The following is a 54,230-nucleotide window of genomic DNA, read 5'->3' on the forward strand; positions in this document are numbered from 1 at the left end:
CTTTTTAACTGTTCCCATGTACTCCTCCATCCCTTTTCTCCAAATCTTTATTCCATGTAAGCCACATACCCATATCCCATATTCTTCATATCCTTCTCAAAAGCACATGTGAAAAATACAATACAGGGTTTTGCTCCCTTACAAGTAGTTTGAAGGAAAGTAGACGGGGTTTTTATATATATATATATATATATTTCTGAACCAACCAGACATATGCTACATAACACTAATCAGCACCCATTCTCCCTTTATTCTCAGTTCTCTCCCCTTCACTTTGGCAATCTGCTGAGCTCCTTGGGCTAGGATCTGCTCTTCTGGCAAGAATGCTCAGCAAACCCAAGGTTGCCATAGCAATTAATAATCATTTACGTTTTAGTTTACAGAAACAGAAACCAGAGGAGTGAAGGTGCCATGAGGAGGAGGTGGCAGCGAAGAAGTCACAATTAGAGAAAACAGCACAAGAATATATTTGGCAGCAGCAGCAGGATTACCGCAGGAAGCTTCTGCACTTCCAGAAGAAGCAACAGTTAGAGGAACATGGAGCAGCAGATGGTCTGTAGAGAGACTAATGCTTACTTTAGCATCAAATAGCATCAGAATGGATGATTTCTGATAAAGACATAGCCTCTGTGTCTGCCTTGAAATTGCTGTGACACTACATCCCAAACTTACAGCACCTAAGCTGCTTCTCTGTTAAACATAAGGTAAGAATAGTCCTCTCTGTCACAGTCCCCGCAGCCTGAAAAGAGAAATTCCACAGCCTAGCTACGATGCAACCTGCAAGATTCCTGGCAATAACAACATTCATGCTACATCTGATCATTTGTTTTCATTACATATCTTCTCTGAAAGCCCAACTCCCAGCATCTACAGTTAAAAAAAGAGATTCTAACAAATAGTTGCAGAGAAAGGCTTGAACAAAAATCCAATTACAATTTAAGAAAAACTCGTGTGAGACAGTATTAAATACTTGTAATGTCAATATTATAACAATATTTCTTTTTATCTGTAGGTGATAAAGTTATTTCCTAAATAGAAAGTATGTAAACAACCAATAGTTGTTGGCAATGTTTCTAAGAGGCACAAAAAAGCAGGCAAAAACAAGGGGCAACTTGGTTAGAGGAAAAGAGCCAGCAGCTGGTTGACGTGGCAGTATAACACCTGGAATTCGAAGGAAAAAAGTGAGAAAAGGCAACCTACATTGCTGAAGAGAAAATTAAGGAAGAGGAAGATGCTAGACTATGTCTAAAGGAAGCCAAAACACAAGCACAGCTTTTAAATTTAATCTGGTATGTAGCTATTAATCAAAGAGTGAAGTTTTTTCCTCAGTTATATCAACACATCTTAATACCTAGTGCCAGCCTATACAAAAATACCTCTGTAGGAGGAATTACCAGTGAAGTTAACACTGGAGAGCACCACTGGTACCTCAGGAGTTAAACTGCCATCAGTTCCAGCCCCAAGACACAATGCTCTTCTTTTACTATTTAACCAGTTCAGTATTTCCCCAAATTGCACCAGCAATTGACCGGCACCTGTAATCTCTAATTATTTTAATGTTTATAACATATTACAGAAAGAAACCCAGCTGGATTTCCCTGAATACCTGAAGTTATGATTACCTTTACACAATCCATCAGAGCAGTCCCCAGAGCTTCCACAACTTCCTGCAGCACCTCAAAACACAGGAACTGGGAGGCTGTATAGTACACATTAAAACATTGCAAAGTGCTTAACAGGCCTTCTAGGTCAAATTATGAGCCACAAAGCACTGCCAGGGGTGAGAGCCCAAGCAGTAACTACAGCAATTAGCACCTACCACTTGCTCTACTCTTACTGTTGTGACAGGACAAGTTGGCCCACAAGAAGGTATCAGCAAGCCAACAGGTTCTTCTACAGAAGAACCTATTCCAATCCTTGCTCAAAGACAGCTCCTAGGGGAAGCCCAGGCTCCTGCCCAGCCTCAGTGCTACAGAAGGCAAAATCAAAAATCTGCACTGTGGCAAAATCAAAGAAGGTGCCAATGCACCAGCAATGAGCTCCCCATGTGTATACGTGTCACGTCAATACATTGGCTTTCCAACCCCAGCAGGAATTCTGTCCTGCATCCCCTTTATTAACACTGGAGGCAAAGAACAAATTTGGAACCACCTCAGCAGTCCAAGGAGCATTACTAATGGAAGCTACCAGACTGGAACACACTCAACATGTCCTTCATCCACGAGTGTTTCCTCACATCCACCTGTTTGAAAAGCTAGGCCTGAAATAAGCATAAAAAAGTAAATGCGTGGTGCTTGTAATGGCTCATTGCAGTAGCTCTTTCAGCTGCACTCAAATTCAAGGATCCAATCTGGCTCAAGAGAAACCTTTTACTCATTCATATATTTATTTTCCTAGGCTGCAGCACTAGTCTGTGTTGACATCCCAACAACAGGAAGTAAAAGCATTCATGTTTGATCAGCCAGTAGAAATAAATCCAGACAGACCTCCCCAGGTGCCAGAATAGATTCTTTGGTCCATTTTGCGTTAAGAGATAAAACAATTAAATCATCAGGTTACCAAATGGTATGAAGACTTCAGTGCTGACTTCTGGAGGAATCAGCCAAAACAATAAATTGCAATAAACATGCTACTGTAAGAAGCTATTTCATGCTATTTCAGAATCAGCAATAAAAAGACTACAAAGAAACCGTAGCAAGGTAAGTTCTTATCTTCCTTATTAATTGGATTATTCTCTTTGCTTCTCTGATATTCTCTAGCAAAATGTAACACTTGTAGATTCAATTCATATTGCAGTTCCTGTAGAGTTTCCTGCAGAGAAATCAATCTTTGCAGTCTCTAAATTGGAGCTGAACTTCATTGGATATGCATTAAGTGCTGGTTCTAAAAGCAAACCAAAACGAGTTTAAATATCCAGCACAATTCCTACTGGTCTCTGTAGAGTGCTTCAGAGGTTGATTTTCTCATTTAAGAAAATTTACCTGAACAGTAATAATTCAAGTGTCCACGTAGAAGATGCACAGCACAGGTCAACACAAATATTTTAAGGCTGTATTCTTAAGTAAATTCCATTTAAATTAGGAAAAGCTAAAAACTCGTAAACAACTGTAGCATTTCTAAAGCAATACATGGCTAGCGAAAATTCATGACAGAATTCACATTTTAGCATAATCTAACATACTAACTGAAGTCCAAATACTGCCAACATTTCTGCATTTCACTTCAAAAAATCCTAATTTTATCAAACTGGTGACCATGCAGGCGTTTTTATACTTAAGAGAATACGCAAATCCTTTAGGCAGAGCAGCTTTGAGAAAAGCTGTTAAGACTGATAGTTTTGTAAAGTGCCTTTCAAGAAAGCCTTTATACATCACCACAGTGAATATTAAATATATTGTCACGATTCAAAATAAAGTATTAGCTTCCACCTTCTATTCCATAACTGACTCAGTGAAGATGGTTTTATTCTCCCAACACTTTTTTAAGCATTTTAAACTAACCTTTTCCTAATATATAAGTAAGCAAAGACAAAAATTGCAAGAGGAAAGATTTTGTTTTTCTCCAACATATGAAATCCAACCTTATTTCCAGTTATAGCCTTCAAAACTGTAAGTGCTTTAAAACTTCCACTCTAGACCACCGTTTCAGAAAGAAATTCTTTGAAAAGGACTAGCTCTTCCCAAGGAAAAAAAAAAATCAAGTCTAGCTCCTTGACTTAAAAACTGAGGTTTTACTTTAAAACTCAGGTTTTATTTCAACCTGTAATTCCCAAGAATTAACTTCTTTAGTAAGGGTACTGGTGCATCTGTAGCACATGTGTCTTCTCATTTTGCACAGAGCTCTCAACACTAATCTTCGAGGCAGAGGACCGTTTTCCCATCATTACTGTTCTATCAGCAAAGGCAGGACTTTGGACCAGCAGGTCTGTTGAGGCTCTTTGAGGCTTCACAAGTCTGAGAAAGAGGTCAAATCAGTCTGTCACTGGTTCCACAGCCACTCTATAGAGATGTATTTTAGGACAAGGTTACAGAACAGACAGCAATCTTTGCCTTGAGCTTCATCCTACTACAGCTGCATTTTGCAGAAAACCCTCCTCCACAGTCTCAAGAGAACCAAATGCAGTGCTTCAGCTAGAAAGCTGATGTAAATGAGCATATAAAAACAGATTTGGAAGAGGAAAGTGAACAGTTAGAAGCAAAGATAGTCAGGGCAGCCACTAGAGTCCTAGCATCAAACCCCAGGGATGTGGATTCAGTTCTCAGCTCCGCTTTCAGCTTCCACAGTGACCCCAGTAAGCTGCACCTCAGTTACTAGTTTGCAGAATACGGATAATAGGAACTTGCCTACAAAAAAGAGCATTATACAAATTTTAATTTAAAAGATGACCTGGTAATAGTCACAAGGCTGTTTTACTCCTGGTATTCTGGAGCAAATGTATTTAATATTTTCAAAAAGTAATTGGAGGTAAGTGCAGAGAAGGGGTGTTGTTCTACATCATCGTGGCAATCCCTCTTTCCTTAAGAACTGAATTACATAAGATATTTTAAGAAAACCCCATATTCTGAAATTTTGTAAACAAAAATTTTAATCTTTAAAAAATTGCTTTGTGCAACTATGCATACAAAAGTATTACTAAATCAGGAACAGGACAACCACAAGCATAAAGAAAATGTACGTCTACCTTTACAGCAAATGCCATTAAAAAAGAGTACTTAAAACCTGCTATTTTTTCCAAGTATGGCAGCATGCGTCTTTAACTGAAGCTGGCATTTATATGGAACTTGATTTCCCAAACAAGTCCTATTCATCTGCAAGAGAGGTGAAGCAGGGAGAGTACTGAAATCTTCTCTTCACACTACTCTGCCCATAATCTCCCACCTCAGCTTTCAGACCCAGTAACAAGTTCTCAAACGGACCATTTATAATCTGCAGGTAGCTGGAACATGTAGACCCTGATAATGATGCCCAATGAACTGTCATGACACTTCCATGTCATCCATCATAGATTATTTAATGGTACCATATCATATGAAATGTAGACATTAAAAGCCATCTTTATTTCCAAACTGCATTTTCAGTTTAAATTCTGTGCATGAAGTGAACATTTATGTAACTGTATGTGAATATTCTCTTCCAAGAAAAGAAACAGCTAGTAGTCTCTAAGAGTCACCTGCAAAACAAGCAGATCAAGTATTTTACTAGGGCAAGTAGAAAAAAAAAATTATGAGGTATATTTACAGAGCACAAGTTTTTTTCTGGCTTCAGCTTATAGTCACTGGAAAAGCATACCCTAATTATAACTTCTAATGGTTTTGCTCATTTCCAAACATTTGAAAAGAAAATGCAAGTTGTTTATAAAATTGGTTTTCTTGTTTATTTTAAATGAAGCTGGTACAGACAATGTCCATTCAAAACCCACGTCCCAGGCCAAAAGGTACAAACAAGAGTGTCAAAGTAACACCAGTTGGCTGCTGTGAACATTCTTGCATGGATACCTGCAGGTACTAATTGCTATATGAGGTTAAAATGCTTCTGGGCTCTTCTGGTAATATTTAAAAATCATTAGGGTTTTCAATTTCACATCTTCAGCAAAGCCATCTCTGGAGCAAGGAACAGATGACAACAGTTCTACCTTTTCCATTTCCAACTCGGCAATCTTCTTCATTGGGCCATCAGCACAATTTAAGTAAAATAGCTCTGAGTTATGGATACACAACTTCTCCACAGTTTAGTTCTCTGAAAAACTTCATCTCGCACTGAAAGTTATAGTCCAGGAGTGAGACAGTCACACATCAAAACTTCAGGGCAGATATGGAAGTCATTAAGAACACTCGCCCACCTGGCAGATCTTACAGCCTTCGTGCCTGAAATGCACAAACCCAGCGAACATACAAATGCATGTGAGTACATGTATTCCTAAAGGGGAGGGCAGAAGGGAAGAGGGGAGCAAGGTTGCAGCTGGATCACAGAAGTTCAGCACAATGAGAACAGAAACAATAGTGTATAATGAGCACGAGAATTCAAAATACCAGACGCTTGAAAGTAAACTCCCAGAGATGGGGTGCCAGTTTCAGTGTTGAACACCACATTACAAAAGAACTATTATTTAAAAATAAAAAAGGATTAAGGGGGAAGAAAATCAGAAGGATCTAAACTGTTGAGTGACCCCCCGTCTGTTCCTGATAAACTTCAATCACGTCTTCCTCCTCCATCCCCAGCTGTGAGAACAGAGAAAAAAAACAGCAATTAATTGTTACAAATCTGGTGTGATGAAATCAGAGCAGGTTCTAGACAAATTATACAATACTTTGTTCCTCTGTCCCATCATAATTCATCAAAGGGGTGAAGAAAGCCTCAGTTGCCATCTTACTAGACAACATTCACAATTTTTAGCCCTTTTTCTTCAGACATAGGTATTTGAGTCAAAGCAAAAGTCTTAGAGCAAAGACCCACTTGTGGAGCAGTACACATCAGCCTGGAAGTTGCTGGGTTTACCTTTCCCTAAAGCCCTTGTTTAGGGGGAACAAGGATATATCACTAACATGACAGCCGAATGCACCAGCTCTAGAGCCACATGAATTATATATACTATAGTGCACTGCTGGCTCACAATACAGTTTAACACCTACACCTTGCAACTCAAAGCCTGTTTACAACTATTCTCTCACAGAGAGCAACTTGTTCAATTTCACAGTCAACAAGTTTGTTTGGTATTTCCAGAAGGTCATCATTATGAGTTTCTTCCTGCTTTTTTGTAACAATTAGTGGAAGTCACTGGACAGAAGTAACTGTTTTCTGTTTATTTACACTTTGATCTACTAAATGTGAACTAAATACATGTTTACTCCAAAGTCATACTGAAGTTCAAGCTCAACAATGGGAAGATTCCCTTTGTGTTTTTCTCTCTAATAAGCAATGACTACATCCTCCTTTCTGAGGCATTACCCATGGAGGTCCAACCAGGCTCTTTCCAAACTACCCATCTGCCTTTCTAAAAGATCCCAGTTAAAGAAATATAGCCAAACTGTATTTCTAGAAAGAAACTCACCTCCTTGGGGGTATGATTATCAGTAATTCGCTGACCCTCGAAGAGAAACCTGAGTGAATTCATTGGAACACCCTAAAAAAAGAAACAGATGTATAAGAAAAAAAACCCCAGCTTACTGAATCTTGTATGGGTTTACAAGAAAAAACATTTAAAATAAAAAAAAAAACCCCACATGAAAGTCACAGAAGAGTGATAGTTCCTGTTACACAGGGAGCTCAGATATTCCGCTGCACTCATGTAGACTACAAAGAAGTGACTCAAAAAGCACGATAGTGCCAAAAGGCATGTTTATTCCAGAATCTCACTGGAGTTCCAGCTCAACAACTTGGAAGTTTCCTTAGCTTTTTAAACTTGTTTTTATTTATGAATTAAGTACTGACTATACCCTCTCTCCCAAGTTATCATTACACATGTATTTTTCTGAACTGCATATATCAGCCTTATTTGAGGATCCTAAGGCAACAGGAGGAACATGGTGTTTACTTCATGAACTCCTACCCTTGCTTCCCCAATCTTCTATGGCTACAGGAAGGAATTGCAACCTTTACCATTATCAATTCTGCAAATGCTCAGCACTGGGAACAAGAAAGAGCAGAGCGGAGGGGGAGAAAAACGAACAGCATTCAAACAAGGAGAAACAAACATCCCAAAGGTAAACAGAGTTAAGTTAAAGTATGTCTGTTGCACAACCTGCCCATGTTCTGGCAGAATGTCATACTTCACATCAACAGATAAGGCAAACACCTCATCTCTTTCTTCTCTTTCAAGTTATGAGCAAAACAAACTCATGTGAAATATGACACAATTTTATCACTTAGCTCTCAAATACTGCTTGCAAATAACTAGGCAGAAAACTTTCTCAGGTAAGGGCAGATCTTCACAGGGTTTCAACAATCCCTCTGGCCAATGTGGCAGAAATGTTCATAGTCCCTTTACCAGAGAAAAGCTACTTAACACCAAAAACTGCACTGATTGCTGTGAAGGAAATCACAGACCCTCTAGAATTCAGCTCAGGAGATACAGGTGTGCTCATTCAAATAATTCTTTCTTTCTTTAAGAAAGAATTCCACACATGCATGTTCATTAGTCAGTAATACTGCTGCACAAATTATTTCCAAGATTTTTTTTTTTTTAAATTTCAGATCTTTAAAATTAATCATAAATGTAACTATTTGGATTTGGCTACAAATGTATCTGGTGTTGATCTTTTCTTTCTTCCTACTTCAGAAAGACAGCCAAAAAGAACACATTTTGTGAAAGAACACTTCAATGACAAGTTCAACTTGTCTCAAAGAATTAGGAAAAAGCCCCCAAAGTATTATTACTTATGATTATATCTCCTGAAGTGAACTCCAACACACTTATCCAAGAGAAGGCCACACAAGGCATCTATCCCCAAAGCTGAGGGCAAACTAGGCCAGGGCTTCTGGAAATAGCAGCTGTGAATCCACAATATCTCCCACAGAATCTAGAAGTGAAGATACATTTTTTTCTGTAACAATTGTTACTATTTACCTACATCCAGAATTAATACTGCAGATTTCTTGAACTTAGGAGTATAACTTCACAATTGTCTTACATAGGAATACTTTTACTTGTCAAAAGAAACAAGGAAATCCATTATATTTGTACCATCAGATACCTCAAAAGTGTTTATTTGAAAGCACAGTGAGAAAAGTGGTTTGGATTTTTATTTTCTTTTTAAAGAATGTCATTGTTCCACAAACCTGTCTTTGACAGTATGATTCTTTGAGCTTCTTGAGGTGTGTTGTCATTTTCACCTTGAAGTGAATTTCACTGCTGTCCTAAGGACAGAAAAGAAAAAAATTTACTCTCCTTGTAGTAACTGCTAACTTTAACTATTTTATTTTTAAACATTTCATTAAGGAAAAAACTTACCTGAAACATGGAATGTGATTTAACTATCACCATGCATACCTTGGTGCATCATAATATGAACCTCCAGGATGATTTATCAGTCACTAAATTCACTATGTACTTCCACAGGAAGTGCTTTTTAAAAAAACAGATGGCATAGTATAGCCTTAGGCTCAACATGGGGAGTTTTGGATTTAAAATTACTAAAACCTATACATGGTTCAGTCTGTGCTGCCATCTTTACCCAGATGATATACTTATGAAATACAAACATACATATGCAGGGGATTTCTGCTCTGTGATTCCTAAAGAGACAAGTTAAAGCTTGCACTTCAAAATATATACGAAACCTTGTTCAATTAGAGTAATTATCTAGAAGTTAGGATACAGGCAGACTTGGCAACACAAGACTAACCTAAGGAGTAATCTCAGGTCTTATTATTCTGTAGTCCTTCCCACCAGCCATAAGATGCAAGCAGCTGCAACTGTCAAAATGGCTACAGATGAAACAGATTGCAAGAGGTTCTGTGCAAAAGGCGTGTGGGCCACTTTCAGCTTTACAACGTGTTCTTGTTATTTCTCATTAGGCCAGCAAGAGGTAAGGTAGTTTCTGTTAGTCCTGCTTGAAAGTCACCTGTCTCCACCCAACTGCAGCAAACAATACAACTCCAACAATCCTAGCTAAATCATATGAACTAGGGGTTCTTTGCACAGAAGAGTCCAACATTCTCATTCCTGCACAGCCTGAATACAGACTTCTAATCCACCATGCATCTGGTTGCTACATTTACCAACAGGGTAAATTGTACAACAATCCTTCTCCTATCCCTGAAAAAGAAAGCTGACCTCAGGCCCAGGGTACTACACAAACTTTGAGGACCTGAGTTTATCAGGTTTGCCACTTACTTCATTCAAAACCTTGGATAAATTAATCCCTCAATACATCACAAAAGCACACCAGAGTATACTAATACACATTTCTGGCAACTGGAAGTAGTTTATGGCAGGGGAGGATCCACACTAAAGAACTGAAAGTATCAACTTGCATTTGGTCATTTCTACCATACAAGAAGGCACAACTCCACCAAATGTCAGCAAGCAATTATGCAAAAAACTCACCTGTCCAATGACTTTGAGTTTAATGTACTCTCCTTCTTTCTTATCTCCTAAATCCTCAGCTGAAGGTTTTGCTTCCTGAAAGAAAAAAAAAAAGAATTAAAAAATCTCATCAGTCCAACACTTCATTATTTTTACTAGACAGTATGGCAGCTATCATCCTCTTTATTGGGTGAAATCAGACCACTCAAGGTGTCTTCTTTCTTTCTTGCTGTGAATATGCACAAAAATAACAGCAACATAGTACTATGAAAGGTTGTCTGTCTACCTGTGAGAAGTTCATTTAATGAGAGAAAAGAAACACCATAAAGAACATAAGGGATGAGAGAAGAATCATTTGGAAATAGATGACATACAAAAATAAGAAGTATGATTTTATACCTCTACTCCTAGACAACAAACAAACTGTACAAAACCCACAAGAAGTGTACTAAGAGGCTCAGATACTTGACAGAAAAAAGGAACACTGAGGAGAGTAAACAGAAAGCACTTGTGACACCCTATCAACTTAAAGAGAGTGAACCATGCAAACATTTTTCAACTCATTGCATCAAAGGTAGTTCTGATTTTCAAAAGGCTGGTCAGCTACCTTCTTTCCTATGACAACAAGAGAGCTTCCTTCTAACACATTTGTTTTAGGACCACAATACTTCAAAGTTTTAAAAGGTGCAGTTCCAAGCACTATAGTGTTTTGATATCTTTCCAGGATAAGAATTAACTGTACAGACAAGTTTGATCCAACAACTTGAGCACTAAAGCTCATCAAAAGGGTTTAAGTGTTATACACTCTAAGACATTAATTAAGGACATCAGAGTTTTCATGTTACCGGTTCACAGATGAAACAAGTGAGAAATCAGGTACTATTAACCCCATTCCTTGCCTGTCACTACATATCCTGCATCAGGCCTTTAGCGATGTTCCACTGCAGGACAAAAGGATTTTACACAGACATCAGGTCTAGATGGTGCTCAGCGAAGAAGTGTTCCCAAGTAGTCATGACCACAGGTACCCTGCTGATCATGTTTGAAATCTTTCTTTTATATTTTACTGCTTAACATTGTAGACAAAATAAACAAAACATATACAGGTGCCTAACACAGGCTCCCATCCCAAAAGGGACTTTTTGCTAAATGTACAGAAATATCCTTTGTATAGTTGAAATTTAGGATCAAGTTCCAAAAACACACAAAATACTAACCTTCTCTATTAAGTCCATCCAGATAGGTCTCTATCTCCAGATAAAAACCTTTTTAAGATTTTTCCTCCCTCCTCCTTAAAGAAGTTAAATACACACAACTTCTTTGAACAGTAAAAGATCAGGGAAGGGCATAGGGCAAGTCAGCAAACACCCTTCCCATCTGTACCAGTCTCAATCTGGAGTAAAGAAAGAGAGGAAGTGTTCTTTCTATCTGTTTGACTCACTGCCTCAACCCAGATCAATTCAGTTTCTACAATGGAAAGAAGTATGAGCCAGAGACTCCACCTGGTTTGAATACCTTTTATTTTTTTAATACCCATCCAGGCACAACCTAAACTGCAGGGACTGATTCATCACCCTTCAAGCTCAAGTCCAAAAACTCAGCCCAGGCTTTCAAGAAGCCTGACACACACAGGCCTTCAAGTCATTTTATAAGCATGAAAGGAGTTCTTCACAGGTAACACAGTCAGATCACCTGTGCTCCCTACCAAACTCTCCCCTAACACATTTGGACTCTAAGCTTCTGGGACTACTTGCAGGAATAGAAACACACTGGTATTCACTCCTGACCAGAAAGAAACAAAAACAAGAACCTGCAACTTCTTCCGATAACTTGCACAAACAGCAGTTTTAATATCTTTATTAAAATCTATCTAGGATTACTAAGCTCTAGGATTCACAGCAAGATTCAGATCTCTACTGATCTGAAGTCTGTACTTCAAAACTAGCTTCTGTTTCACTATTACTGAAAGAATTTCTAAGAACACTCTGTCCCTTTACATGGCATTTTAGGTCAGTCACTGTCTAAATTTACTTCCCAAATTGCATGACAGCATATTATCCCAGCAGCAGAGGTATCTGTAGTAGTTATATAGTTCTGTACATTGTAACAGATCTACCTACTCAGGCTTCCAAACCAAATCACCTTGTACAAGATATTACTAATGATCATTGCTACTGTGACAGTGCCTCTGGCCAATATGAGTGATAAAACTATGATTCACACTTGATTCCTACCCTCAAGGAAAGAGGGCTCTAGTATTAAAAACGAACAGGGAAAGCAGCAAACAGTGGAATAAGCAGAGGGAATTGGAGTCTTCAAACCATAAAGATGCTCGTTTAAAGCCCCACAACCTCTCACCCAAAAAATGAAAGAAAGCTGTAGCTTCAGGAAGAGAGAAATAATATCAAATAACAGAAGTACCAATAATCAAAGCTTAAAATACGAGTAAAATATTTTACATCAGGATACAAGACCCAGCAAGTCTGAAAAAGCTCTCCGCAGTTTGTCAGTGAACTATACTGCCATTCAATGCCAAATGGTGAAGGCAACACAAAAACACTTAAGAATAAAGAAAGGAAGGTGACTGTAAAGTTGTTAAAACTACTAGCATTCATTAACAAAATCCTGGAACAGCAATTAGCAAGCAAGCCTCCAGACTTCTTGCCCTGTGAAAAGAACAGGTGCTTTAGGGTACCTCATGAAACAGGACATGAAAAAGAGCACCATACAAAGAGAACAGAAACACCACAACACTCCAACTTCTAATTTTTCATTAGATGCCTAAGGTTTTAAAGGCTTCACTGCAGTTTTCCTAAAGAGCATAAAATAAGGCTCTTAGCACTGTCTCACACTTAGATAACGACCCTAAAAAGCATACAAAGTTTCTTGGATGAAACACACTGGTGCAACTAACAAAAACAAAACACACAAACATGGTGAGGCAACATATTGCAAGTTTCCTCCTCCAGTTTTCAGAAGGGCTCAAACTTCAAAGTCTAACCTTAAAAAAACCAAACCCTATACTCAGCATTTTAAAGAAAAATCGACAAAACCAAAATTACTAGAGGAACAGAAGTACAACATACTTGCTAACAAGGCAAATAAACTCTTACATTTTTTATAGGAGTGGAAAACATACATACAAACGATAGCATTCTTTATTGGCAGTACATGAACAGATAACATTTAGAGTCAAATAAAGCAAAAAAAAAAAAAAAATAGCCTAAGACACTTGCAGGGAGGGGAAAACAATTTGTGTTTTGTTTCGTTTTTGCTTAGATCCCACTAAGCAACCATGTGTTTTTTTGAAGTCTGCCCTTCTTTCAGGCATTCTTACTTATCATAAAAGTCAATTTCCCAGTGAAAATAAAGTAACCCCTTCCTTTACTGGTGATAAATGATCCCCCTCAACTTAATTCCAGGGCCAAAAAGAACGATACTTTAAGCAATTCACAATTTTAGGTAATCCAGTTATTCTTCTAGGATTGATAAGCAGAGGAATGAGATTTACAGTGCTGCACAACCTTAAATTATCCTCTACTTAAACATCTGTTTAGCTCTTGTTGCACATTCCCCAGAAATGAATGACACAACGTCTAACAGTGTTTTGCTTATCTATTAAAAATAAACAGCAGGCTCCTTACTCACAGATTTTTAAGATATATAGCCACAACAGGTTATGACATACGTGGAATTTTACATACTTCAAGCAGTCCCAAAGACAAAACACGCATGTGTTTGAGCAGAACTTGCCTGAAGAAGGATTTCCCTAACTAATGAAAGCTGCTATTTGTTAAAACACGCCGCGGTTCACGTACGCGGACAACTACAGAGCAGGTCACGTGAACATCTGTCTATAAAATCTAGTTCAGAAATTGTTGGTGGGTTTGTATTTTTTTTTTTAATGCAGTCACTTCGACGTATTTCACTACGGGGGCAATGTGTCCTCCTAGGCGGCAGCAATCGCTGTGCTCCCAGCTGCCCCTCTCGCCGGCACAGAGCGGCAGCAGCGCCGTCGTCAGCTGCATTGTGCTGGAAAGTCGGGGGCGGGGAGCAAGACCACCAGCGCACACAGCACTGGCTTCTTTTCGCCACTCATACTGCGCCAAGGCTACTCCCCAAAGCAGACACGGCATGCACTAAGCTGAGCCTTATCCCTGGGGACTTGTAATTTCCTGGCTGGCACCAGCACTATTCTTGACTTCACAGCACTACAAGAAACATTTGCGGGTACTGACATTATCGTGATGCTTACGCTTGGGGGAAAATCAAAGTTAGAAAACAGTGCCCTACGACGAAAATGTAAAAAATAAAGCAAAAAAGAATACAAATTAAAACGGGAACGCTGTTTTAACTTTCCACCAGCACGTCACATAGCCTAAAGCAATAGTTGTAAGCAAAGCACCGTATACATGCCAGGCCGAGCAACACAGGAACTTGCGGTACAAGCAACTATTTAAGTTCCCGGCTCAGAAGACAGAAATGATGGGGGCATGACGAGAATATTACTCGGAGCGAAGGCAGGACGGAGCCTTGACAAAGGACGAGGTGTTTAATACAGGCAAGCCAGGCTCGCCTGAGAAAGGAGGGGGAGAAACCCAGGCTTTCGCATTCCTAGGGCGAATCGAGGACCCGGCAAGCCTAGCCTAACCTACACAAAGCCCGCTCCGGGGAAAAAGCATCCTGCTACACACCGGGGAAATGGAAAAAGAAAGGAAACAACTGTAGTGCAACACAGCTCACCCCTCGCTGCACCCCCGGGTTTCCAGGGCCGGGGCTGCCCCGGCGGCGATCCCGCTCCGTCCGGACGCCGCCCCGGCCCCCGAGTATCCCTGCCCGGAGCCCGCCCGCGCTCCTCGCGAAACACGGCGGGGGAAGGGGAAAAAAATGATTAAAATGCAAGGGGAGCGGGGCCCGAACCTGCCCGAGGTCGGAGATCGGCATCCACACACACTTCCCTAGGGGAACATTCCCCCGGCGCCCTCCGAGCGGCCGCGACTCCGCTCGCCCCGGGCCGGAGCTGCCCCGCGGCCGCGGAGAGTGCGGGCGGGGGGCGCAGGCAGCTCCTCCCGCGCCCCCGGGCCGCCGCGCCGTCCCCCCGCGGCCGGGACAGCTGCCCGTACCTGGTCAGACATGGCTCGGCCCCGTGTCGTGCGGCAGGCTCGGCTGGGCCGCTGCAGGCGCTCCGCTCCTTTCTCTGCCCGCAGCGCAAACACAGGGCCGCGGCACGGGCGGGATTTCCTGTGCGCCTGAGCTCACTTCCCGCCCGGGCTCCGCCCGCGGCCGCTCCCGGCCCTCGCACGGCGCTGCCGCGGCGCCGGCTCCCGACAGGGCCCGGCCGAGAGGGGGAACGGCCGTTGGAAGGAGCGCCGAACGTTGCGGGCACCGTGGAGACCGGAGCAGCTCGAGAGAGTCCAGCGGACGCCACCAAGATGATTAAGGGCCTGGAGCATCTCTCTTCATGAGGAGAGACTGCGGGAGCCGGGCCTGTTCAGTCTGGAGAAGATTGCGAGGGGATCTCATGAGTGCATATAAATCCCTCAAAGGCGGGTGCCAAGATCTCATGAATGCATGTCAATGCCTCGGGTGCCATGAGGATGGTGCCAGACACTTCCCAGCGGTGCTCACTGACAGGACAAGGAGTAATGGCCCATAAACTAAAACACAGTTCCACCTCAGCTTGAGAAAGAACTGCTTTACGTGGAGGGTGGCAGAGCACTGGAACAGGCTGCAGGGAAGTCACGGAGTCTCCCTCTCTAGAGACATTCAAACCCCACCTGGACGTGTTCCTCTGTCACCTGCTCCAGGTGACCCTGACGTGGCAGGGGTTGGACTCGATGGTCTCAGAGATCCCTTCCAATCCTAACAATTCTGTGAAGTGACATAATCCTTCCCACAACAGCACATCTAGAGCAAAAGTCACTTTCATTATGCCTACCTCTACTATCTTGCTAAGGTTTTTACTAAGATAATATGTCAAAACAAAACTCACTCTTCTACTTAGGCACAGTTTGCTTTTTTTTTTTTTTTTTAAGTCATTGCAACCACACAAGCAATGGGATCTGCATGTATTAAGCAAATCTGCACCCAGGCAGTTGTATTTGAACAAATTTGCGAAGATATATCATTAAAACAGAATAGGTGCCCTGCTTTACATTGGCACAGCATGGCTATTCAGAAGTCTGCACAAGAAGCAACACTTACCTAAAAGATTACATTTAGGCTGCGAGCTGTTTGGACTATAGCATGGAGTCCTAACATCCCCGCTACAACCGCTCAGGCAACCCTTGCATGGCATCTCTGCTGGCATAGGCATATGCTTAGATCACAGTGGCCAGCAAGTAGAAAAAAACCCACACATGAGAACTATAAAATAACATGAATGTGAAATCAATGAATCAACAGAAATTAGCTCAATTGAAGCCAGAGATTATTATCCTCATACTGCTAAACAAAGTTTTAACTTTACCAGCTACCTTTGGGAAAGGGCAGAGTACATTCATTAGCTCTGGGCACAGGGCATTCATTAACACAAACAGCTCAATGCTCTGTGTGCTATGTTCCCTCGTAATAACAGCAAACACCAAAGCAGCTGCACTCTGTGCCCGCATTTCTGTATGTCACTGAATGCCAAGTTATAAACACAGCTACACCAAGAGGTGCACTTTTACCAGCCAGTGGAACAATCAGTATCCAGACTCATAGGAATTAGTTTTAATCACAACTGTTAAAATAATTCAGAATTAACAAGGGAAAAAAAAAAAAAAAAGAGAACCAAAACAAATGCTGTACAGAGCTACAGAATGAAGATGATCTTTCTTAGACAAGGCCAAGCAGGCAGAAAAGCCAAATATGTTCATGCTATGCCAAGCTCACAGTAAGAGCTCATTATGAGCTTAATAACACACACAAAGCACCAAAATAAGCCATGCAAAGGCTCCACAGCAACACACAATGCTAACAGAATGGAAAATGACAAATATTCTATCCTGAACATTACTGTTCTTTATAAACTTAAGGGATTTTTAAAAACAGAGCCTTACAGTGCTAAGGCCAAAGTCTCAGACTCTGGCACAAACCCAATTTTTTCATGTAATCCCATAATAAAAGCTAACACTCACATGAGTCAGAATGCAGCTACATATCCACATAAACAGCCATAAAGACACAGGGTTAGAATGTGCTTATCAGCATACACACTAACAGTAACACCACCTTTCCTGACACCCTTCTTACCCAATCACTTGTGGATGCATTAGCTCTTCAAGACACAAACTAGATTTGTGCAGGACCTTCAAAATTAATCTCTGCTGGGCCTATGAGAACTGTGGACGTATAGCAGTGAAGTTCCCACTTTCCTTTTTTGACAGGTCAAATTCAACATGGAACACACTTAAAGAGAAAACAACAAAAGCTGTTTTAAAAATACCAAAGATACTTACACAAGCTTCTTCCCACAAAACCCAAAGTCGGCCTTGCATTTGTGTGCACTGCCAATGCTACTTGCCCTAATAACCTCCCTGAATTCTCAGGCACTTTATAATGTCTCTTATTTCCCTATCTGCACCTAATCTGTCACCTGAAGCCAATAAAGTTCACCTCTGTAGACTAATTTCTCCAAAGCTGCTGTCTAGTTTAGGAGCCAATAGCTGTAAAAGGTTTTCCTCAAAGCTATTGGCCCAACATATAGTCTCTGCAAAGCTTCTTCAGTCCATCAGAAACAGATTTCTCTAAAAAGCAGACTTTACCCTAAGAACAATCTGTAATCTCATAATGCCAATTTGCTTGCCTGAGAGGGGTTAGTGCTAGCAAACAGGATGAATGCAGTGTTCTAGGGCAGCCAGCTAAGAGTAGCTCTTACATAATAACACTTGCCCCTGCCAGCAGGGCCAGAACCAGGGCTTTAAAACTAGGCGGAATCTGGAAATTCACTACTTCCTTGAACCTAATTTCTTTGGCAATACTACTGGTTGTGGGATTTTTTTTTTTTTTAATGGTTACTTTATGTAAAGCACCTAAGTCTTTCCTAGGAGAAAAAAAAAACCTTCAGAATTATACAAATCCACAGATTTCTGTGACTATTGGCTTTCCAGCATACTCCTTGCAGGGAGGAAACAAAGGCGTGCTGACTCATACACGATGGTTGCATAAAATGCAGCAATGAATGTCTGATACAAATCAAAGCCCAAGCGTTTCTCGGAGCCTCTCTTCCTGCGGGTAGGAAAATCTCTGCCTGTTTTCAGTACAGATAACCCTGCCTGTGAAATAAGCGGGGGTTTCTGAGGGTAGGGAGCGGCGCTTTCCGCCCGCCTCCCACCGGCACGCAGCTGTCGGTCCCCCAGCAGGGCCGCGGCACAGAACTAGGTCAGCCAGGCACCGCGCTGTGCTGTGCCCCCGGGCCGTGCCAAGGACAAAGCAGGAGGTGGCACCAGAGCAGGAGGTGGCACCAGTGGCCGCCCCAGCGCCCCCGGCCCTGCCTTCCCCCGGACAGACCTGCCCGTGCCCCGGGGAGAGCACAGCAGCGCGGGGAAAGGCGTGTTCCACGCGAGCAGGATTTGGTGCGTGTCTGTCGGCGAAGCCAAGCTTTTAAACACGCACAATCGCGCTCTGTCAATAGTTCTGTACGCAAAGGAACTGTGTTCTGTGCGATGAACTGCAGGTCAGGCCGCGGGAGCGGTCAGAGAACGCGCCCCACCGTGTGCGCAGGGCCGAGAGCGCCGGCTGAACCCCGACACCGCGGCTGGTCCGGCTCGGGGTCGCCGAGGGGCCGCCCGCTCACACCGGCTTCGCGATCCGCTCGGGAAACAAAGTCCCCGGCGCGGCCACCCGCCTCCCGGGGAACACACCCGCTTCCTGCCTACGGTAGCGGACCCTGCCGCCACCTGCGGCAGCCGGGCAAGCGAGGGCAGCTCGGGTGAGGCGCCACAGGGGCACACCGGAGGCTCCTCAGCTCCCGCGCGTTTATGCGTGCGGAGGCTCGAACCCGCGGCACGGGCGCGGCCCCGCCACGTGGCTGGCGGGCGGAAGGCGGCCCCGCCGCTTCCGCTCTCCGCGCGCGCTCGCTTCCGCCGCCGCCGCTTCCCGTTCCGGTCCCGCCGTGCGGCGCGCGTGCTTGAGCGGGGTCCGGTGCGGCGGCGCACGTGGCGCCCCTGGCCCGCCGCAGCCATGCTGGTGCTGTTCGAGACCGCCGCCGGCTACGCCATCTTCAAGGTGAGCCGCGGGGCTGGGGCTCGGGGGCGCCGTGCCGCTCGCCCGGCGGGTTGCGGCCGCCGACCTGCGGCGGAGCAGACGGGAGGGCGCGTCGGGGCTGCGGTGGGAATTACGGGGAATCACGGGCGGGGGTGAGAGGGAGTGAGGGCCCCCGCATCCCGTGCGGCGCCTCGGGGGGCGAGCAGGGCCGGGGCTGGGGGCAGAGAGGCCTCGTGGTGAGCGAGGCCTCGGGACGGGGCTGCCGGAGGAGGCTGAAGGTGCTCGGCGGGCAGAAGGGGAACTCCTCGCTCCCTGCCTAGCATCGCCTGTGGCCGTCGCTTCCTCCGCTCTGCCGGCCAGCATTTGGGAGGAGGTTGAGCTCCGGCGGCCGTGCCCCTTGGGGCGTGTGTGGGGGCGCCGGGTTTGGGGTGTTGAGCAGCTTTGTGTCCTGGCTGTGCCCTCAGGCCGTGGCCCAGCAGAGCCCCGCCGATGCCTGAGGGCCGCGTGGGCAGCGCGCTCCCGGCTGTGCCCAGAGCGGCATTCGCGGGAAGGTCTCGGTCCCTGCAGGATTCTCGTGTCCCGGCCTCGTTCTCCCAGAGGGAGAAGCAGACACCTTCCCAGGGCTTTGCCAGCCTCCTGAACCGGGTGGCTCAGGGCTGCAGCTTCCCGGGGCTTTGAGCAAGCCTAAACTAGAGCTTCTACAGTGTCGTGCTCCTCTCTGGCTTTTCTCTTGCTCGAGTGTGAATTCCTGTACAGTTTTACTAGCTTGGTCATAGTTTGATCATAACATCCTTATTTTTCTCCCTCCAACTTAGTCTTAGGGTTTAGCTTGTGTGAACATGAATGCGGGTGTGAAGACAGCAAGGCTCTGGTTGCCTTTGCCTGCAGCAGAACTGCACCCTTGCTGCTCTGTGGAGCACTAGATTTCCTTCCTCTGCCCTGAAGCCTTTCCTCTTCATTGGGGTGAAGTCGAGCCGTTCAGGCAAGGAGGATTTCAAGATGTATGTCTCGGGAAGAAGCCAGAAATGCTTCTAAAATCAGATAGCTTTTGTTCTGTGCCCCCCTCTCAATCCTTACACCTGGAGAACTGATGCACAGACAGCAGTCTCCCTGAAAGTTTTGCTTACTGGCTGTTAACACAGAATGGTATCCTGCAACTTCAAAGTTACTATTACTACTACTACTAATAAATCTTTTGAGTAGGGTGAAACCTCTGGTGCAGTGTGCCAAGCCCTTTCAACCTTTCACGGCAGCCAGGAGGGGCTGACAATAACGAATATTTTAATTTCTGAAAGTAGAGTAGGCATAAAGCACAAGTAGGAGGAGGGACATGCAGAGAGAACTGCAGGGAGGTGTCTGCAGAGGTGCTGCAGTGTTTGTTGCAGTGTTTGCTGCAGGTATCAGCAGCTGGGGCTGGCTGTCAGGGCTGCACAGTGCGGCTGGCAGAGAGCTGAGAGCTCGCTGCTGGAAGTGAACAGAAGCAGTATTTTATTAAAGTATGTATTTTGAGACAAGTCGTGGTTTTCCGTGCTGATTTTGACTGCAGCTGCCAAGGCTGGAAATGCCAAAGCCTCGGCCAGAGTGCCCATCTACAGGGAAAAGCTCTCAATCACCCAGCCCTCCTTCCCTGGACAGAGCAGCTGTTCACCTGCAGCCTTGTGTCACTCTTGTGTTCATTTTGCATTGAAATGATCTCTACAGAGTTTAACTGCTTTTTAGTTCCTTTTTAAGCCAGTTTTTGAGGTCTGACACTGCTGGGGGTTCGGGATATTCTTTGCTTTTTAGTTACTTGAGAGTTGGACAGATTTTGTATTTCTGAATCTTGGGGACAGTTATGATCACCCCCTTCCCTTTCCAGCAGGGACCGCAAATATTTGTTGCCAGCGTAACTGTTCTGTCTTTAGGCCTTGGTGAAAAAGAACTGTCTTCTGGAAGCTGTGTAGCTCTTGTGTGCTCCCTTGCAGGTGTTGATCCCATCAGAGGAGCAAATAATAAGGGCAAATGAGATACAGCCGTGTTCTAGATTTTGGAGGACCTTCCAATGAATCTTACTGTATTGAAGGACAAATTATCCATAGGCATGTCGTTTTTATATGCTAAGTCTTGATTTTAGCAGTTTCTATGTCCCACTTTTTTCTGTGTGGCCATGTCCTGAAAATTCTGTTGGCCTTGGTGTAGGAAGGATGAACTGGAGGAAAGACTTGTCTGGCTGAGGAAAGGAAGAGTTGCCTCAAGGTTTTTCTGTGCCTCACAGTCATGTGGGAAGTTAATTACTATGTTTATTTGCTCAGCTACTAATTGAATTAAAAGAGAACCTCCTTCAACCAGGGTTTAAAAATCTGCCAGGGAGCAAAATTCATAATACCAGGAATGATTTCTGCACTGAGTTAAATTGCAATTGTGTTGCATTTGCATTGTGGGGACAGAACCACATGATTTTTGAGTGAGAAGCAAAGAACAGTGTTGTAAAGATCTTGACTATTCCCATGAGTAGTTTCCTGGGAATTTGCTGTGCGCTCTGCATTTTGTGAAATGTGTATAGGCTCCAAGTGCGCAAGTGTTAATCTTGTGCTGTTTAAAGCTGAGGGGGTTCCCTGTGTACAGAGATGGGATTAAGCCTTTTGCTGCCTCTTAGGTAATTCTGGGCTCGGTTGATGACCAGGCTGTGGTGACGACTCTTCTTTACAGGGATGTTTTCTTTCTTGTTTGGGTTAGCTCTGATTAATGAAAATAACTTGGGGGATCACTGTTTTCTGTTAGGTTTCCCAGATGTTTTATTTTTCCAAAGCAGTGGCAAATTTGGGTTTGGGTCACTGTGGTTATGAGTGAGTCCTGTAGAGGAGGTGGAGCAAGCCCAGTTTTGATAAAGAAGAGGGTTTTGCTTTAATGTGCCAGGTCCAGGTGGATACCGCCATTATTGAAGAGTTTCTGTCATTCAGGTGAAAGTAAAAATGTTGCACTGTTGTTTATTAGTAGCTTAAAGCTCCTGGGAGAGAGTGGTGAAACCGGAGATCACTGAAGTTGTGTTTGTTGACACAATCAGTGTTAACTACTGCAAGGTGGTTGGATACATTTTAAATGTTTCAGGTCTCCTGGATTGAAGAGTGTTCAACCGTGAACTAAATATGATTGGGTTTTTTTCCTGCAGGTTCTGAACGAGAAAAAGCTCCAAGAAGTTGACAGTCTGTGGAAAGAATTTGAAACTCCCGAAAGAGCAAACAAAATGTAAGCAGCTTTATGTGGGGATAGCAGTGTGGCTTGTGGAAGGGCATGGCTGCCTGTAGTTACACACAGCTGAGGTTCAGAATGAAGTATTGATTTTTGGGTTTCAGTATTGTAAAAGCTGTGAGCAATGATAATGTGAAGTTAGGTACTCTGAGACACTTACAATGGTATGTCAAAATGAAAGAAACACCTTACAGTGTAATTAAGCAGCAGTGTCACCAAAGCAAAAAGTTGAACAATATTTTAAGGTGATGTGGGTGCTTTGACAAGAACATCCAAGTTTGCAATGCTGGAAGTGTCAGTGAAATGACAGGGTTTTGTGCTTACGGGAAATTCTTTTGGGAAAAATCAAACTTAATCCAGATGGAAGTATGTAAATCACTGTGAGCTGAGAACTAGTGTTGTTGCCCATGCCATCAGTGAGAGTTAGCACCAGTGCAGAGTTGCACAGGGAGTGTAGTGTCCACTGATCAAGCTGACCTTTCTAGCTAATTGCCTGAAAGTTTGGGACAATGGTGGATTCCTTCCAAGTCTGGTGTTTGTATTGGAAGATTTCTAACCAGCTAAGATTATAATGGATGCATCTGAATGAGCTATGCCTTTCATATTTATCCTGCTCTGTAACAGTACTTAGAGCAGAGGCCAGAATATCCCACATCTGCCTGTTTGTAGTATGGTTAATCTTGTCCTGGAAACATCATCTTGGCAATTTGTTATACAGGATGTGGCTCTTAATGGGATCCCTACTCTGATAAAAATAATTCCTCTTTTGCCCTTCTGAAAAGGCATCAGTGTAAGCCTGCAGCTTTTGTTGGGATCTGCAAATGCTTAACTCAAGTATTCAGCTTTATCTGTGACCTTGCTTCCTTTGCAGATGCTTGACTCACAAAGAGCACTAGTTAATCAGGGCTGGATTAGTTAAATGCCTGTTCCTGACAAGGAATTTACTGGATTGAGATAGCTTCTTAACTGTAACTATATATCAACACTGCAGACTGTGTGAGGGGTAGAGGGAAGCTGTGCCTAAGGATCTGACACAGTGTGGTTAAACACTGTTCATACGATTCTTGGCTCTGGTCACCCAGAAGGGCATGAAAGAAATTTTTGGTGTTTGTTTTAAGCTCAGCTCAGAACTTGTATTCTAACATCTAATTACAGGGAAGGACTTGAAGATTCATGGGCAATGAATCAGTTCAAATTTAAAGTCTTTGAAGATGCATTTGGTTGAAAAGCATGTTAAATCTGAGCTGTGCAGGCTCTGCATTCCACGGAGGCAGAACATTTCCTTTTGATGATGAGTGGGAAGATGCTATCATCAGTCAATCAGGGTGCAGTGTTGAAATTTAAATGGATGATGTCTGTCTTTAAATAGGAACTACAAAGCAAAAAGGGGAGTTAGGTTTTCTGGTGATGTTGCTCCAAGAAATACCAAATCAAAATCCTTTTTTCTTTTTTTCTTTGTATAACTATTGTGGGACCCAGCTTAAAAGTCCCACCAGACTCAATTGGCCAGTTTAGTGTTCTCAGTCCTTTTTGAGGGTCTGCATATTGATCTCTGCTCTCTTGAAGCCTTAGGGAAAAGAGAGGAGCTGTAGTAGCAGAGGCAGAAAAAAGATAAAACGGTTCTAGCATGTGGTTTATATACACTTGTTTTCACATTCCTATTTTATTTCTGTAGAGTAAAGCTGAAACACTTTGAAAAATTTCAGGACACAACAGAAGCACTTGCTGGTAAGTGTGTTAACACTATTATTACAAAGAATCAAATCTCTGTCATGCACTAATTCACTCATTACTTACCTGTGTCCATGCTCTTTTTATTTTATTAGCTTTTAAATTACAGGTTTTTTAAAGTGAGCTGGTTTCGATGGTTATGAGGTCACCTACCCAGTCCATAGTGCAGTAAAGATATGTAAAAGTCTGTTTTTTTCCTTCAGTGCATATTTTTAAGCAGCTTACAAATGAGCACTATATAAGTAGTGACTGATACATGTAGCCTGTCTGTTGTCAATGATGGATTCTTGTTGAAACTGACTATCCCTGATTTGAGTCAACAATTCGTCACTACCACTGAGACAGCAGACAGCTATTAGAAAACACTCATTATTGCAATCACCTGGTTTTTGTGGACATGTTATGCCTGTGGTTTTCAGCCTAAAAGTCTGTGTTCTCCCTAAATTTCGGCATTTAAGCAAAATGGAAAGCCTTATATTCAATAATTTTTACTAATCCTACACTTAAATGCTTGATGTGTGGCCTGGTTTGAACAGAAATTGTAGGAATTCTAGGCAGTAATTCAGGAATGGCGTGACAGTTGCTGCTGAACGTGCTGTATGACTTCAATAGGTGAATGTTCCAGGTTACATTTATAATTAAAGAACAGTTCTTCATATTCTGATGTGGTAGGAATAGCTTGCACAGGAAGCAAAGAACCAAGAATGAAAACACAACCATCAAACATGAGATACAAGTAAAAGAGCTGAGATTGAAGCTCTTGTACGTTCCTCTCCGTGGCATATTTTTTGGATTATGTTGTTTTTGCATAGGTTTGGATTCAGTTCATGTATAGTTAGGCTGACAAAAAAAAAGCCAAAACCATCCAAAACCTACTACTTTGCTTCAAGTTGACTTATCTGTGAGATGGAGACATTCAGACTACTTATGGCTCATTTATTTTGAAGGGAAGGCCATGTATGTGACTGTTTCAAGAGGGTTAGATGCTATTGGCCAGCTTGCAGGGTGGAAAATTATCTGCATTGCAGAAGGGTTGAGAGGAAACTCAGCACAGCACTTTGATTTTACTCTTACATATCAATAGGCTCTGGAAACCAAAAAGCACTAGCTGCTGCTCTGTTACTGTGATGAAGATGTATCAATTACAGAAGTTCAGTTGAGCACAGAGCTGACCCTCAAAGAGAGTTGTATAAGTGCCTGCTTAAAATATATTGTGTGGGATTGTAAAGCTTTTACAGATCTATTAATATTTGAGAATGAAGAACATCCTTTAAAATTCCTCCTGTCTGCATGCTGTGTTAAAAGGGTCTGTCTGACTGTCCAGTTTGGCATCATTCCTGGGGCTTTAGATAGTACATTATCATCACCAGAGAATGCAAATAAGCCATTACTCAATTTAGGATGTCATGGTTGCTGCCTGAGGGACCTGGCAAATGGTTGGTAAATTAAATGATACACAAAATATTCCCATATAACCTTGCCGTTGGAAATGTTAAATGTGTATCTAAAGCATATGGCATAATGTTTGTAGAGATCCTTAAACAAAATTGGCAAAAATAGAACTGAAAACATATGGAGAAGGGAGAGGCAACTGGGAGAAGGGTTTCTGATTTAGGCCTTCAGAGGAAGAAGTATATCATTTTCTTCTGTTTTGATTTTTAGCTATTGCACGGTGAAGTAATATTGCAGCTTAGACTAGAGCTACTGTGGACAGTTAAAATAAATACATGAAGTTAGGAGCAATATTTTTACAGGTTTTAGGAGGGGAAAGAAACAGTCTTTGGTCTTTTTGTTTTATACAGCATCCACAGCTCTTGTAGAAGGCAAGCTCAGCAAGAACTTGAAGAAAATTCTCAAGAAAATAGTGGCAAAAGATGCCCATGAGCAGTTGGCTGTGGCAGATGCCAAACTCGGAGGTGTCATAAAGGTGATAACTGATTTTGCTTTTTATCCTTTTGTCTCATGCTACTGAAATGCTGTAGTCAAATTCCAGAGACTTTGCAGTTATTGGCAATGCTGCCAATGTTAGCAGCATAGAGGACAGTTAATTAATCCTAGTTTGTGTATAAGGGAAGATGTTGTCTTGAGTACGCAGGTGAGTGATACGGTAAGAATGCAGTGAGGTGTTCAGGTTTGCTTGATTTCTCTCTTGAATATTGGTTAGAAACCCAGCAAGTTAGAAGATTAATTTTCCTATTGATCCAATCCAGAAAAAGATTGGGGGAAGGAACCAACCAAAAAACCCAAGCCAGGCAGACACATAATCCTCACTAACAGATTCAGCAATAGTTGGGTGATGATCTGTTGTCTTGATGGGAGGGGGCATTGTTGTGCCTTCCTCAGTGGGCAGGCAGCTGTGCACAGCCCTTGGTCCTTGCCTGCCAGAGGAAGGAGGAGGTTCTCTGGAAGTGGACTGCCTTTTCCAGTGTCTCCTTGGTGTCAGTTTCCCATGTCATGTCCAATTGCTCCTGTTCCACTGAACTTCTGACAACCTCCTCGTGCTGTCTTAGGAGACTGTGTAGGCTGCAAAATGAGGGTTTAATGCTAAAGTGAGTAGTAGCAAGGATGTTGAACTAATTATCGTCTTGTTCTCTGGAAAAGACACAAAGCCCCCACCCTCTACCTCTGAATTTTCTTTCTGGGGCCAAACTGTTTCTAGTAAACTTCCAAGTCTTGAATCTTAAATTGAATGTTCTACATAGCAGATAGAGCATTAATTATAAATCTGCTCTTCGTGGGAACTGGGGGTGTCACTACCTTGAGCATCAAAAATGGATGAAATCTGTGTGATCATGGGATTGCAGTGGGAAAACAAGTTAAAATGTGTAAGGCTGCTGGAAGAAGGACTTCAGAGGAATGTTGTGTTGTGCCTGACTTTGGACCATTGATTTCCACACTGCAGGAGAAACTGAACTTGAGTTGTATACACAGCCCAATGGTTACAGAGCTGATGAGAGGTATTCGCTCACAGATTGAAGGACTCATAACAGGCCTCCCATCTCGAGAGATGGCAGCTATGTGCCTGGGTCTGGCACACAGGTGAGTTCCTGCAACAGCTCTGTCTCATCCTGTGTCTGCCCCACTCCTGTGTCCCTGCCTGTGCTGTGCTGCTTGAAGTGTCTCTGAGTATGTGGCATGGTCTCGTACTCTTTAAGTCAAGATGCTTTTGTATCTGGAATTTTGTTTTACAAAGGAAGGGCTTTCCCTTTCCAGTTCGCACCCACCCTTTAGAGAAAGGCTTCATCTTCACCCAAAGTGGAAGCTGGTAGCTTTCCTTTTCATGTAACTTCCTTCAGGATTTTGTCTGGAATGTGTCTGGAGCAGTCAAGGGAGTCATTTAAAGTTCCATTGCCACTAAGAGACAAGGTGGAGACTACAAATTGATGACTTGTGCCAGAATAATACCCATATAATAGATAATGCAAATATTAAAGGCAGGGTTGTTTTTCCCACCTTGTTCTTGCTGCTTTTTAGGTTTAGCGGTGTAGTAGTTAAATACAAAGTTGTTTCATCGCCATGGGATCAAACATCCATTAGTGAGTAACTTTTTAATCCATATTCTAACATGACCTTGTCCTGTCACAAGCCACTGGCAAGCTGGAGAAATACTTTGCTATAGCTAATTTCTTAAAAGTGTGTTTGCTTAGAAAATGGGCATTAATATTGAAAAAGGACTTTTAAGATGCAAATGCTCATTGATACCAAGTGTCTTTCACTGTAGCATACAGAGAAATTGTTAACATAACATTAAAGCCAGATGGTAAGGGGCTTTGTCAGACAGTGAGAATCTGTTCCAGGAAGTTTCTTTTGTTGCTTCACATTAGCGTTGCTGGTATTTGCTGCTATGGAGGTGCAGTTTTATGGATTGCCTCCAAGCTGCTGCCCAAATGGAAGTGCTGTTGACAAATACATTTTGTGGGGAACCATGCAGAAAAACCAAGAGCCAATTAATTTCCTGCCACAGCACTTGTGTTCAGTCTGCTGCAGGTGGTACAGATAACCTGAACTTTCCCTTTCACCCTGGTCACAGGGTGTGAGAGGGACACACATCAGGGCTGTTGTGAAGCTTGTGTCAGTGTGGCTTCTAGCCACAGCTGAGAGCAGTCAGTGCACAGAACTGAGCTTGGTTAAAATGAACCTGAAGACAACTGTGTTGGTGTTAAAAAGGAACAGGTGGGGCATATTCTGCAAGAGGATGTCAGGATGCTGATGAAACTGTATTTGTGTCTCCTCAGCCTTTCCCGATACAAGCTGAAATTCAGCCCAGACAAAGTAGATACCATGATTATCCAGGCAATTTGTAAGTATATTTAGAGCTTAAATTATTAATGCATTTGGCTTAAGATAGCTGACTTCTTTACATTGGCTAAAGAGAAATATTGCTGTCAAATTCCTCCCAGGAAATCTTGGTAAATTGGGCACTGACGTTCAGCTAGGCATAAAGTGTGTTTTCTCAATAGGGTTTTCCACAAGCAGGAACATTTTTAATATGATACAATAAGCTGGTGTACACTTTTTCTTCGCATGGAAGTCAGCTGAGCTGCAGGCAGTGTTAGTTCAGTCCTCTAAGGGCTTTCTTTCCCAGCATGCCTCCCCTTGAGTGGTGCTGGGAGAATGGGCCCCACAGGATAGCATTTTCTGGCCCATCATTTAGGTGGTGTCTTGCATGGAGGGCGAGGTAGAAATCGACTCTTATGTTAGGCATGTAAAACACACTGCAGTGTGTAATGCTGCATTTTTCTCCTTGCTTTCTAAATGGAAAACAGACTGAAATTGTTAAAGCGGCTGGGAAAGCCCATTCCTCATTTTTCCTTGAAGACACGCACATCATAATCCGCATGCTTGCTGTGAAGCAGTGGTGAGGAATCCTGTTTGGAATATTAATTCCCAGACTGTTGCCAATGATGAAACATAGTTAAACTGAAATTAATGATGTAATTCAGTTCCTTCGTCACTACCACTGAGACAGCAGATGGGAATGTTGGTATTGCATTAGCAGGAAATACTTTAGCCTCAGGGCCCTCTAGCAATATATTCTGTAGGTGCTCTACTCTAATAAACTCTAAATCTGGTTATTTGTCATATCTAGTAAAAGGTGAGCCCATTGGCTTTGTATTTGGTATATTTATATTACAACAGCAACAAAAAGGCTTGCTCTTTTAAATCAAGTAATGGAATACAAGATCAGTTTGTTATCATTGAAACATTTTTCCTCAAAGTTAATTGGATGGCTGTATTTTACATCAGCCTTGTGTGTAGCACTTTGGCTGACTAAGAGGAAGGAAAACTGGCTGCTGTGCTCTTTCTAGGGCAATGTGCTTTGCAGCTCTTAGGGAGTTTGTCCGAGACAGTCCCAGTGATAAAACTTTGGTGCCACACTCATGGGCATTCTGACATTTCTATAGTCCTGTGCCTGGTATTATGCAGTTCTCTGAAAAGTAAAGACTTCTAATGTACTGCAGTTTGGTTTATTCCAGTATTTATAGAGTGAAATACTTCAGGTAATCCCCCTTTACACTATTTAAATTAGTTGGTTTGAGAGTACCACATTTTTAGGTTGCCCTTTTAGAAAAAGAACTCCATCTTTCTTTCTTTCAGCACTTCTTGATGACTTGGACAAAGAACTGAATAACTACATCATGCGCTGTCGGGAATGGTACGGCTGGCACTTCCCTGAGCTGGGCAAAATCATCACAGATAACCTCGCGTACTGCAAATGCGTGCGGAAAGTCGGTGAGTAGGGAGCACAGCCGAGCCTGGGCCGTGGCAGTGAGCATGGCACTGCTCTGAGACCCGCTCACTGCTCATCCAGCTGCTCGTCACCCTGAGCAAGGCTGCCTTCAGCCAGCCGAAAAGGAGAGTATGTTTGCGTCTGGATGTTGGTGCAATTTGCTGTTTGGAAGCTTAAGTGAAAGCTAATGCCACATCACCAATCAGTCCTTCAGGGACCACCAGCACATCTTAGATTCACAATTAGTCAGCAGACCAGTTTGGAAATTAGCTTCTAAAAAACTGATGTAAAGAGGAATGTTGCCTGTCTCTGGATGTTCTTGAAGGCAGCAGCTACTACAATTGCTCATAAGAGCAGAAAGACTGACTGCTACATTTTGGACCCTTTCCTCACCTCTTGGGCTCATGTGTGTTGTATTGATGATTTTTTTTCTTTTTTGCATGGTTGGTTTTTCGTAATAAGGAAGTTTTCAGTCCAAAGAGAGATGTGCAGTTTTAAGGGAGCTTTTTTCCCCCCAGTTGTAGAAACAATCAAATAGATAGTGGTAAGTGACTGCTTCCTGGAATTCTTTTCTTGTAATATTGTCACTGAAAATTTTGCAGCAACCAGACACTAAAAAGGTGAAGTATGCAGTATGGGCTTTCTGGGTTTTTTCCTAGTTTCAAATTTAATATTTCCAACCATTCCTAGCTGATATAAACATGAAGTCAGAACACTGACATATATTTTAGGAATTCAGAATAGTGTGATGGCAGATTTGACTCACTGTTTTTATTTTGGCCTTTTATCTTCATCTGTTTCTGTGCTTTTTTTTACTAGTTCATCTCACCCCCAGCACAAACATGCTTTCCTCTGTCCCCCACAGGAGACAGAAGCAATTTTGCTTCCTCTGATGTTTCTGACATCTTACCAGAGGAGATTGAGGAGGATGTGAAGGCTGCTGCAGAGATTTCCATGGGGACAGAAGTATCAGAAGAAGACATAAACAACATAATCCATCTCTGTGATCAGGTTTGTACACATGGATGGATAGGAGTAGGACTCTATTTTAGCTCTTTCGGAGCCACTTCTGCCAAGGAGAGCTTTTCCCAGGGCAGTGCTGGCACTCTTATGATGGCAGTGATGATTCCTGTCTTGTTGCTCTCCTGACGTTCAGACATGAGGGTGCACAGTCACTACCTCATCTGAGCCATCTCTGTTGATGTCTGCACAAGGCGTTGTGAAAGTGGCAGTCTTACTTTTGGGAGGAATTTTGCTATCATTGTACTTTTGAGTATTTGAGACAATGATATTGTATAGCCCCTTTTTAATCTGTCACTGTGGAAGCTAGGTGATAAACCCTGGGTTAAAACTGGACCGCTGAAGTCCCAAAAGAGTTAGGAGTTCTACCCTGCTCTTGTCTGGCCTGTGAGTGAACAAACACCCTCTGACTTCAGTTGTGCCAGTTGGATCCCTGTGTGGCTTTACCAGGGAGTGGCAGGATTAGGAGTTCCTGTTCTTGGTCTAGACCAGGCTGCTTTTTTACATGCCTTCTAATTTTGTATATTTATATGGAACAAGTAAAGAGCATGGATCCCATTTCAAGAGAATGGTAGCAAAGATTTATGTAAAAACTGAATATTCCAGGGTTTTGTCCTAAAGAAAATGTCCTTACTAAGTATTTTTGTTCTGCTTCACTGTCTTTGGCATGTTGTCAGCTGCTTTATCAGGAGTTTTGCTGAGAAAATGAGTTGCATAAGGGAATAAGCAGAACAGATCCAATATACTTTGTGGATGTAGCTCTGTTCTGGGAATGTGCCCTATATAAAGCTTCCTGCAACTCTGGCTCCTGGCTGTTTGCATTTTGCAATTTGATAGTTTCCTATGTTAGAATTCTCAGCACTTCCTCGTGTCAGTGTGTTTATCTCTTACTAATTTTGGTCGGCTGATGCTGACTCCTGTTAACAAACTCTGTCTGTGCCAGGTGATTGAAATCTCTGAGTATCGGACACAGCTCTACGACTACCTGAAGAACAGAATGATGGCCATTGCTCCCAATCTTACTGTCATGGTGGGAGAGCTGGTGGGAGCAAGGCTCATTGCTCATGCAGGTGGGTTACAGTCATCAACATAAATAAATCTTAGGCGACCTCATCAGAGGTTTTCTCCAAAGAGCTGGTCAGCTAGAAGCATTATGTAAGGCCTGGTGCACATACCGTGGTAAATGGGGCAAAGGCAGCACTTCAGGAATCTTGAGAATACCAGCATGAGCTTGGTAGTAGTCTGTGATGACAAAGTTCTCAGTTGGCCTGAATTCTTTTTGGAATATGAGGGCAACTTAAGTCACTACCTCTTCTGAGACACTTACTGAGCCTCCTGCTGATAGTTCAGTCACTTCTGAGGTAAAAAACCAACATTGGGTGTTTATAGTCAGACTGGCCCAAGGTAGCAGCCTTATTTCAGTTATCTGTGCTGCAGTCCTGTGCTGAAATGTTCTTGCTGTCAGACTGTCAGGAGTAGGCATTATTCCAGTGGAGTATGTTTTATTGTGTCAGCCTTCTTTCCTGATGCTCAAATCAAACCAAGACAGTTGAGGCATGAAATACTGAAATGGTTTGCCTGTCCTTCAGGAAACAAATGGGAAACAGCCCTCATGAAAATAGATGGATCTGAACTTCTTACACTATTCAAAAGCAGGAACCTAGCCTAGCTGCTCCTCTGACAAATTAGTCTTGCTGTGTGACCTCTTTCTAGGTTCCCTTCTGAATCTGGCGAAACATCCAGCTTCAACGGTTCAGTTGCTGGGTGCTGAGAAGGCACTCTTCAGAGCACTGAAGACCAAAAGGGACACACCTAAGTTTGGCCTTATCTATCATGCCTCCCTGGTGGGACAAAGCAATGCCAAAAATAAAGGAAAGGTAACTTGCGTGGTTCTTTACTAGCTTGGCTTTTTCCAGGGTATTAAAATATCTTGAGCTTCACGATGGCTTGAGCTTCACAGTGAGGCTCTTTCCATGCCTTGCTTTACTGTATTGCTTTGTGATTACATGGAAAATACCACTGTCCTTCAAGTGGTATCCAAGATACCCAAATCTTTGACTATCATTCATTTCTATTCAAAAAAAGTGAATGGGATTGTCCATTTGACATATCTGAGCAATAGCAGGCGTATTCCTGCTGAGTTGGGATGTAATGCTGACTGTCGCAAGGGGTATGTTTCTACTTCTATGTGAAGGTAAACTAAGGTGTTAAAGGCTTTAGTCTTGCTTGAAAATTGGACTCTTTGTGCTAAAGTAACTTACAGCTTGGTCTCAAAGCTTAGTCTTTCATACTGCAGGTGGATGAATATATGTTTGAATTGTGGAGGGAGCTGGAAATTACACCTCAGACTAACCTGATGTAAAGGCTGGGGTAGAGTAGGGTATGTACAACTGACTTTCTGTCTCAGATGTTTCCCTCTATTTAGCAAGGAAATAAGGTGTTACATTGACAGTATTTCAGTGTGGAAAGAGTGAGACGCTAATTATTTTTTGGACTAAACACTGCTAGTAAATGGTTACTTTGTTCTTTTGCATGTGGGTATGGTTTCCAGATCAGAGTGAATCATTGCCTTATGTTAAGTCTTAGCATTTAATATTATTTTTGGCTTTTCCAGATTTCTCGAATGCTGGCAGCAAAGACTGCCTTGACTATTCGTTATGATGCCCTTGGAGAGAACACCAGCGCTGAAATGGGAGCTGAGAACAGACTAAAAGTAGAGACGAGACTGAGGCTTTTGGAAGAGAGAGGGGTAAGTCTTGCAGAGAGCTGTATGAAGCTGTTCAGGGTATGATTTTCTGACACTGCTTTTGACTCTTCTCACTTGGTAGCGTGTCACTCTTACCCTGTTGCTCCTCCCAGCTTTGACTAGAGTGGTCAGATCTGTAAGTTGGCTGCAGGCATTTGTGTGTCACCTGTTCTTGTTTACAGGGCTGTCTTTATTTGCATTATACTGAAAAATCTTAATGAGCAAAATAAATAAGATCCTACATTTACATTCCCTACACCTCTATAAATTGCAAGAATAGGTTTATTACTTCATAGTTTTTCTCTTTGCCGTAGGAGTTTTTTGTGCTTTCTCCCTGCCTCACATTTCCCACCCTGGTTCCCCAGAATCTGGTGGTGCCTAGTCTTAGGGAGCTTTCTCTGTAGCTAAAGGAAGATGTTATTCTGCAAATTGCTGCATTGCCTTCCTACCACCTGATGCATATCCTGGCTCTCCACAGCTGCTGTTCCATGTTGCCATCAGCACAGTGTGCTGGGAGAACATAGGCACCCTTTCCTCTTTGAGGTGGCATGCCTGCTGCATGTGATCTTCTGAATGACAGCTAGGTTCAGCCTTCCAAGTTAGATCTGATGCCAGTGCTCTAGTACTGGCATCAGTGGAACAGAAAAGTCCAGAGAAACCTGCCCGCTCTCTTCATGGGAGGTGAAACTTCCCATCGGAACAAAGGCTAGGCAACATGTTAACACCAAAAGACAAACCAGTCACCTGACAAGTACACATTTAATTTAGTTTGGGGCCTGTATTGTGGCTTTAAAGTTGGCTTTATGCCAGCTATAGGGTGATACCTGCCCTGACATGCAGTTATTTGTGCCAAAGGAAAAAAGTGCACAAATCTGAGGTGCTTTTGGGAATTTGGAGGTATGATGTGATGTCATGTGACTGTCATGTATTGATGCAGTAGCAGATGCCCTTTACTTGAACTGGGCTCTTGAAGGGCAGCATTCTCACCTCAGCCTTCCTCACCTCAGTTACACTCCCACTGCTCTACACTCAGGTGTAAAACTGGTGCAGGTAGGCAAGAGTTTGACCCATCATATATGTCTGTCTTTCCGTTTTTAATTTAAGAGCTGAATAACTTGTGTTGCAAATTCTTTTCATTATGAGTAATTTGTTTTTCATATCTAAATTTTTCTTGTAGATAAGAAGAATAAGTGGCACTGGAAAAGCCTTGGCCAAGACAGACAAGTATCAAAACAAGAGGTGAATAGTTTTTCCTTTCAGCTTGGCTGAGTAAAAATAACTCCATGTTTTTATTTCTGAAAAGCTTTCTGGTTGTGGGCTGAGTTGACTTAAGATCCTGAAAACATTTTCTATGCTTTTTAAACATTGATAATAAGTTCTGTCACTAATAAGAATTTCCTTTTTCCCAGATTTTCTCATAGTAAATTACTGACATCATCAGATAGCAAGTACTTTAGCTGCTACCAGCAGCACCCCCAAAAGCAGGGTGTTAATATAGAGCAGCTTTATTTATTACCATTCTAAATGAAATAAATTGGAGAAAATCAGAGTTTGAATTCACTTCTTTGACATGGAAGCTGTCCTAGAGACCTACTTAGCCATCTTATTCTTAAAAAAAGGGAAAAAACAGATACCACTTGTTCTGAGCAAAGCTTCATCTCCTTCTTTAAATCTTGTATGTAACATGTAACAAGTGTTAAACAATAGATAAGGTCTTTATGTACTCTGGACACTGTTTAGAACAGTTTCTGGTGCCCAAATTGACACTGTAAATCTTAACTGGGGCAGCTGAATATCTGAGGATTTGAACCAGGTATTATTAGTCTGTGCTGTGACATCTGGGTTTATTGCTTAATTTGGTTGCAGGCTTCTTGCTTAGCTTGGCCTGCTTATTTTACTGAGCCTTTGGTGTAGAGAGGGCAAGAGCTCAGCAAAACCAGGGCTCGGTGCTTATTGTGTGAGGAAAAATTAGCACTGTTGCACCCATCTGTAGCCCTCAAACATCTTTCTTGAGTCTAGCTGTAACTTTTATTTCCATATGCCAGGCATTTCCAAGTGTAGCAACGGCTGTGATTCCTGGAGCAGCTTTGCAGACAGTGTCAGTCAATAAATGAAGCATCAGGATGTGTCAGAAGGCAAGAGCTGAGGGAGGAGGTTGTTAAAGAGACAACATGGATGCTGGGGTTTGACCTCTTGAAATGAGGAATCATGAACTCCTGCCAGGACATGTTTCTGCTGTTAGACATGCTTTGCAAACATGTCTAGGCTTGGGGAGAATCTGAAGACAGTTCCTGGCTGTTTGGCAAAGTCTGGCTGCCTAAAAGGGAAACTAACTCAGTACTTGTCAAATAGTCCTTGTAGTACAAAAATGGCAGTACTGCTGTATGGGCATGTTAGAAGGGCTAAAACAGGAGATGAGCAAGAATCTTAGTCTTGTGTGGAATGATGGATTTTGGATGAATTAGCTAAATCAAAGTAATGTATCGAAGTTAAATGTGAGGGAATTTTTAGAGATGAGGTTCAAGTGAAAGGTTTCTGTATGCTTTCCAAAAAATATGCAAGAAATGCTGTATTTGTCTTATTAATGGTTTTATGGTTTTGGTTTCGGTTTTTGGTTTTGTTTTTAATTAGCAGTATTATGACAATGATAAGGGAACCAGTGAGCTCTCACTTGGATTTAACAGGAGCAGAGTCCACCTTTTGGAAAAGGCTGCATAATCAATTTCTTTAAACCAATATGCAGGGTTAATACCTATAAGAATAATTTCCCATGTTTAGAGGATGAGTTGATGGTACTGTCTGCTGGCATTACCACATGCTTCCCAGTCACTCAGCCTCAGTTGCTTTTATAGCCTGTGCAAGGTAGCTGCTTCAGATTCCTATATTAGAAAAGTTCAGGTGTTCATTATGTGGCTGGGGAGGAAATCTTTCAGACTTAGTGTTTTAAAACTCTCTTTTTCTTCAGTAGGAATTCTGTTCCGAATAAGAAAAGAACTGCTTCGATGCTATTTGATGATTCACTTGCCCCTTACAAGTTCCAGTTAAAGAGCACTGGATTTCAGGGTGCCTGGTTCTCTACAGGCTGTAGCGGAGTTTGGGACTGAACAAACGAGTGTGCAAGAACTGAGAAGAGGCAGTTTCAGACACAGATTAGATATTTGAGTGTCCCATAAATCCAGTGATACAGGTGGTACAGCAATGAGCCATAACATTACCCTGCCTTGTGAGTTTGCCCTCTCAGTGTAATGGTGGAGAGGCAGTGTAGGAAAAGCAGAAGTAAAGCTGCTTCTAATGCTTTGTGTGTGTGTGTATTATTACCCCTAGGGTACAATTATAGAGTAATATGCCCAATACAACACAATAATAGACCAAATGGTCGGGAGCTGTGTGCCTGTGACCATATGGTTTTGCTGGATAGGCTTTCAGCATCAGGCAAATCAATGTAATGGGTAATTAATTCAAGTGCTCTGTAGAGCCTTGAACAGGTATAAACCAGGATCAAACCCTTAGTTAACTGGTATTTTCTTTTCAGATCAGACAGTTGTACTTCATGGGGTATCTCTTTCCTAGTCATGATTACTGATAAAGGCACTGTGTACTGGAGGGAGGGCCTCACTACCTGTAGATGCCTTGTTAACTGAGCAAAATTGATTTTCAAATATTCTTGGTAAGTTGTGTTGGAAAGTTTATGTTGAACTGCAGGGCCTTATCTGAAGGTTTGCTCTTCTTAAAACATAAACTGACCTTTTTTCTTCATTACAGTGAAGTGAAAGTTTTTGACCCCTCTGGTGACTCTACACTTCCTGTTGTTTCCAAGAAGCGCAAAATTCAGGAGGTGGATGAACAAGACACAGAGGTTGCAGTGAAAGCAAAGAAGTTCAAAGCAGAGATGAAAGGTTGGTCGCTGTACCTGTGCTGCTGCCATGTCACTGTATCATGCAGCTGGGCTTAGCATTTAGAGCCAGCCACAGTACCTGGGTATTCTCCTTGGGAATGACAGTGTATTTTAAAAAAGTACTGACTGACACCAGACTGCAGTCAATTTACAAGCAGTTGTAAATATATAAGAACACTTAAAAAACAAAACTCTACTCATATTCTTGGAGAATTTCTTGCTCAGCAGGTTTGTATTTAGTATCTTGAGCACAGAAAAGCTGCTCTCTGTAAAACCAGAACTTGCCCTATTTTCTTTCAAGAATACTATTTTATTCTGTCTAGAAGTCTTTTCTGGTATGTTTCAACATACAAAAAGGTCAGAATGTGACGTGAAATGACACTTGGAAGTTTCCGTCTGAATTTACGTAATACGTGAACAATTGTTATTCTCTGGGGAGATAACTGAACTATGGCCACAGTTGTTCTTTCCTTCTCTGATAAGTTACTGTGTGAAGAAATATTTTTGAACTGTGACTGCAAAATAATCTAGTTTAACATTATGGTTCATTTTAAGAAACATTCTGTTCTTACCTCATCAGTGTGTAACTTGCGAGGGGAAAAATGGGGAAAAAGAAGATGACTTAAAGTCACTTCTGTGAGATCCAGAGCCAGATCTGGACATGAACTACTCATATGCGTTGCCAGCTACCCATGCCTGCAGCAGGTGAGGGCTGTCAAAGCCTTTCCTTTCTGCCTTCTCTGCTGCTCTGTTCCAGGGGATCAGAGTGCAGGTATACTGGTTCAACACCTCTTCATGCTCAGATGATGGGAGGTGTGATCATTCCAGACACCACTTAGTTCATGGCGTCTGTGTGCATGGAGGGAGCAACTTGCAGGAGCCTAAACATAGCTGAAAAGTAGTTAGACTGGAGGGAAGGAGAATCCTTTGTGCTGTAAAGCTGAGATCTGTGCCCCAGCTTGTTCTCTTATACTTAACATAATGGGAAAAGGACATGAGTAATTTGGAGGCTTGAACTTTGCCCATTTGCTTTTGGAGAATGTGGGTGTTCTCACAGCCACTGCTTTTGAACTAACTTCCCTTGCTATAGCCAGAATTGTTCCCTTGGGCTTCCCTTGCATTATCAAAGCAAGTGTTGACATCTCACAGGCAGGAGCTCATTGCAGGTGAAATATTACATTGACTTCCGGCCTGCTCTTTTGTAGTTTCAGGAGGATATTTCTGTTCATCGTTGTATTATTCAATGGTTGGTGCTTTTACACAATCTGCTTGTGTTTGCTTCATTTACTTTATTTCCAGATTTGGGGATTGAGTGGAGCTTAGCAGGTGTCCTTGAACTGGAGGTAGTGTCCAGAATACTTGTGAACAACTGAAATCTGTGCTGTTTGGTTGGTTGTTTTTCAAACTTTCCCAAACCTGGAGTACAGGTTTCAGATGTGTTGCTTTCCTTCCTTCAAAGATGGGTTATTCTTCAAATGTATGGTTAATAACTCCTGCTTTTTCCCAGTTCTTTGTGTCAGCTGGGTCATTTTATTTGACTACCTGGGCATTAGTGCTAGCTATGCCAGTTGCTTCAGACTATAGAATAAATGTTTCCAGAGAGTTTATTTATCTTATGTCACCTCTGTAATTAATCTAGAATTAACCCCTTCAGCCTGTCCTCTTTTACCCTTGAAAACAGCATTGCCTCGTGCTTGCAAATTATATTCGAGCATCCAGCATGGGTACATGGATTTCTCTGACACCTGCTAGACAGACCATAGCCTTGCTGTTTTCCAGCATGATTTCTATGATTGCATAGTGTGCTAGTGTGGGCTTGGTGGTCCTAGAGGATTGAGGAGTTCAGCAAGTCACAAAATACACAGAAGAGTGCAGAGGAGGTCCTAGCATTAAGATTTATGTTGCATGTCTACTTGAATATGCATGTAAGCCTTTAATGTCTGCTGTTCTTGGCTCTATTGTTTTTTGCTGTAGTGCTCTATTCAGCTTTTGCCTGGTCAGAGATAACACATCCAGGCAGTGTTTTGTGAAAGAAGTCTCTGCCCCCTCCTTCCCCATGCTGTTTATGCAGCTGCATAAAAAATGGGGGTGGTGGGAAAGTAGTCCCACAGAAAAAAAGGCATTCTTCAGCCAGAAATTTTTGTTTGGTTTGTATTACAAGAGGAAAGTAAAGGACAGGAAGGAGCTGGGAAGCTGCCACTGAAAAGTTTTGGTCCAACCATTGCATTTAATATCTGTTGTAAAGGTAGACAGTATTTTGTATGCCAGTCTGAAGTGTAAATGTTACTGCAAGATGAGATGTGTGGTGTTTTCTCTCTCCCTGTTTGGGGTGCATGAATGGCAGTACTTTGAGTGGGAACTGGCAGAGGGTTGGGGGTTAAGGTGTGACTTCAAACCACATTCACCTTTTATACCTGTCAAGAAACCAGGTGGAAGGATTAGTGCCTGAAACAAGTTATAATCCACTTCAGGAGCTGCCTGTTAAAACCTGTTTTCCTGTTGGTGAAGCGAAATAGGGCAGGTGTTTTTGTGACTGTGGTCTCAGAAGTTGGATGTGGCCAAACAGAATGCATACCACCAGCAGGGCTAGCCGGTGTCCCCAGGGAAGCCTTCAGCTTGCATTTAGCATCAGGATATAGTAGCAGTCAGTGACTTGGGAAGGTATCTCTTGAAAAGAGAAATATCTTAAATTAATGGAGTGAACCCAGCAAGATACAATAACAACAGCTTGACAGGGTGTCTTTACTGGTAGGCAAAGTGTGACTTCATTCTGTACATGTCAAGCATTGTCGGGAGAAGGGAGGGTACATCAGGACATCAGGCTTGTGTGTAAAAGCTTAGATAAAAACGGTGGAAAATGGGTGAGTGGAACACTGCTGGTGGTGTCCAGCACTCACAGGGCCATCAGTCGAACTGCTCTTCAGGGTGCTGCTTTCTGTGCCTCTGTGCCTGTGTCAGAGCTATTGGTTTCCTTGTCAGCTGCCGTGTATCACAAAGAAACCCCCACTGGCCTTGATTGACTTAGAACTATTGCACCTAGAGGGAAAAGGCCAGCACCCCTGGAGCCCTTGTCCTCATTCTGGCTAGGTACAAATACCTGAAGTCTTGTGATGAGATTTGCTAGAAGGCAGCAGCTGAAATCTTCAGGGAGGGCTCTGCCTGTTGCTCTGAGAAGTCACAATGCCTGTGAGTGCCCAGTGCATCATCTGCACTGTAAATTGTGACAGGTTCCACTGCCTGCTGTGTCAGACTTGATGACATGTAGGCTAATAACAAGAAATTATTTCTTCAAGGTTACCACCCAACATTTTTCTTGGAAATGCATATCTTACCAATCCAGCTGAGTAAAAACATGTAGCATAGCAAAATATGATGTGTATGCTCCTGTTATACTGTGTGGCTTTAATATAGTCTATACTTATTTTTCAGCTACTTTTTATTTCCCTGTGTCACACATAGGGAGGTGAGGACACTTTTATACCTGTTTTGAATGCCTTATGCTAGCACACTGTTCTCTGTGAATTTTGGGTATGGCAGAATCCACTCAAAGTTACATTTACCAGATTTTTTTTTTATCTAGAATCTTTTGCTGTGTTGCTTCTGGTATGTTTTTTAGTATCAGAAAACTGCATGTGTTAGCTGGCTGTATTCTTCTGTAGGCACGTCTAGAAATTTTTTACCCTTAGCCAACTTTTTTTTATCTGAAGCTAATGTTAGAGGCAGAGTTTGAAGTGTATTGACTCATACAATCTTTCTTCTGGCTTGAGGAACTAAACTTGTGACAAAGTACATTCAAGATGTTAGGAGGTTATGTGGTTTGGGTCTTTTTTTTTTGTAAATGAGTTCGTTCTTTTTGTAAGTGGTAAGTGAGTGTTCTTGAAAATGAAATTGATTCTTTCCTGGGGGACATATGGTGAGAAAATGACGTCTTGAGTCATACCTCCAGTAGCAACCATGCATACCACAAACACCACTGGGTTCAGCATCAGTTTCGTAGCTGCTGAAGGACAGTGGTTGCTACCTCACGAACTTAGTCATGAGTACTGTGTGAAACTTGGTATCCAGCACCGACTCAGCTGTGCAAATAAATTTAACTTGGGTATGATCCAGTAAGAGCCTGGCTGCTGCATAGGCTGTCAGCTTGGTAATGATTTCTGCTTGGATTCTTTACCTCGAGATTCCTGAGACTGGGGGATGTGTTCTAGGAAGTGAGTGGTAAATCACAGTTCCATTACCACTGTGATTAGATAGGGCAGCTGTTGATGAATAGTTCTGAAAAGTAACTGTAAGGTCATTAGTAAATCTTTCCCTGGGTTGACATTCCTCTCATCTTAAATAAATAATATTATAAATAAGTCCTGTCATCCAGGATAGGAGAGTGTTTCTGCATTAAAGGCTTGAAGTTGCAGTGAGATCTTTGTGTTTGCCAGTCTAAACAGTAAAGAAAACTGGTCTGCTTATTAACAAATTTCCAACATCAAGATAGAGAAATCAGCTGTGAACAAGCTACAACAGGCTAAATGTGTTTCTAAGGGGGGATTTAGAGTCCTTTTACTGTTCCTGTGTAAAAATATTTGCCAAACTGTGGACGGTCTCTTTTTCGATGGAGTGCTTGAAGGTAATTTGGCAAACAAATGAAAATGTGCAAGCTTGTTTTAAACTCTGGGAGCAGCATGTAGGAATAGTGTGATGAGAATTCACCAGGAGATAAGAATATAGTGCTGTCTGAACACTGTCACTCATGTCTTAAGTATTTGTGTATTTTGATTATATCAGGGAGTAGTTCTGCAGGTAAGGGCAAGGCAGAGGGTAAATAGGAGCCATTACATCCTCTGACGTCTCATAGCTTTTCCTTTTACAGTCTTAATAACTGACAACCTGCCTTTCATTTTTGTCCTTTCTGTGGTACAGAAGGGACGGCTTTAGAGGATGGTGAACCTGTCAAAAAGAAGAAAAAGAAAAGGGATAAGGAAAAGCAAGCTGAAGAAGAGGCAGTACTGAGTGAGGAACTCCCCACCAGTCCCATAACTGAGGTGAGGCAGAATGGCACAGCTACCTGATCCTTTTTGGGAATGTGTTCTTTCCAAAACGCAGAGTGAGGGGTGGGGAGAAATTTTTTTAATGTATAATCCATGGCGTGTAAATAGTTTTGCTCTAGTAACATTATTTTGTGATATCCATCACTGTAATGTCCAAGAAGATTTGCATTACAAAATAAGATCTGCAAAGCTGGTGACTGCAATGCCTCCATTCCCCTCCTGTCCTCTGCCCACCCCCAGCTCTAGTCTTCCCCCTCCTTGCATCTTTCCTTGTGGGAAGAGTGTCCCTTGGTGCCAATCCACAGGCATCTGTCTCTACTTTGGGACTTGTAGGGGGCAGAGGCTGTACCTGCTGATTTGATACCTTCTAGCAACAGTGGAGCAGATGGGACCGAACCCGACTTTTTGCTCAGTTCTGAAGTCCTGTTCTTAACACAGGGTTTAATTTTGTGCCCTTTGTGTATGTCAGCTGCAGGGCCTGAGGACAGTGCTGAGCTGTGACAGTGTGGCACAGCCTCCCTGCCCCTGTGAGCAGCCAGGGCATTCAGCCACTGAGCAAGGACATGGCTTGGGTTGTGCTCTGCTGAGCATGGCGGCTGGGCTGATGCTTTGAGTGTGAGCCCTGTTGCCTAGCTACACGTGTTGTTTTGCTCTTCCATTATGTTTTCTTCATGGCAACATTTGTTTGTTTGCAGAATACAGAGAAAAAGAAGAAGAAAAAAAAGAAAATGAAAGATGAGGGTGAAGACTGATGTGGAACAGGAAAACGCTGGCCCTTGGACAGCTGCTTTGGAGTAGCATTTGTCAGCATAATTTGTTTAGCCTCTTGCTGAAAACTAACGTCCCTGTGTTGTAAGAGGGCAAGGAGATGGGTTTGATAGCTGTCTTCTCCCTGGAACAGGATACCCTGGTGTCTCTGATAATTAGGAGGATTACTGGTTTCTTTTGTTTAAAAGCTCACAATTGATCCTCTTTTCATAACCGATCTCCACCGATGAGGAATAAAAACGTTTTTATGGAGATTTTATGCCTCTGTCTTTTAACTTGCTTGCTGGTTTTTCTAGCCATTATTAGGACTATTTCTAAGATATATTGTTTTAAATGACTGATCAGTTCTAAAGTTGTAAATGTGTAAATGTTCTGTTGCAGTTTATTCTCTAAAGATTTCAAAGGTTGTAATATCCTTAAATTTTCCATAAAATGCATACAAATATCTGTGCATGATATCAAAGATGTTTTGAACAGTTGAAGTGTGTTACCAACTTTGCACTGTAGTTCTCTTGATAAGGTCTTTTTTAAGCATCTTCCAGTGTTTTGGTTTTGCTGCACTGGCTAACAAAATTCAGATGCATGTTTCGAACAAATGTGAGGTAGCTTTCAGATTGCTTCATGGTGATTGTAGCAACTTCCCTCACTTGATTTAAAAACAAAATAAAGTAAAAAACAAACTTTAAAAAAAACCCCAAAACAACAAAAAAAAATCCAAGAAAAAAGCCCCCAAACCCCAACCAAACCAAACTTAAGGCAAAATTACTTCTTCAGCTATCTGATAATGAAGCAGAAAAGACAAGTGTTTTATTAGTAGCAGAAATCAGCCATTTGCTAATTCTGCCATTCTTGTGGGAATACAGATGCTCTGAAGTAGCATCATGTGATCAAGACTCTAAAGCTCTTATGGTGGAAAAAGGAACATTTTTTTAAACTATGCTTAGCACTCAGTTTATTCATTATCCTGAAGGGGTTTTTTTTCCTCATGTGTAGTGGTAGAGTCTTACCTAAACAAAAATGAGTTTCTTTAGCTGAGTGACATTTGGTAACTGCAGCCAATGTAGCTAGCATTTTTTCTCTGGAATACAGCTCCTTTTTTGTTTGTTTCCTGAGCAGCTCCTTGGTACTGAACTGCCCATGGCCTGTTAGTGCAAGGGGACACCTGATGAGATTGGCAAAAAGTTACTAATGCACTGTTCTACCAGTATCAAGAATATGAACTGCCTGGTTTTTTTCCCCCTTAGGAAGGTTGCAGTGAGTTTAACTGCTCTAATTGAGATTGCCTGGGTATACTGAGACCATTCCAGTTCATCTGCTTTTTGCTAGACAAGTAAGATGAATCTAAGCTGAAATATTTAAATGGGCAGCAAAGGTATTAAAAAGTATTCATAATGAAATAGAAGAGTTGACTATTAGTGCCTTTAGGTTTTTTTTTTATTGTAAATGCATTTTCAATCTGGAGTCCTTACCAGACATAAAGTTCAATTTCCTCTGAACTATTAATGTAGTTTCTTCAAACGTATCAGATAAATTATGTATGTGCTGTTCAGAAACTGTCCTGTATAATTTACCCTAATCAGAAATTTTATATGAACATCAGTAGCTAGTAGGTCTAATCAGTGGGATTGAAATGGAGAGAAGTTATTCTTGCATGGCCACCTTTTCTTTCCTTTTGCTTATTCCTTTTATAACAAAGGAATCAGATTCACCTCTTTCCTTATGTAGCACATTTTAGTGGTTTATCATTGCAAGCCGATGTCCAGTGCAGGGCACCTGCCATCTCACAAGGCAGCCCATTGGAGCTCAGTCAGGAAGCAGCATGTCTTTCCCTCTCCTGCTCCTGTGCTGGGAATGTTGATTTTAATACCCAATTAACTAGAGCTTCTACTTTATTCTCTTTCAAAATGTCTGTGACCCAGAAATATTGGGTGGAGAAGAGGAAGCAAATTTGAAGCTCTTCAGTGCTGGGTAGACCATACACTCATCTGCCATCACCTCTTTTAAGAAGGTAAAGAAATGAGTACTCTGGGTTCTAGTTTGAACTGTTAAACTCCTCATCTTCAAAGCAATGAGCCGCATATCCACAGGGGCTACTGCTGAAACACTGGTAAATGTGTTCAGCTCAAGTGCTAAATATGATCAGTGAAAATAAACAGTGGTGATAGACTGCAGTCACTGTAAGCCAGGTCACTGCTTTTCAAGTTGCTTATCAGTTCAAGCAGATAAGATTGGTTTTCTCACGCATGGTTTTCCATAAACGATGGTTTGGGCATTTGTGTACAGTCTTGCACTTTTAAATAATAAAGCCTACAGTTATAGCTGGGAAATACTACAACCTTTTTGCACAGAGAAGTGGTGATTCTTACCTAAGAAGTGTGGCAGGCCTTTAATTGAGGCCCAAACCTTTTATCTTTTTACAGTAGATTTGAGGCTTGTACAGCCTCTCCTGCAGGGAGTAATTGTGCATCAAAGACATTTATGTAGAGCCTGAACTATGGGTCACTAGTTTTTGTAAGAGTGGTGATGCATCCAGAAATGGATCTTTTACTTTGTCTACTGATGAAGCAAAACCAAAATCCCCGAACTAAAGTTAGAGTAAGGATAGAGGCTTTGAGTATTTTGAATGCAGAAAGAAGAGTTAGTCAAATGATGGCATTTAAAGCAAAATGGCAAGACCTGTGGAACAGAAGGATCCAAAATGATATTTCAATCTTTAGAGCATTTTACCAATAGGGGCTACTCTAAGCCAAAGCTAGCAGTGCAAAATGGTTGATAAACAAGAGCACCCTGTTTTTCCCAGTCACAGATTGAGATGGGCAGGCACTGTGTACTGCTCCAGGCACTAGCCTTTCTGCTCTGGAGGGGAGTTCTCCAGAGCTATCCTGGGATTTTGTGTGTTCCTGCAGTGAGAGGTGCCTGCTGAGACTGGTGTGGAGACACAGAGGTAACTGCTCAGCAGTCACGAAGCCTGCCTGCTTTGGAGGGACAGAACCACTGGTGTTTTTCAGGTAAAACCTTCAGCTCACCCATCCCTCTCAAGCTATTTCTTCACATGGAAAATCCCACAAGGCGACTTCCTGCCGTCTGTGCTGCATCCTGGTGCCTGTGTGGTCCTTCAGCAAGGCTTCACTTTTGCTGGAAAAAAATAATAATTTTATTATAAACTATAGACAGCTCAGCAGTAGCTTCCTGTTTCTCAGGGAGAAGCACAGCAGCATGTTGTCTTTTGGAGCAGCTTAAAATTTTGAATAGAAATCTTGTCTGAGTTGTCAGGTTCAGCCTCTGTGCCTCTCCAGGCACAGGGTGTGATGTGCAGCCCTCAGCATCAGCCTTGCCCCTGCAGAGCTGGTGATGCCCTGAGATGGAGGCTGCCTCTTCTGGCTAACATGGAGTGCTGCCAAATGCTCCATCCATGCTTGCACTTCCTTATGCTTAATTAGCCCCTGCTGGAAATCCAGGAGCTTCTGCAGCGAGTGCTTGTCCTCCAAGGGTAAGCTCTAGCTCTGAGCTTTTGTTTTCTTTTCATGTCTTTTGCACTTTTGTGTTTCTTAAGCAAAAGGTTATTCCTCTTACAGCGGTGAGCCTCCCTATGTTTAATGACTCCCAAGTTTTTAACAGTATTATTCTACAACAGATTTCTGACGTTTAATTTCTCATCCCAGTTACCATCCACTGGAAACAGCAATTTTTGTCTCTACAGACCTCAAGAAAAATACAGTGCGTGGCAGACAGTGATGTTCTTGTGCAAAATTTGTGAGGTACCCTGGACAGAAAGGATGGGGCAGGACTGAAGTGCTAGGATGAAGTGGGAAAGCTGGGCTGACTGTGTAAGCCAGGAAAGGGCTCCAAATGTAAGGGGAATGAATTAGAAGAACTCTTGTTTGGATCACGGCCCATTGGACTTGCCACCTTTAATCTCTGATGTTCGTATTCCACCTCTTAAAAACTGAGATAATGCTTCCCAAATCCCACAAGTGTACAGGGCTCTCATTATCACGTTATTTATGAAGCACTATAAGAGCTCTAAATAGGATGTGATGTAGAAGTGTTGGGAAGAAGAGGAAGGAAACCTGTTTGACAGCACAATGGCTGCAAGTGAGGTTGTCTAAGTCCATGATGAAATCTCTCTTGATAAAGCTACAGCCAGTCTCAGGGCAGCCACACTGAATTCCCTCTTCTTGAAAAGGAACTAAAGCTCCCTGTGCCAAAACACAAAACATTTCCTTTTGCAGGGTGGCAATAAGGTTGCTTTTGTAGCAATGTAGAAGCACATTTAAAAATGACTTTTTAAAAACTGGTGTGGCGCTGACTGGGTGGCGGGGCAGCACCAAAACGTGAGCTCAGTCTTTAGTGTTGCTCTCTGCTGCAGGATCGGCAAGGCTACACAAAATGGAAGTTACTGTGGATGGGAGGCAGTCTCCTGTTTAGACAGCTAAATGTAACACCATAACACTGCAGATAGAGATAAATGCAATATAATTGCCAGTTGCTCAATCAATGTATTGCAACACGCTGAAGCAATCATGGGCAGTGCTGTGGCAGGGGAAGCTGCTTCCTCCCCATGGGCAGCCTGCCCGTGCCCACCTGGGAACAACAGGACAAGGTAAAAACCTTCCCCTTAGTACAATTGTCCATGGCTTTGCTTGGTTCACAGCAAGGAGGTGCCAAGCTGGGTGAGGAATGCCAACAGAGGGCTCCTGTGCCCAGACCCAGGTGTGCCACGCGCAGTGCATGAGGGGGTGTTTGAACCTTTGTGTTGGGCACTTTCCTGTGAGACCCCGTGCAAGAGCCTCTTGTGCTCCTCAGATCAACTGAGGCTTCTCAAGCAGGACTGACATGGGGCCAGACCCACTCACGGTCTCCCCAGGAGGCAGTTTCAGCTGCGGGATGGGTGCAGGCAGCTCTTGTTCCTGCCTGACAGCGCATCCATGCAAGTAGTGATATCCATCCATTAGAACCCCAGGGGGTATAGTACTTCTGGACTGCAGTGGTTAAATAAAACAACCAAAGATGTGGAAATAATTTCCAGCATGTTCTGGACGTGTAAAGCTGTCACAGGTATCCAGAGTGTAAAAATAGAAATTCAAGTCCTAGTATCTGTACTGTGGCATCTTTTAAAAATGTCATCAAAAACAAATCAAAAGAAGGCGGCTTTGTCTAGACGCTTGTTTCCTAACACCAAATGCCAGGAGTTATTGCACCCGTACCTTTCTGGAGACTTTCTGGCTGGGGAATGTTCTCTTTCCAGAGGAAATCCTTTTAACTTTCAGCAGTTCAAGACTCTAATTGGGTGAAATAATAGCTTGGCACTCCCCCAAGCAATATGATTTTTATCTTTTTTGTTGTCTGCAAAAGCCCGACTTGTCCAATCCTATGAGTCACAGAGGGAATGTGGATGTCAGACTGCCCTTGGATGCAGGGATGGGCTTCTGGTGAGACTGGCATGGGGTCCTTGGTCAGTGACCAGTGGGGATCTGAAATATCCTCTACAGAACTGCCCCCGTCTAGCCTCACCAGAGCTGAGGATGTGGTGTTGATGATGTGCACGTTTCTAGGCATCTTCATTCCCACTGAGTTATTCAGAGGGGGGTTTTTTTGTTGGCTACTGCTCTGGTTTCTCCAGGTGACTCACAATAATTATGGATTCATGCTTTTTCTTTGCCAAACGCTAACTATTCATTAGCTTCAGCTAGCATGTTTAGATGTTTTCAGCTGAGACTTAGATTTTGATGGTTTATTTAGCCCAGAAATAAGCTTGATAGAATAAACACTGGGGCTTTGAACCTCTCAGGCTTTTGTTTCTGTACGGTGGATTAAACAAACTGAGGTACTTAGCACAAGTCTCTTTTCCTTGTTCTGGAAAAAGAAAAGACCTTGAGCCTCAGGGCACAAAGCAGCAGCCTTGGCTTTCACTGTAAGTACCCTGCCATTCCCTGGGGCTGTGCAACTGCCCACGGTGCTCTGGAACAGCTGTGGAGCCTCTGGCCGGGTCATGTTGCTCCTGTGCTCCAGGTCCAGTGTGTGTGCCAGGAACCATGGCTCAGCCACTTGTGAGGATGAGGTCCTGGTTTTACTTGGAGATGCAGCAGGAAGCTGTGTGGATTATCTTGTCTCAAGTCTTGTCTGGCTCACTGAGTTTATCACCAGTCAGTTTAATTCCAACAGGACTGAGCCGGTCCCAACCCCACAGCTCCTCCCTGTGCTCTCAGCAGGGCTCCTGTGGGGCTGCAGGTGCTGGTTTTAGCCTCCAGACTGGGGAGAACAAAACCACATGTGCACTGCTGTTTCCCACCTCAAGATGCAAAACTCAGCTGCCCCTGGCCTCTGTCCCCCTCTCTCCCTGGCCCTCGCACCATCCTCACTGTCCAGCTGGAGACTCCATCCTCCTGTTGTCGTGAATTGGAGCAATGGAGAAAGGGCCATAAGTGAGCCGAGATGTGCAAACCAGGAAACTATGCCAAATAAAATACCTGTGGGACAGGTGGATGCAAAAGGCTGGGCTGCACAGGCCTAGCTTGAGCTAAACTGAAACTAGGATTTCCCCTTGAATCCTTGCCTTGCTTGAAGCAAGATATTCAAGCAGTAAAACCTTCATCTATAAGGAAGTGGTGGGTCTCCATGGACCCTCTCTGAAGGTCCTTGTTCTCTTTGTACATCCATGGGACAGACTGAATGCAGGGTCTTACCCGTGGATGCAATAGGAGACTAAATCTGCAGAAACAACCAAGCAACCCAAACAGGCAAGCATGACCTAAGTGCCTGAGTGCTGTGCCCAGTCTGTGAGCAGTAGGGGCTGCTGGGCTGGCTCTGCTGTTCTTGCTGTCCTTCACCTGTCACCGCTCCTGTGGGAGCAGCATTTGATCATCCTCCTCCATATTGTGCCAACAAATGCTTCTCCTGCTGCCACTGGAATATTTACTAGGTCAGTAGCCCCCCAACTTGTTTCCAAGGTAGGTTTTGTCACTGTGAGCAAAGCAGCCCCTGCTGCAGGTGGCCTCACAGCCAGTGTCCCAGCTGGTGGTTCAGGACAGCTTGCAGGCATCATGGGGTGTGGGTGGACTGTCCCACGTCCTGCCAAGGTCCCTGGCACCCTGCCCCAGCACTGGCTGCCCTGGGAGGTGCAGAACACACAAGTGAGTGGGGCAAGGGGGTTCTTAATGCAGGACATGACTTGCGCTGTGCAAGTTTGTCTCAGTCTTACTGTGCCCTTCGCTGGCGAGGAGCTCTTGGTCTCCTGCCAGTGCTGCTTCCCTTGGGACTTTTTTTCCCCCTTCTCCTTATGCCATCTTTACAGCTTGTTTTCCTTGTTTCCCTTCCTGCATCTGCAAGGCTGCCTCCAACAAAGCCCTGGCAGACAATCTTATCTTGAAGCACAACGAGTCCTGCTCCTTTCACTAGGGTAAGTGCCTGCTCAAACACTTGGCTGGAGCAAGGCCCGGGTGGGGAGCCCTGCCTGGGGCACTGCCAGCTCTGGCCCCTGGCAGGGGCAGGGCAGAGGCACAGCCCAGCAGGGAGGGCAGGAGAGGGGGCAGCTGCAGGAGCTGGGCTGTAAGCGGGCGCTCAGAGAGGTTTGTTTGTGCCGTTTCTGAAGTGGAATGCTATTAATTAAATGGGTAGGAGAAATGACTGAGGCTATTTTTCCCCCTTGGTCTAGTCACTTGATTTGAAAGGCCTTTTTTTTTTTTTTCCTCCCCTGAGTTTGGGGGTTTAATATTTTGGTGATCAAAATAGATCTCCTCTGGAGCATCTGTGGGAAAGGGCCTCACACTTACTTTGGGAGAGAAGGCAGGGGAAGGCAGATTGAGAACTGTCACTGCTTATGCCTTGAAGCAGATATTCCTGATAAACTAGCACACCTGAAACTATGAAAGAAAGTGCAGATACGAATAGCAACAAAATTAATTAAAGAAAAGGAACTGTTCCTTTTCCCTGACCACACCTTGCAAACCAGGAAATACTTCCTCTTATGTAGAAACAGGAAGACTGTGCTGTCCCGGCTGGGGCAGTCTGCAAGTCTCAGGTAGTTTGCTTTGTTTATGTTGTTGGAGCAGGATGGTGAAGTCAGTGGAGCTGCAAGTGAAAGTCTTCATTCTCCAAAGGTTTGTTAAAGCTTATTATCTCTTGAAAAATCAGCAGAAATTTGAGTTGCTGGGTACAGCATTTCATCTGGATCCAACTCATTTTGTGGCCAGTGGTGACTTTCCTGTTTGCTTTGAAAGGCACTGGTAAAGAGCCTCAGTCTTACAGGCAAATGTTCAAGACACTTGTTCTGGGGTGAGGGTCAGAGCCTTCTTCAGGAACCAGGCCTCTGTTTTATCATACTGTTCACCTTTTGCTTCCAAAGTCCAACTGATGTGCATCATTTTGCCAATGAAAAAGGCTGAGAAGACCACTTTTATCAAATGCTGTGCCTAAAGCACAAAGCAGGACTTGTAACTATTCCTTTATACTTAATACCTTCCCATACGCTAGGCTGGGATTTATTTTTACTTTGTTGCTGCCTCCAGCCCTTTCTGACTGGCATTTACTGGGGACTCCTGATGATTTCCAACAACAGGCAGTGAGAGCAGGCACATCTCCCGCCGATCCTGGAAGGTTTTGCACAAGGTCTGATTGGATGCCAGTGGTGGTGGATGATCCTCCAACACCCCGTGGTGCTGCAGTGAGTCACAAGCGCAGGTACTGTGGGCACCGGAGCCTGTGACAATGTAACAGCACAGTCCAGATGGACCTGTGCAATCTGAAGGTACAATCTAGGATATCAACTAAAAGTAACTCCAGGCATTAAGAAACAAGACTTGTTATGTTCCACACTGTATCATCAACCAAAAAAAAAAAACCCAGAAAACAAAAAAAACTTTTTTCAGGTAGCAGCCTCTGGGGTTTGACTGACTCCTGGTATGCATGTTTGTAGGACCAGTTTATTTTCCTTTGTTTTAACAGAATGTGTAGAAATTTAGGCTGATTATAGCTGAAGTGCTGATTTATTCACGTGAGTCTCTAAGCTGTCAGGAATACCAGCTAGCATGAGACTTGAATAAATCACTGGAGCTCACAACTCTGACACTGACAGTTGAACAACTGCCATTTGCTGAGGTCAAAGCTGCAAAAAAAGAGCTTCAAGTGCATTTTTAACCTAAAAAAAAAAAAATCTGGATATAGAGTAACAGAATCTGTGCTTTCTCTGATTTCTCAATCAAATTTGCTCAACATGCAGCTTAAACATCTGGGTTTCCTTTGGCTGTCAGCTGTTGATTGCCATCCCCTCATGATGCCCTGACCTTCAGGAATTGCTGCAATGAACTGTTTTTGCCTACCCATAGTCGGGTTTCATGCCTCTTTCATTCTTCTTTTCTGTTTTTAATTCACATCTCTTGTTTCTGGTCTCTGTGCTGTCAGATCAATGGCAGAAACCACAGGAAATGCTGCCCTGTGAGGGCAAATCCCTTGAAACATCAAGTCCTGCCCTCATCTTCCCCTTAATTCATGAATTCAGATGGAGAGAGACAGGGGCCCACAGTGACCCTTGTGGGAACTTGCATCAGCCACCCCTGCTCTCTGCTGGGGAAGGATTTGGGCCAACTTCGTACAAGTTTTTGGCTAGACTGGTTTTGCCAAGCAAAAACAGTGAGTGTCCTTACTCTGAAAAGTAGTGCTCTGGTGTTGGATCTGACACAGCTCTGCCATTGCATCATACAGAGACATCATCAATGCCCTTCAGCTGGGCTCTGTGAATCATCAGAAGATGATGCCTACAGGAAAGAGAAGCCAGCTTGGTGATGTCTTCTTCTGGCAGCTACTTCTCTAAGATGGACCACAAAGTCTGTGTGCTCTCTCAGATGCCATTTATACAGCGAAGACACTTTTGCATGTCTTTCAAAGACCACAGTTAAAAAGTGATTTTATGCTTTATGCAAAGCTCCATTTTCCCCGTGAATATGCTTATGAAAGCAAAAAACAATCCAACATTCTTCCTGGGAACAACTCCCTTATCCTAAGCCACTGCCCTGATGTGAGGGGGACAACCCCACAGTGCCCACAGCGCCACGTGTGCCACTGTCCCTATGAAGACACCCAAGGAAGAGAGGGTGGCAGAGACTCAAGGCTACTCCTGTGTGCATGGGACATGCTTCCCATGCACCTGTGGGCTGGAGGAGACTGTCTGGCTCTGCACCTCCCCACTGCACAGACTGCCCCTCTCTGGTCTTTTTCCATTTACATGGGGATTAGTCATGCCAGGGCTTCGATGTTGCAACTTCGATGGTGTAACCCTGCCATGTCTTTGGTAACTCAGAGTCTTCTTGAACAAGATGGCAAAGTTTAATGTCTGATGTGAAGAGCAAAAATACCTATAGAGGTGAGTATTAAAGTCCTTCTGGATGAATTAATATGTCATAAAAAATGAGAATAGAAATGGCGCAGAGGGGATTTCCTTTTTTTATCTGTCATTGCAGACCAGTTTCAAGTGTGAATTTCTTGATAAACATTTAATATTCATTACACAATTCCATTTTGACGTGAAATCTTCAGGGATGCATAGTTCAAATACAGCAAAACCCACATTTCTAAAAGAAAGTTAAACTGTTCTTGGTCCATGTACTTATTTTAGTCTTTCCAGATTTCTGTAATCTCTTCACACCAGTTGACATGCTGCAGAGAGACCCTGGATTGCTTTGGCTGGTGATCCAGCAGAACTGGGATGTCACACTGGCAGTGACCCACTGAAGTCCCAGGGGATGAGGTGCTGGAGGGAGCCTGTGGGGCCTGTGGCCCTTGCAATTTGTTACAAACATCAGAGGCAATGAGCTGTCACTACTGGGGACAGCCTTACCCCCCATCGTAGTCACCCTATGAGAAAA

The 54,230-nt window shown here is 43.1% G+C and overlaps 2 protein-coding genes and 4 non-coding genes across 7 annotated transcripts; 5 read left to right on the forward strand and 1 right to left on the reverse strand.

Moving 5' to 3' along the window:
- Nucleotides 1-5,348: 5,348 nt before the first annotated feature.
- Nucleotides 5,349-17,572, reverse strand: SUMO1 (small ubiquitin like modifier 1). Of its 2 annotated transcripts, none has more exons than XM_066189701.1 (5): nt 17,467-17,572; nt 10,046-10,120; nt 8,776-8,853; nt 7,049-7,120; nt 5,349-6,218 (listed from the first exon to the last, which is right to left on the reverse strand). In XM_066189701.1, exons 1-5 carry the CDS (start codon nt 17,503-17,505, stop codon nt 6,150-6,152), a joined length of 333 nt encoding a protein of 110 aa, XP_066045798.1. In that variant the 5' UTR covers nt 17,506-17,572; the 3' UTR covers nt 5,349-6,149. The 2 variants fall into 2 exon arrangements, with proteins under 2 accessions (XP_066045798.1, XP_066045799.1); XM_066189702.1 differs by lacking the exon at nt 17,467-17,572 and adding an exon at nt 15,148-15,262.
- Nucleotides 17,573-19,090: 1,518 nt separating this feature from the next.
- On the forward strand, nt 19,091-43,625 carry NOP58 (NOP58 ribonucleoprotein). Its single transcript, XM_066189700.1, has 15 exons — nt 19,091-19,234; nt 22,362-22,438; nt 24,117-24,169; nt 25,975-26,099; nt 27,075-27,211; nt 28,408-28,472; nt 29,771-29,905; nt 30,769-30,914; nt 31,867-31,993; nt 32,637-32,800; nt 33,538-33,672; nt 34,847-34,908; nt 37,432-37,565; nt 42,476-42,597; nt 43,299-43,625. Exons 1-15 carry the CDS (start codon nt 19,190-19,192, stop codon nt 43,353-43,355), a joined length of 1,584 nt encoding a protein of 527 aa, XP_066045797.1. The 5' UTR covers nt 19,091-19,189; the 3' UTR covers nt 43,356-43,625.
- On the forward strand, nt 24,436-24,524 carry LOC136293586 (small nucleolar RNA SNORD70). Its single transcript, XR_010722190.1, has one exon. It is a non-coding gene; the product is annotated as a small nucleolar RNA SNORD70 (small nucleolar RNA).
- On the forward strand, nt 29,061-29,148 carry LOC136293587 (small nucleolar RNA SNORD70). The gene has a single exon (XR_010722191.1). It is a non-coding gene; the product is annotated as a small nucleolar RNA SNORD70 (small nucleolar RNA).
- On the forward strand, nt 31,015-31,098 carry LOC136293584 (small nucleolar RNA SNORD11B). Its single transcript, XR_010722188.1, has one exon. It is a non-coding gene; the product is annotated as a small nucleolar RNA SNORD11B (small nucleolar RNA).
- LOC136293582 (small nucleolar RNA SNORD11) lies at nt 32,161-32,246 on the forward strand. Its single transcript, XR_010722187.1, has one exon. It is a non-coding gene; the product is annotated as a small nucleolar RNA SNORD11 (small nucleolar RNA).
- Nucleotides 43,626-54,230: the final 10,605 nt, after the last annotated feature.

Source organism: Chamaea fasciata, unplaced genomic scaffold (assembly GCF_029207755.1).
Source record: "Chamaea fasciata isolate MVZ Bird 193981 ecotype frontalis unplaced genomic scaffold, bChaFas1.0.hap1 SCAF_8, whole genome shotgun sequence".
NCBI classification, from domain to species: domain Eukaryota; kingdom Metazoa; phylum Chordata; class Aves; order Passeriformes; family Sylviidae; genus Chamaea; species Chamaea fasciata.

What these genes read in the sequence shown, in the direction of transcription:
- SUMO1 (XM_066189701.1), bottom strand. Translation starts at nt 17,505, where the DNA reads ATGCAAGGCCGACTTTGGGTTTTGTGGGAAGAAGCTTGT. An exon ending in AATCATACTGTCAAAGACAG is followed by an intron (nt 7,121 to 8,775) that starts GTTTGTGGAACA and finishes TTCTTTTTTTAG; the next exon opens with GGTGTTCCAATGAATTCACT. An exon ending in ATAATCATACCCCCAAGGAG is followed by an intron (nt 6,219 to 7,048) that starts GTGAGTTTCTTT and finishes CTGTTCTCACAG; the next exon opens with CTGGGGATGGAGGAGGAAGA.
- NOP58 (XM_066189700.1), top strand. Translation starts at nt 19,190, where the DNA reads ATGCTGGTGCTGTTCGAGACCGCCGCCGGCTACGCCATCTTCAAG. An exon ending in CATGATTATCCAGGCAATTT is followed by an intron (nt 28,473 to 29,770) that starts GTAAGTATATTT and finishes TCTTTCTTTCAG; the next exon opens with CACTTCTTGATGACTTGGAC. An exon ending in GGCTTTTGGAAGAGAGAGGG is followed by an intron (nt 33,673 to 34,846) that starts GTAAGTCTTGCA and finishes TTTTTCTTGTAG; the next exon opens with ATAAGAAGAATAAGTGGCAC.